Source organism: Saccostrea cucullata, unplaced genomic scaffold (genome assembly GCF_032062105.1).
Source record: "Saccostrea cucullata isolate Sc308-1 unplaced genomic scaffold, CSIRO_AGI_Scuc_v1 ctg2834, whole genome shotgun sequence".
In the NCBI taxonomy this organism is placed as follows: Eukaryota; Metazoa; Mollusca; class Bivalvia; order Ostreida; family Ostreidae; genus Saccostrea; species Saccostrea cuccullata.
In genome coordinates this window covers 1-63,017 of record NW_026935410.1, presented here as the reverse complement: position 1 = coordinate 63,017, position 63,017 = coordinate 1, and the positions used below count along the sequence as shown (strand labels likewise).

Genomic DNA, 63,017 nt, shown 5'->3' with positions numbered 1-63,017 from the left:
ATTTCGGCTCCAAAATGTGGTTTACAAATTTTACCCACCACCACCCCTTCAATCCTCCATAATTATTGTTATTGTAGAAAATACATGTACTAGTTTCTTTTATATAAGGTGCCTTTTGTTATTGCATAACTTTTGTTATTGTAGAAAATAGATGTACTAGTTTCTTTTGTATAAGGTACTTATTGTTAATTTTGTAGAAAATATATGTACTAGTTTTCTTTTGTATAAGGTGTGGGATGTTTTGGGCCCCACCTTCTGCTGCATTCTGATATTGTAAAATCTGTAATCTCATTTGGCATTTCTAATAAATGCTCTATACACACACACACCCTCTTTATTATTTAACATGCTGCAGAACAGAGCTGCAAATGTGCTTCAGGTTCACATGAACCGAATTGTTCATCAGTTTCAGTATTTAAGAGCACATAAATATATATTGGTGGTATCGGACTATTTCACGAAATGGACCGAGTCCTTCCCTACCCCGAACATGGAAGCCAAGACGGTGGCAAATCTAATTGTTGAATAAGTGATTGCCCGGTCCGGCGTGCCATCAGTAATTCACTCTGACCAAGGTCGACAATATGAGAGTGCGCATTTTGAGGAGATGTGCCAGGTTCTGCAAATTAAGAAAACGCGGACCAGCCCCTATCATCCGCAAAGTGATGGAATGGTAGAGCGTTTTAACAAGACGCTCGTGACAATGTTGAGCGCTTACGTGAACGACTATCATTCAGATTGGGACAAACACCTACCATTTGTAATGATGGCTGACAGGGTTTCCGTTCATGAAACAACTGGCTACACACCCAATTACCTGATGCTGGGAAGAGAAGTGTCAACACCACCTGACATCATGTTTGAAATGCCCCGGTCCCTGAAGAATATTCCTAAAGACAAATAGGCTTGAGAATTAAAAGAAACCATGGAAAGTGCTCACAAACATGTCAGAGAGAACATAAAAACAGCCAAGGTTAGACAAAAGAAGTATCACGACCAAAAGTTGTCATGGCAGGAACTTAAGCCAAACTGCAAAGTCTATGTGTTCTTTCCAATTAGGAAGACAGGTCGCTCGCCACAGTTTACCAGTTACTGGCGAGGTCCTTACAAGGTGCTTTCAAAGATGACAGATATTACCTTCAAGGTTGACTGTGGACGTGGTGGAATACCATAAGTGATACACGTTGACAGAATGTGTCGCAGGTACCCTCAAACATTACAAGGTGAAACGCCTGATGATGAGAGGACGGCACCAGAAGACGAGCCTGAACCTTTAGGTGATGTAGCAGGGGAAGAACAAAAGTCAAATAACCATTTTGATGGAGACGACATCCCTGTTAGACGTAGGAGAAAACCACAGTGGATGGAAGACTACGTTTTATATTAAAAAGTCACAAGTTGTCAGGCATTGCACAGATTTATATATAGATGTAAATATTGTAAATAATAAATCATATGCGGGACGCATATAATCTTGAGTGGGGGTAATGAGACGGAAATGGTTGTTCGTTTAGTTTCGTATTAACGTTAGACCTACGTTATCTTTCAAAGCCTTAAACACTAAAAATTATTAATGTTACGATCATACAAGTAGTATGAGACTGCCATTGTACGAGGACTGCACTGGAATAATACACATAGTATTAGAGTGCGTTTGAGACCTCTCAGGTGACGGAATAGACAAACCTTTACTCGTTTATTTCCTAACATACTATTGTAAGACCTGAACAATGCAGATAGTTGCAGGGAATAGACAGTGAAGAGTTTAGTGTTGATCATAAGGCATAAGACCTGAATTAGGCAGTCACTTGGTTATGTAGAGAGGTGGCATACCACAAATAAAGGTGGGGGAAGTGCCAGGATACAGTGCTTGTGGAATGGTAGGACAAGAAGAAATTTGTGTACGGGAGACACCCGTTGACCACAGTTAGTGGTTGTCCAATCAAGAAGAAACCATTTATATTGTATTTGATTGTATAATTTTATTTGGTCAACAAAAACCTAAGTTAACAGGTTAACAAACCTGAGTGTAACGCCTCGGTGATACAAGACATATCACCACACAAACACCAAGCTCGGCCGCGTTGCACGTTACATGATTATTAACACCTATGATGCTGTAGAGTAAAATGTGACCCACCATATAATTAGTGTAGATAGTGATTGTGAGGACATATATAAAACAACTCTCCCGGTATTTTTTTTATTTTATTTTTTTATTAATGCTAACGAAACCTTTTCTAACATTTGTGTGACCATATATCTTTTTCTCCCCTCCATTTCTATCAATTTCAGAAACTCCACATTTTTTCTTACTATTTCTCTTTGAGTTAATATTGTAACATGAAATTTGAGGTAGTGATTATAATTTTTAATAATAAATGGTCGATATTACATAAAATACGAAATATCGAATTTCAAAAGAAAACTTTTAAATCCAGTTTTATTTTTAAAGAAATTTAGAAAAGTTGACTTGTACGCATGTGAGGACCCTGTATCACTCATTTTCATGTGAGTGTGTCAGTACTACTCATGGAATTTGCATAATTATTCAATGTATGTGAGGATTCTGTATCAGTATTTACTCATTTTCATGCAATGATCTAGGGTGGGTGCCCCCATAGAATTTGCATAATTAATGTGCATAGTAAAGTAACTTCTTAAATATGACCTTGGCCCCCCTCCCTGAAAATTGCAGACCCCTATTCAAAAATAAATCAAGTAATATTTCTCTAAAGATTTCAATATTAGATCAAAATACAGATTACACTAAAATGCATAAAATACCAAAGAAAAAACTCTTGTGTGCATTGGGGGTAACTCATGCTGCATGTTTAGACCTATTTTTATTTCTTCCAGTGAGTCCGGTATACAGCGTTTGTCAGAGTCTGTGTATACTGGACTGTGTCGTGAAGTGGGGACTCCTACAGAGGTCACCATCAGGAGAGACGTAATGGACATCGTAGAAACTTTCAGGAATCGAAAATCATCAGTTGATGGTGACTATGCCATATTGAGTGGCAGTCGTCGAGAAGGATTCAGACTGGAGGGATCAGATGTGGACTTTATGTATTCTGACAACCGTTTTATTGTAGTCTGGGACTTAGATCAAGCTCAGGTTCATGAGTTAGGTAAAAGGACTCTCCTTCTGTGTGACAGATCTGAAAGTCCCCCTGGATATACTTTACTTCAGGTAATATTATCGAGAGGTATGACAGCTGAACTCAATGAGACGGGGTTCAAAATGAATAACAATTTTTATATTTCCAGTTCTAAATACAGACAATCGTTTTTATCAGTATCCTACACTGAACATGGACCCTGTATAGGTCGCTATCCTATGGATTTTGCCTATTGTTTTCATTGCAATTTTTGGCCTCCATCTGCTTCCTCATGGATAGACAGAAGTCACTCTTGGCCCCAGCGTCAAGTTGTTCAAGAGATTGTCAGAAATAGATGTCACCTTGTAGCTATAGGACACAAATTAGGACGTCATGAAATTCATGAATGGAGAATTTCTTTTTCTCTGGCAGAACAAAAACTTGTGTATTCAATGAACCACTGTCAATTCCTTACGTATGGTTTGCTCAAAAATTTCCTTAAAGAAGTCATAAGCAGTGGAATTGCTGACCAGGATAAATTACTTTGTTCATATCACATAAAGACATCAGTTTTCTGGGTGATTCAACAAAATGTAATACCTCACTGGTGCCCACAAAATATTCTGGAGTGCTTCTGGATCTGCTTCAAACTTCTCCTTAAATGGGTGTATGAGGGGGTCTGTCCAAATTTTTTCATTCCAGAAAACAATATGTTTTTGAGTAAAATCCATGGTGAAGCACAGAAGCTTCTATTCAATAGACTGTATGAGTTATATGAGAAGGGAATAGCTTGCCTACTTCACAGTTCCACCATCAGACCCTATGTTATGAAGGTCCTCCTTAATCCTAAGCAGTATATCTGTATAGATGAATTCAATCCTAGACAGTCTACCCTTGAAATTTGCAAGACAAAGATGCATCTTCATATAACACTATTGATGGAGATAAAATACAGTCCATTTATACTCCCTCTAGACCTACATAGTTGTATTCAGAGTCTACAAACTGTAGAACATCTACTAAGTTTTCCACTGACACAGTATCAAGTTGTTTGGTTACAGAAACAAAAAGTCGTCTACTTTCATGCAATCGCATTTCAATTACTCAACAGGTGGAATAACACGTGTGCCAACAAAATGAAATATAAAGTTGACAAAATGTCCTGTCAAATGCTAAGAGTAGCAGCAAAGTTTGATCGTATTTCTGATATATTGTACTTATCCATGTACCATTATCGTACATCTAGATACAGGAAAGCACTATCTATTATAGAGAAGACCAAAGCCAAGTTGGCTCAGACATTTGAATCATTTAACAGTATCGACTCAGAGAGATTTCGTGAGCGTTCATTAGAACAGTATTTTTCGGCAAAACGAAAGCAGATTACAAGGGATATCCAACTTTATTCTGGCCTCTATTACATATATGAATTAATACCAGAACAATCTGGAAAAAATAGAGTTCTGTGCATCCCCCCATTAGTCATGTCATACATGCTTGAGATATTGTGCTCCATTCATACTAATACAAAAAGAGCACAACGAGCTCTCAATGATCTACAGGTCTTAGTCCAATTTGATCAGGAGGTATATATTTATAAAATATACAAAGACATATCATGGCAGATCCTAGGAATCTGTCAACATATCTTTGGGGACATTCAGTCTGCTTTATTTTCATACCAACAATCCCTCAGACAAAGTCCATTCAATAGAATACAAACTGTTACACTGATGAGAATACGGGATATTATGACATCAACCCAAGCTTAAGTTCATGTGATAAGTCAAATGATAAACAGGAGGCAGAAGATAATTTCAGATCAAGTACTGATCAAATTTTGAAAAAGATAAGGAAACCTATGGTTAGAATGCATAGCGAGATGCTTTTAAATGATAAAATAATTTATATATTGAATTGAAGGGTAGTTGTGGGGTAACTCTTGATAATCAACATTATAGTGCCACTTATATAATTCATAGGATATTAACTTGAAAATAATAAAAAAGTAAAAAATATAAATTATGGTCTCCTTAGAAAACTAGCTCTGGTTCCTGAAAATTTTTACATGAACGGAAGGTGCCTTATCCAATATCTTTAGCTGTTCTAAGGCATGGCAGACATTGGTCTGTGAATTTAAGGCATAAGCATGGAGGGATAACTTAAGGTAAGATTCTTCTCACACCAAAACTGTATTTAACAAGAGGCCCATGGGCCACATCGCTCACCTGAGCACTGTGGCTAGTAAAATTATAATTTGGTTTATTATTGAAAAGGTAAAATCCAAAAGTAGTCCCATGAACAACCATGGATTTTCTATCTTTGAGAAGATGATTTTTAAAGAATTTTCCTATATATTTCTATGTAAAACTTTGGTCGGCCATTTTGGCCCCGTCCTACCCCCGGGGGTCATGATTTGAACAAACTTGAATCTACACTACCTGAGGATGCTTCAATATAAATATGGTGAATTATGGCTTGGTCATTCTTGAGGAGAAGATTTTTAAAGAATTTTCCTATATATTTCTATGTAAAACTTTGGTCGGCCATTTTGGCCCTGCCCTACCCCCGGGGGTCATGATTTGAACAAACTTGAATCTACACTACCTGAGGATGCTTTCATATAAATATGATGAATTACGGCTTGGTCATTCTTGAGAAGAAGATTTTTAAAGAATTTTCCTATATATTTCTATGTAAAACTTTGGTCGGCCATTTTGGCCCCGCCCTACCCCCGGGGGTCATGATTTGAACAAACTTGAATCTACACTACCTGAGGATGCTTCCATATAAATATGATGAATTATGGCTTGGTCATTCTTGAGAAGAAGATTTTTAAAGAATTTTCCTATAAATTTCTATGTAAAACTTTGGTCGGCCATTTTGGCCCCGCCCTACCCCAGGGGGTCATGATTTGAACAAACTTGAATCTACACTACCAGAGGATGCTTCCATATAAATATGATGAATTGTGGCTTGGTCATTCTTGAGAAGAGGATTTTTAAAGAATTTTCCTATATATATATTTCTATGTAAAACTTTGGTCGGCCATTTTGGCCCTGCCCTACCCCCGGGGGTCATGATTTGAACAAACTTGAATCTACACTACCTGGGGTTGCTTTCATATAAATATGATGAATTAATGGCTTGGTCATTCTTGAGAAGAAGATTTTAAAGAATTTTCCTATATATTTCTATGTAAAACTTTGGTTGGCCATTTTGGCCCCGCCCTACCCCCGGGGGTCATGATTTGAACAAACTTGAATCTACACTACCTGAGGATGCTTTCATATAAATATGATGAATTATGGCTTGGTCATTCTTGAGAAGAAGTTTTTTAAAGAATTTTCCTATATATTTCTATGTAAAACTTTGGTCGGCCATTGTGGCCCCGCCCTACCCCCGGGGGACATGATTTGAACAAACTTGAATCTACACTACCTGAGGATGCTTTCATATAAATATGATGAATAATGGCTTGGTCATTCTTGAGAAGAAGATTTTTAAAGAATTTTCCTATATATTTCTATGTAAAACTTTGGTCGGCCATTTTGGCCCTGCCCTACCCCCGGGGGTCATGATTTGAACAAACTTGAATCTACACTACCTGAGGATGCTTTCATATAAATATGATGAATTACGGCTTGGTCATTCTTGAGAAGAAGATTTTTAAAGAATTTTCCTATATATTTCTATGTAAAACTTTGGTCGGCCATTTTGGCCCCGCCCTACCCCCGGGGGTCATGATTTGAACAAACTTGAATCTACACTACCAGAGGATGCTTCCATATAAATATGATGAATTATGGCTTGGTCATTCTTGAGAAGAAGATTTTTTAAGAATTTTCCTATATATTTCTATGTAAAACTTTGGTCGGCCATTTTGGCCCTGCCCTACCCCAGGGGGTCATGATTTGAACAAACTTGAATCTACACTACCTGAGGATGATTCCCCATAAGTTTCATCATTCCTGGCACAGTGGTTCTTGAGAAGAAGAATTTTAAAACATGCCACCAAATTTTCATTAATTGCCAATTATCTCCCCTTGAATGAGGGCGTGGCCCTTCATTTGAACAAACTTGAATCCCCTTCACCCAAGGATGCTTTGTGGCAAGTTTGGTTGAAATTGGCCCAGCGGTTCTTGAGAAGAAGTCGAAAATGTGAAAAGTTTACAGACAGACAGACAGACTGACACCGGACAAAATGTGATCAGAAAAGCTCACTTGAGCCTTCGGCTCAGGTGAGCTAAAAATTAATGAAATTTTCACATAACCAAGAAGACAACAATACTAAGTGATGGTATCAGTAAGATACATTTTGACCGTTTTATATTAGAGTCAAGATCAGGTTGAGGTCATTACCTTTTCCATGGACATTAAGATTAAAAATGACTATATCAAATCATGCGGACTGATCTTCTATTTCAAATAATTAAATGTTTTTCTTTTTGCATAAAAAGATATAACCATATAAGGTCTTTAAGATGATATTACCATATTGACACAAATAGTTTAACAAAAATGGATTTATTCTAATCCAAATTTTTCTTTAAGTTTTAGGATACCTAAGTTATTTTTCTATGCACCCTATATTTGAATTTTTCTTATTTTCACATATGGTAGAGAAGTCATATAGAAATACAAAATGATACAAAAACAAAAAGTTTTGACTGTTTAATAAGAGAATAAAAAACACTTTTTACGGATATTTGGCTCATATCTGTACTTAGATTGGAAGCTTTAAAAGCTTTCATAACTGTAGTCTCTTCGGAAAATCAAATTTATTTGATATATTTTAAAACTTTAATCCCTTATTATTTATTTAGCTAACATTTGAAAAATTATTTAAGTCTTTGATTGTGTAAAAATTATAACTAAATTCATTGTTCTATAATAAGTTTGAGAGTCAGGAAAGAAGATATTTTCATACGCCAACATTCCGCCAAAAAATGTAGTCCCTGCTAGTTTTCAAACGCGGTTTACCATTTCTATTTAAAGTTGTACAATTGTGATGAGGAAAGAAAAACATGGTCTTTTAAATCTCTTTCACCTAAATATAAAAGACATATTAGCAAATATACACATTTAGTCAGAAACCAGAGAAGAATCCTACCTTATTTATGTAATTAATTTAGTTATCCAAACAGTAAAACATGCCTATAACAAGTTGCTTCCTTACAATCTTAATTCAATAAATACGTTAAATTTACAAAAATATTTTAAATTTATTGGAATGAAAATCACTTTGCTGTAGTGTCATTTCATTATCGGTGTGTTTTGTTATAAGAGTTTTGTCTCTTCCCAATTCCCTGGCTCCTCTGTTTGTTCATATTTAGATTTTGACTTTTAAAAAAACAACTAGATATAATGGACCAAAGAATCTCAGTAGCGATATTTTCCCCCATTTTTGAATCAAGCAGTTAAACAAGTTTACTGACTGGCATTTCAATCAATTTGAAGTTTTATTAAACATTGTAAATGTTTATTTTTTTAAATAAATATAATTTAAACTGAAATATAAATTTATTAACTACTACATTTAATTCAATATTTGGTCATTAGCAAAATTATTGTGTTAAAACACATTCTGATTGCTCACACAAGTACTCTGAAGTTGACATCAAAGAGATGCTTGAGTTTCTGATTGACAATATCTATGTGGTTTTTGGAGACCAGGGGCTCGTTTTACAAAAGGACTTATGACTTAAGACCAATTTTAATTCTTCATATAACATTTTAATGAACCTAATATCAAAAATTATTTCAAACTTTTTTAAAAGAATGTGGTAAGATATTTTTACACAAACAATTTCAAGAAGAATTACTAATTTTGCAATATTTTACAATAATCTGAAGTTTTTAGTCCTAGTCTTAAGTTCTTTTGTAAAACGGGCCCCATGTATTCCAACAATCTATTGGAATACCAATGGGTACCAATTGCGCTCCGTTATTAGCAGACCTATTTTTATATTCATAAGAAGCAGAATTTGTGCAAAATCTTATGCGTGAAAAGAAGAAAACACTTGCTGTGGCCTTCAACTCGACTAATAGTGTCCATCCCTAGAGATATAATCCATGCACGGTTGGTCCAGGTAGAACTTAATCTTCGTTTACCAAAACATCGAACAATTCTATTTACAAATTCAATTCAATATTCAGGTGTAAATTTATGGAATAACCTACCATTACATGTAAAATTGTCACCATCTTTAGCTATTTTTAGACGAAATGTAGAAAAAATTATAATTAGCCAACGTCTGTAAATAAATGTTTGTATATCCTTTGTACATGATGTATGATTATTACTTTTGTTTTAAAAAGTCTCCTGAACAATTATTATTGACTTCTTTATTTCGAGTCTTTATTCATTAGCTGTACATTACATTTAACTACTCATGCATTAATGAACTCTACATGTTTTATCTTTGATTTTATCATTTTATGTGATATGTTGTTTGAATTTAGAAGGCCCCGGGGAAGAATAGTACCTTGAACTAATCGGGTTACCTTCTCTAAATAAAGCATTATTATTATTATTATTATCATTATTATTATTATAACTTACTGCCACTTAGAAATGGACATGCTTTGAAACTTAGATCAGATCCAACATCTGAAACAATTAGTGTGGTAGTGCGCATCCTTAGCTGCGACATCAGTTAATTTTTAGCCTAGGTAGGGCTTATAGTTACTTTGGAATGGACCTGATCAAATATGTAGGTATGATCGTGCATCCAAGCAAGTCTGGAAGTGTATATTCCTAGATGCAACATGTATGACAATTCAGATAAGACTTAGAATTATTTAGTAATGGACCTGATTCAAAATGTAGGTCAGATCCAGCATCAGGCTGAAGTGACACAAAACCTAGATACGTTCACTTTTGAATATACTCTCAATTTTAATAATTAGATAAGTTGAATGAAATATATAAAGATAACGAACAGTATTCAATCTCAAAGTCCATTAAAGCAATACAAAATAGGAGCAGAGCAAACACGGACCTCCAACACGTCAGAGGGGGATCAGGTGCCAAGGAGGGGTAAACGCCCACCGCCGACAATTCACACCTGCCATGTGCTCGTTGTAACAATCGGTAAATAATGGAAAAAATCCGTCGACAATTCAGTTTGTATTTAATATCCTAACAATCAGTATGAAAACTGTCTGACAGCATTTGACCCGATGATCAATTGTACAATCATTGCAGTAACAGAGCGTCGCTTTGCTGGATCGAGAGCATGATATAAAAGTTTCACATGTTTCATCATATTATTCATCGACTGGATGTTTGATTTCAATGAAAGGCTGAAAGCAATACTAATTTGCACATGAAATACAGAACCTAGCAATACCACTTACAATACTGACCAATCGTATTGAATGATTGTTCACGAGAATGCAGTAGTAAAACAATAATGACATATGGACAGGCGTATCAACTTTTAACCAAGGATTTATCTTTGTCTACTTTTCCACCAAGTCTTATTGAAATCAGACCAAACTCTACTCTTCTTTACGATAGAAACTTCGTCAATCAAAATCTAATTCCCGGAATTCTATCTTTGTATAGTTTACTTGTAATGGAAGTCTTATAAAAATTTCATAATTCGGGCATCTCCCTACCGTCATGGAGTCATGATTGGAATATATACTTTGAATCTTCGCTACCTGAGGATGCTTCCATATAAATATAACCAATCAAGGCTTTGCTATGTCAAGAAAACTTTTTAAGAATTTTATTATTACATGTGTTCCTTTGGAAAACTTTGACAACCCATTGTGATCCCCCCCCCCTGGGGTCATGATTTGAACAAACTTGAATCTAAATTACTCCAGAGTGCTTCCATATAAATATATCCAATCATGGCTCTGCTGTTCTTGAGAAGAAAACCTTTAAAATTTAAATTTTACATGTACTCCTTTGGAAAACTTTGATCACCTATCGTGACATCCCCCGGGGGGGGGGGGGGGGGCATGATTTGAACATACTTGAATCTGAAGTTGCTTTCATAATTATTACAATTCTCAGTTAATCTTGGACTTTCAGTGAGGCATGGTATTCTCGACGTTACATGGTTAGCTTCTGAAATTTACACAGCCTTTTCTTCACTGTTGAAATATACATTTCGGCGAATGTCAACAAGTGTATCAACGATACAATGATATCGTTTCGTACGGCAGAGAGGTGGGGCTTAAGTCGTCTCATGGTTGTAAACAACAATTTTAAGTTGCTGATGTTATCAATTTCTTAACCAATGAGAATTTACGCCATTAGAGGTACGTTAATTATGTAGTGTAGGAAAAGTCACGCGCAACTGAAAGTCCCAGGTTAACTGAGAATCGTACTATATGATTACTCTTGGCTTTGAGGCAAGTTTTGAATTCTTGATAAAGTGTAGAAAACTTATTCTTTTTTATGTTTCTGACTTTTAAAAAAATTAGTGATTTCAAAATCATTTAAAAATTCTTTGAAATTTTGAAAAGTTTTTTCTGGATCCAATCTTCCATTATATGTAACATTATTAGTAGACATGTAGGCATTTGTAGAGTCAAAAGAAGCAGAAGCAGAATTCATCTGAAAACTTCTACATAAGAAAAAAACCATTTGGGATGATAAAGGAAGAACAATGTAAAAAACTGTCAAATATCAGAGGTGAGATCTAGAGTCAGTTGCGAGGAGTGAGCATCCCCTGCCGACCTGTCACACCCATCCTGTGCTCTTTGTCATGACCAGGAAATAACCGAAAAATCCGTTGTCAATTTAGTGTGTAAATAATAAACTAACAATCAGTATGAAAAACGTATGTCAGCATTTGATTTGATGAATTGTATCTGCTGACAAGGTCATTATATTGACCATACAACTTTGAAAGATGACTTAAGGTATCCGATCCAAAGTAGCCTCAGATTCTATAAATCTGAATGCATAACAGATATAAATTGGCTGAATACTAAGTATATGTAGATATAATCTTCATGTTTTAGTCTCAATATGTAAGAGTGGAATGTGTCCTTATTTTTTTACCCTGACCTGTCCTTCAAGAGTTACACCCCTTTGCTTTTATTCAATGAAGTTTAAATACTTGGAAAGAAGATTTTTAAAAGGTTTCCCTACGTTTTCCTATGTAAAACTTTGATCGGCCATTTTGTCCCACCCTACCCCCAGGGGTAATGATTTGAACAAAACTTTAATCTACACTACCTGGGGATGATTCCACGAGAGTTTCATCTTTCCTGTCTCAATGGTTCTTGAGAAGATTTTTCCTATATAAAACTTTAATCGGCCATTTTGGCCCCACCCTACCCTCGGGGGTCATGATTTGAACAAACATGAATCTACACTACCTGAGGATGATTCCACATGAGTTCATCTTTCCTGGCCCAGTGGTTCTTGAGAAGATTTTTTTTAAAATGCCATAAATTTTTCTCCAATTCATAATTATCTCCCCTTGGAAAAGGGTGTGGCCCTTCATTTGAACAAACTTGAATGCCCTTTACAAAAGAATACTTTATAGCAAGTTTGGTTGAAATTGGCCCAGTGGTGCTTGAGAAGATGAAAATTTGAAAAATTTACAACAACACGGCAATGACGACAAACAACGGACAAATTTTGATCAGAAAAGCTCACTTGAGCCTTTGGCTCAGGTGAGCTAAAAGTGTATTTGGTGAAAAATTATTTTTTAAATGTTTTTCTATTCTTAAGAATTATATACATCTTCCCACCATAGATTTTTTTAAAAATATTTTTAGTATTTCAATTTTTATTTAAGAAATTTGCTTGTTCCCATAGACCTCAATGCAATTTACATACTGCTCGAGTAATTATTATTGAAAATTTCTCCTGGTAAATTTGTTTCTACTCTCAACTGCTTTGAATAAGTTTCAGAGTATTTAATACAGGATGGATAATTCAGGTTAGAAAATTATGTCCTTAAACAAGACTGCTGATATTTTTTTTCATCTTTTCTTTGTCAATTACTTAATTAATATTATAATATGAGTTAAACAACAGAAAATTGAAGGTAAAACCATTAAGGACGTTCGATCCTGAGATTTTGAGCATATTTTGGTCAGGTCCTTTATTTAGAAAATTCTGCATCATTTTAAAGTTCAAACATTTAATCTGCATTCTACAGTGCAAATTTAACTATATCCAATGAAAAAACCACGATTAAATTGCATTCAAGTAGAATTAAGCTAGGGACTATATTTTGTGGTGGATGGTTTTTTAGACGAAAATGATCAGTTTTTCCATTTTGAACTACAACAGTACTGTTAATTTTGGATTCCTATTTTTCCATCCTGGTTGCACAAAAAGCTGTTTCTTGCATTTAAATGTGTTATGCTGGTTTTGAATTATCTATTAAATTATTTCTTAAGTACTCTATCAACAAAGTGTGACAAATATAGTATATGTATTCTGAAAATCCGGGAAAAATTGAGCCAATTTTAACGTTGAATTAACACTTTTATAGTAATATCTAAAAATTTACATCATATACCCCCAAATTTGATGTTCTTTTCTAAATATTCAAGATAAATTTGACCTATTTTCTTAAAATCAGAAAAAGTTTAGGACTTTAAAATAATTTTCTTGCTTATTAAATTTTCAATGCCAGAAAAATCACTTTTTATTAGTGCAGAAAGGTCAAATAATTGATTATGTAAAGCAATTTTAAACTTTTTCTCAGTCACAATTTTTAAATGTCTTTTTTTAAACAAACAAAGAGTTCATTTTGTTTCATGCTTTAATTGGATAAAAATATTGGAGGGAAAACGTCAAAAATTTAATTTTTAATTAAGACACAAATTTCAGTGCAAGAAGGTCATATTAAATGTACTGTTGCGCCAAAAGAAGCGTATTGACACCCATTTTTTGATTTGAATTTTAATTAAGCTATGTATGTAGAAACTAAAAAAAATACTTGGCAAAAAAAGTTTAAGACTTTAAATATCAGGATCGAACGTCCTTAATATTCACCTACATGTAACTAAATAAGACTAAACTATTTTCTTAAAAGATTTTATTCGTATTTTAAACATAATATCCAATGAAAAGACACTTCAATCATACAGCTCAAAACCCCGTTCATCTACATTCAAATATATATTGATTATCAAGATTGTATAGATCAGAATTATTTTATACAAAATGTAACTTAAACTGTAAAGAGGCTGTATTGATTAAAACTATAATCAAACTCAACAGATCATATAAAAATATTTAAGTTCTTGTATATAGTCAATTATATAACGTTTAACTGGAAAACAAAAAAATCACCCCTTTTCCTGTAAGATCTCAGTAATTTTACAGTGAATTGTTTCCAGGTTATTCCAGGAATTTGACGACAAATTGCAATCCTCTGTGTTCTTAAAGTTCTCTAACTCTGATAAAGTCTGTTGTAACACTACCACCAACTCCTTTACCTGCGTCCCTAGCTTTTTGGAAAAAAATAAACAAATATGAATTTTCAGAGACTTCCTCAAACAACATCACTAAATCCCATTTCATGAAATCTTGTATTAAAAAAAAATCCTAAAGAATATCTTAAGTATCTTTACCTTTGTAGTTATTTTACTATCATTATCCATTAGTCTTGGTCTTTTACAGCTGGGCTAAAAAAGAAACAATATGAAATCAATCTGGAATTCCTGAATTCACACAAATTCTATGAGTATCATTACAATTACAGATTCAAAGCAAGTAATCTGAAACAGAAGGTAAATAATTCACAGGGTCAGCAAGCCTGACAGTAGTTAGAATAATCTAACTGTGATGAGGGCTTGTCCCATATATACAGTACCAGGCCATAAGTGAGTCATAATTGCATTTTTACGCTATATATTTCATTGAAAAACCAATTTTTATAAAAACTTGTTGTGAAGTCAATTTTAGCTCAATTTCCATGATTTTTTCACTGAATCATGCAGAATTATTCAAATTTTCTTGTCTTAAAATGATAAACAAAATGACATCAAATCATTGAGAATGAATTATAAAATTGTCAGGACAAAAATTTCTAAGCTCAAATTACTAAGATTTCTGAACAAATTGAAGTCTTAAAATTTCTATTTTGCATTTGACCTGTGATTTCACAGTAATGCCTAAAGAAAAAATTATTTTGAAATAATGTGCAGAAACTTCAAAAAATTCTGCATTTTATGGTGTTTTATTCATAAAAAATGAGCAACAAATAACACTGCAATAGTGTTTTAGAAAAATGCATTCTTCAATGAAGTATATACATGTAGTGGAAAAATGAAAGAAAAAGTGAACAAGCTTACATACCCCACGCTCCCCAAAAACTCAAAGTGCTGAAAATCCCAGAAAAAATGAAAGAATTGGAATTTTCTGGTAACATGCACATCTACAAATTGTGTCCTAAATATCTGCAAAGTTTGATGAATTTCTATGCAGCGGTTTATGAGGAGTTGCGCTGACAAACTGTTCATCTCTATATAAAAGGCATGGCCAAAAACCTAAGTTTATAGTGCGGATATTCCCGGAAAAAATAAAGGAATCAGAATTTCCTGGTAATATGCATATCTACATATTGTGTCCTAAATATCTTTAAAGTTTAACGAAATTCTGTGCAGCGGTTTATGAGGAGTTCCGCTGACAAACTGTATAAAAGGTATGGCCAAAAACCTATGTTTTTAGTGTGGAAATTCCCGGAAAAAATAAAGAAATCGGAATTTCCTGGTAATATGCACATCTACATATTGTGTCCTAAATATCTGCAAAGTTAAACAAATTCTGTGCAGCGGTTTATGAGGAGTTGCACTGACAAACAGTTCATCTCTATATTAAAGGTATGGCCAAATGCCCAAGTTAAAAAGTGCGGAAATTCCCGGGAAAAATAAAGGAATTAGAATTTCCTGGTAATATGCACATCTACACATTGTGTCCTTAATACCTGCAAAGTCTGACGAAATTCTGTGGAGCAGTATATGAGGAGTTGCGCTGACAAAAAATCAGGACTGACGGACTGACTGACTGACACTCTGACGGACAGGTCAAAAACATCATACCTCACGCAACTAGGGGTATAATAAAATTATGACTCACTTATAGCCAGGTACTGTAGTTTTAATGTAGTATTTCTGAGCAGAAATGATTTCAAAAAATACAAAAGGAGTTGCAAAGAAAATAACTACCAATTTAATAAGGAAACTTTTTGAGATAGTATATGCCCTTTTCACATGAAAACTAATCCATATTATGATTCGACTCAATTTTTTCTTGTATTATTGCCAATACACAAAATGAATTCCATCGTCAAACAGGGTACCTAGGAAAATGTCATTTTAATGATAGATCGTTCTACAATATATTTAGCCTGGCAGTCATTATTATTTTGATCAGAAAAGCTCACTTTAGCTTTTGACTTGGGTATATAAAAATAATTAAACACATTTGGCATCAATTTGGATCTTTTGGCACTCTAAGATTACCTCTTCTGTCTTTATAGAATTATTTCTTTCTTTGTTAACAGTAGGATTTGTGTATGGTTCCTTCCTCAAAAACTCCAGTCGACTCAACTCTTCACAAGTGTATGGCATCTATAAGAAAATATAATTATAGAATGTTTTTGTTCTGACTCTCACTTCTAACAGTGCTCTAAGACAATCTAAGCACTGGCATTACTTCATCAGTTACTGTCAGCTCATATAATTAACCAGTAAAAGATGATTATCAATGTTTACAGAAAGACAATGGCCTAAATGGTGAAACGTTTCCTCAGAAATGGTAAAGCATAACACTGTCAGTTTTTGCAGTTTAACTATTTACTTTCTTATTAGAAATGTTGCCATCATTATTCAAATCATCTTTTACTTATTCTTTACCATAAAATGCATAGATTTCATAACTAATATTGGTTTAAAGGTACTCAATTATTTACATCTCTTAAGGAACTTCAGGTATGTTTATAATGTACAGGTAATAAGAAACCACATATTAGGTTCATAATAACTCAATGTAACTTCACCTTGCTGAGAAACTGAACCACAAAGTCTTGAAGCTGAGGTTGTTGATCAATACAATCTGGAACCACAGACTCATGTATTGTGTTCTCAGCAAACTGTGTAAAGGCAGATAACCCATGGTGGTGAATAAATAGGTCAGGAGAGGTCAAGGTCATCACAAAGAGGTCAGATAACTTCTTCAAAATCTGGGGCTGCTGTAAATTGATTTCAGAAGAATTAGTGAACTGAACTACAGTAATAAGGCGATCACTCAGATATAATTGTGAAGAAACTTTGTCATGCAAACATGTAATTCAATCAATTTCTTACAATCTTCTGTAAGATTTCTTTTCTAATCATTCCGTTTCTGTTGAATTGATCTATAACTTACGATGTTATGATGTAATTGATGTAAATTTGTACTGAGGTCTGAAACTTAGATATTCACTTCTAGGTCCTTATTATGAAGGAAAAACAAGTTATTACCTTTAAATTCTCTTACAAACTTTTTGTCTGATAGTTTTTTTTTTCTAATGAAAAATTGGCAGTCACCTCTGGAGTTGCTGTAGGCCTGATTTTACCAAAGGACTTCAGAAAACAGACAATCGTCAGATGTAGGTGGTTTGTACAGCCTTGTTGTAACAGGGAACTTGACACAGACAGAATCTATAAATAGAAATAAATGTTGGAACAGGGAATTCATCACATACAGAATCTAAAAACAGACATAAATGTCCAGTAATACACTTCAACTCTAGTTCCTGTCAAGGCATTACTCCTTTTTGTGCAATAAATCAAAAATCAAAGACATTTTTTTTTAATTTGCTTGGCCTTTCCAAACTTGAGATAGAATTGAGTTGGTACCAAGTGGAAAAAATTTATACAAAAATATTTCTGAATATAGAGTTAAAATAGTTAAACCCTTATGATGAATAACAAAAGTATTGTTTCCTGGAGGTTAAAAATTTTTTTTATAAACATTTCCTTATCAATTCACACACAAAACTGATTTGTAGATATTAGCTCTACTGTACTTTCAAAGGACACAAGTTTTCCAGATCTTTTTTGAGTTCACTGCAAATCGAATATTACAGAAATAAAACTCCGCATTCCTAGGTAAAGCTTAATAACAATACCTTCAGTAGAACATCATTATCCAGCAGAGAGGAGAGATGTGAGCTGAGTAATACGAGTCGCTGGAGACACAGCTCGAATAGTGATGAGTCTGTCCAGTCTGAGATAAACATATTTCTCCACAGCTGACTGACCCCATCTGTAATGGACTCGGTCACGGTTGACTGGACGGAATACCCCATCGTATCACTTTTGTCCAATATCTCATATAGGCAGGAAACAGCATTCAGCTGAGAAAATAAAGAAATCTGCTTCCTGGATTCATCATATTAACCAATCAAACATAAATTTATTAAAATGAATTTAAGTGTGCATTAATTTTTTGAAAATAAATTTTAAAGGAACTATAAATTAATAAATATATACACAAATACTATTTTACATACAGGTAGAAGTAAACTACACCATTGAAATAAGTTTTTATGTTGCTATTTGAAGTAAACTTTAGAAAATGAATTGCCTGCATCAACTACATGTACATTTCCTCATCTAATATACTGACCATTCTGTAGCAGTCTTGTTGTGTCTTTTCCGAGGCAACAGAAAATTCCTGCAGAGTTTTTGAACATTTTTCTGTGACTTTGTCCACAAGATTTTGATTGTTTTCATCAGAGAGGCTGGGTAGACAGCAGGACAAGATATAAAGGGTAGAGAGGTCGTCTTCAGAGCTTAGTTTTCTTATCAACTCAGTCTGAAACACACAGAAGGTGATACATCTATAAGTAACAACAAATGAATACAAGCTTTTTACAGATTGCCTATAGATATGTGTATGCAGTGTATTGCAACTCTTAAGATGAAAAACTTTTCATGATATTTTCTAGGAAACAAATGTAATTACTATGAGATTTATAGCTTCTTCAGTGCAATTTATATGAAACCTGTCTAAATCACTATTTGATCTTTAGTTCCAAGTGTATGTTACTGAACCTAAAACTTGGTGAAATTTTAAGTTATCAATGATTTCCTGCTTAATATAAATCATTTGGATGAGAGTTTACCTGATGGTCAGAAGACAGACACTTAATTAATCGAGCGACCAATGAAAGCAATGGAGACTCATGGTCAAAAGACCAACACTGCTTAATCACTTCTAGTAAAAAGGTCACATGATCTCGACAGAGGTCAGCTGAGCCATACCTACAATATAAACAGCACCTGTTGATTATATAGGTATGAATGGAACTAGATAACATCATTACCTTAATAATAATAATAATAATAATAATACTTTATTTAAAGAGGGTAACCTGATTAGTGCAATGCACTAGTCTTCCTTGGGGCCCTCTCAACACATGCACAATAATACAATTATTAAAACATTGTACAATATTATAATAAATAATACAACATGACGTGAAAATACAAGGACATATACAGATCGATTCAAGAACATGGCATTATATAACTTTTAGTTGCGACATGTTACAATGAATTTTTCTACATTTTTACGAAAAGTTTGTACAGTTGGTGAAAAACGGATATGCAAGGGTAACTTGTTCCATAAATGAACACCGGAATAATGAAAAGAATTCTTAAATTGATTTGTTCGATATTTCGGTAGATGAAGATCATAGTTTGTTTCAGATCTAAGAACATAACTATCTGAAGAAATAAATTCAAAGGAATCTCTTAAATAAGTTGGTGCCATACCCTGAAGTGTTTTGTACAGTAATATATATTTATGAAAATCAATTAACTCATATATGGTCAGTCATCCAAGTTTTTCAAATAATGGTAGTGAAGGGGCATCATAAGCCACATCTAAAATAATCCGGGCTGCCCTTTTTTGCAATTTAAAAACTCTATCTATGCCAGCATCTGGCGCATTACCCCAAATAGTAAGACAATAATTCAAAGAAGGCAGAATGTATGCATTATGAAATAGTTTTCTCGTGTGTAAGGGAAGAAATTTTTTAATTCTGCGTAAAGTATACAATTTATAAGTCAAAGATTTACAAACTGAGTCAATATGATAATTATAGCGCAATGAGTGGTCAATATGTACTCCCAAAAGCTTTTCAGATTCAACATTTTCAATTAATTTGTTAGAAGCATATAAATTTAGTTCAGTACAATTTATTCTTGATTTTCTTTGTTGAGTTCCCATGAGCATACATTTTGTCTTGTTGGTATTTAACACCATTTGATTTTTGGAACACCAATTTTCTATCTCACACAAATCAAAGTTTAGAGCATTCTCAATACCTTCTATATTTTTATGATATGTATGTAAGGTTGCATCATCAGCAAACATATCAATATCTGTTCTATTTACATGTAAAGGGAGATCATTTATATACAATAAAAATAATAGGGGACCTAAGATAGATCCTTGGGGCACTCCTGCTGTGACGGGCAAAAAATCAGAGGAGTATGTACCTATTTTTACACACTGAGACCTTGATGTTAAATAAGATTGAAACCATTTAATAGCCATTTGGTCAAAGTGATATGATTGAAGTTTATTTATAAGAATATCATGATTAACCAAATCAAATGCCTTGCTAAAATCGATGAAAGTTATGCCTACTAAATTTCCTTGGTCCATAGCTTGTAGCCAATTATCTTACTAAGTTTTGTTAGAGCCGTTTGACATGAGTGAAATTCTCGAAATCCAGATTGTGATTTAAATAAGAGATCAAAGCTAGAGGTAAAGTTACGTATCTGATTGGCTATGTGTGTTCAGCATATTTAATACTTCGAACTCACTTATATGATTTATACTGAAAAAATTTTCTTTCCCTAGTTTAGTTTCTGTAAATTTATTTAACAATTCTGAATCAAAACTTTGTACTGACATATCTGCTAATAATTTACAGGATATTTCAGTAAAGTGTTTGTTAAAAATATCAACAATATCCTGTAAATCTTCGAAATCCGAACCATTTTGTGTTAAACGGGTAGGTGTGAAATTTTTTGAATCAGATGCCAATTGGTTTAAATAACTCCACATTTCTTTAGGACTTGAACTTTCTTCAATTGCTGATTTGTAATACTTTGATTCCATTCCTTTAATTAACGTGACTGAGGTCGAGGCTTGCTGAGCCCTCTATCATTTTTTTAGACCCAAGTCAAAATATAGCTTTGCTTTGTTAAGTAACCTTTATTTGGTGAATGCAAGCTATAGTTGCAGAATAAGATATAAGTGCAAAATTGAATTTCAGATGAAATTCATTACAAGTATTTATCAACAAAACCTGATGATGAAGCACCACACATCCTCAGCTAGTAGACGGCACCAGGGGTCATGTGAACAAACATTTTCAAACAAAATTCCTTCCTGTTAAAGATAGAAATGGATGAATATTGCTTTTAGTCACTTCCAGTTTGTATTACTTACACTCTGCATACTAATAGCAAAATATACTGTCAAAATAAAATAGTGACATTTTCATTTGAAAAGGAATGTGATATCCTGTAGTTACTCAGAAAATGTTTATTTTGTATTGTATGTAAATATTATTATGTATATGTTTGAATTTATTTCAGTTTAATAAATGACCATTAAAATAAACTTATTTGAAGAAATACGAATTAGCCTGTGTTTGAGTTATTCATATTAGCTACTATTTTTAGACCTTTTGACACGGGTGACTGGATATTGAGTTCTCATTGGTTATCTTGGTTTTGTAAGTTGATTCCCGTGCCAGTTGTTTCCCGGGCTAGTCGCTCTTTGTCGATTTGTGATTTGAAGTCAAACTTCTTAAAATCAACTTGTATAGAGTATGGGTTTTTGGATTTAAGGTCTGTTTTATTAGCTTTCTTATTTATTATGGAGTATATGTACTAATTTTCCTATATTTCATTTAATTGCCACTCGAATACGTATGTATGACGAGACTGTGTGTTGTGTAAGAGTGCAGTCAGTTTTAACTTTTAAAGTAACTTGTAAAGTTATTCTTTGCTTAAATTACAGATTTAATAATTGAAATTTTTATCGTAATTCTGAGTATTATTTTCATAGTCTTAAATGAGAGAATGACTGAGTGAGCAGGATTAAATAATTTCATTAAATTTTCATAACACCTTTATTTCAGTCATTGAGTAAATTATTTACATAGATCTAGTATAAAGATTATAAAGCCTAATATATTTATTATACAGGGAAACATGAAATGAACCATAGCGTTGCTGCATTTTACTTTTGACCTTTACACCTCATGTGAGGTAAGGGTATATGTGTGTCTTATTTGCATGAAATTGAGTTTCATGTTATTTTCTATGTTTATAAATTATTTCAGTTCTTGTTACTGAAAGTTTAATTCCTTGATTTTTGTTTATAATTTATTATTTCTAAATCGGAAGTATGTAATGCATTTTTTCATATTTTATAAGAGTAATATTTCCATATGATAATATCTTCAGTAATTCTTTTATTATTTCTGGATAAAGTAATTAATTATAAAGGTCATGTGCAATCAACTTTAAGTGTAATATAATACGACAAGAGATATGATTTTAAATTGACATGTTAAATAGCTGTTTATATTATGTGCTGATTTTAATTATTTTGTTACAGGGTTACATATATATAAAATGTTCATATCTGAATAAAAAGCCTTCCAAAAGAACCCAAGCGAAAATCCTTGTTTATTATTCTGGGAAACAGGGGTTACAGGAACTTCCTACCCCTTTCAAAGAAATGATGAATAACCCAGTGAAGTTAAAGCTGGGTGCAATTTTCTTTCAGGTATCAGTACTAAACAGTTATTTGTCCTGAACTTTTTTTGCCATGGTAACAGACTTTTTGGAAGTAATTACAATGTACAAAATATTGGAAGATGTGCATATTCATATGCATTGCATATTCATATGCATTGCTTAATATCTGACATATTTACAAAAAATCCTTGAGGAAAATATTAAGCACAATGTATGATGGTGATGGTTACCAATTTTCTAAGTGAAGTATAAAACATGACTTCATATAACTAATTTATCTTGGAGGTTTAAAACTTATTTGATAAATTTAATATTCCACCTTCCTTTGAAATGTTGTGGTTTTTCTCAATGGTAGCTGGCATTGTAAATAAAATTTTTCTTCCAAAAAAGCCAAATTTCTTTAAGCATGGTTAACATTTTTTGTTATACTCACAGCTCTGAGGAAATGTTTAGCAGACAAAGACCCAAGGAACCCACATAATCTGGTGCAGCACCCCTCATACAAAGTAATGTCCCTGAAATACCAAGGAATAAAACTGATCAAAATTGCATTTCTCCTCACATTTAAAATTGATGACCAAGGTAATCAGTTTTCATGAATGAATTTTATTTAAATACATTCATCAAAATAAATGAAATCTCACTAGAAATTTCAACAGAAACCCAGTAGTTCAAAAAATAACAATTTTCTAGTCACACGTATCCTTACTATAGGGTGGGATAGGAACCTAACCTTTCTGGTTTTCCTGTCAACACTGGGTCTGTAAGGATGATGGGCAAGTTAAGCTCTTTACTGCCTGAAAAAATAACATTATATTCAAATAATTTAATTATTCTTTTCTTTTTAAATTTAGCAATCTTAAATTTTTCTTTGGTTTTTTTTTTTTTTTTTTTCTTTGTTTTTTAATGATAAATTGTACATGAATATCAATCAATGTTAAAGAAATACAGAAAATGGTCACCCATACAATTAGAGATTGTTCTGAACACGACATCAATTACACTTAATCTGTCCTCATCCTCGGGATATAATCTTGGATCCACCCACTGGTCTTGTACTTCATCTGTGGAAACAATGGGACAGGTTAAAAAATCCACTTAGAAAATTATCAGGATCTTAAAAGGCATTGTCAGCAGTCATGAATTTATTATCTCATTTCTTTATAGATTTTGATTTTATTATCTAGAATCCTCAGATATCTTGGAAGTTTTTACCTTGGCCAAGATGAGTTCAGAATAAAGAAGTTTGACTTTTAATTTTGCATCATATTTTTAATTTTAACCTAATAAATTGATTTAGTTTGTCCCTATAAATGTCATTCCATTTTAATCGTGATATTTGTTGTTTCTTTCACTTAGAGAATTTAATTTTTTATTGAAATGGTCTTTATTTCCTCTCCAAGTGATATTTCATGCATGACTTAATGGAACATTAAATTTTTTCTCTGAACTCTCAGATCAGCAACTAAAGAGCACAATGTTAAAAGGGAGGTAACTCTGTAACTCTTCACATTCCTCTGAAAATGGAATTCTATTTAATCTACTGACCTGACAATTGAGGAAGAATCTCCAAAACCTTCAGTACCATCTGTAAATGTGGAAAACTGTCTTCATCTGTCAAACTGCTGACTACAAAAGAAAAGTAAAGTTACTTTATTTATTAATAGATTATCATACACTTACACATCATGACCAATGTTTTCCTTTAATATCACTTTCAATAGGATACCATACAACTTTACAGGACAAGTGAAAAGAAATTGTAAAGATCTGGTAAGAATCGGACACCTTCTCATGGTCATATAAAATAAATTAAGTTTTATCCTCTATACTTTAATTTGAAAAGGAATTTTTAAACAGTTTTTTTGCATCTTAACTATATGCTCAGGAGTGAGGACTCTAGCAAAAATCTGGGTGTCAACATTTTAAAATTTCAACAAAGGACTAATTTCTCATCAAATGTATTTATAATTTTGACAACTATTAGATACCTATGTATAAAATGTCCTGATGTGATTACAAACCTTTCTCTGTGCCTGTGACTGACTCTGTGAATGTCTTGTTATACAGTAGGGCTTTGATAAGTACGTCAGTCGCGTTAGTTAAATGCTGCCTTATGTCTTTGAGATGTTTCTCATCTATCTGCTGGGATGACAAACTGGGGGAAGCAATCTATAAATATCACAAAGTTAACAATGATTGGCTATTCTCTAAGTACGATTTCTTAAAATTATATACTGTAAAATCACATATTTTTGAGGAGTCAATTTGAGGAAAATATATTGGTTCATGGATATTTGATTTCGTGGTTGAAGAATAGTTCAGTAGTAATATATATGTAAAATTGCATTTCATGGTGGACATAAATTCGTGGGTCTCTTCATACCTTGAAAACCATGAAAATGAAACCTAACAAGAGATGTTTGTAAAACACTTATGCCCCCATCCCTCCAAATTGGAATTTTTCTAAGTCCAAAAGGGCATAACTCTGTCTAAAATGGTGCAATCCTATCCAAAACACTTCTTGACCTAGATATTCAGCTGAAAAATCTGTATACTAAATTTCATTTCAATATGTGCAACTTCTGCAAAGAAAATGAATGAAAACTGCAGTTAAGTGGAGTTCTAAGTCTGAGGGGCATAACTCTAACAAAAAGGATGCGATCGTATCCAAAACAGAACTTGACCTAGATATTTATCTGATATATCTGTATACTAAATTTCATTTCAATATGTGTTACCTCTGCAAATAAAATGAACGGAAACTGCAAATAAGTGGAATTTTTCAAGGTCCAAGGGGCATAACTCTAACAAAAAGGATGCGATCGTACCCAACACAGAACTTGACCTAGATATTTATCTGATATATCTGTACACTAAATTTCATTTCAATATGTGCAACCTCTGCAAAGAAAACGAATGGAAACCGCAATTAAGTGGAATTTTTCTAAGTCCAAGGGGCATAACTCTAACAAAAAGGATGCGATCGTACCCAAAAACAGAACTTGACCTAGATATTTAGTTCATAAATCTGTATACAAAATATCATTTCAATTTGTGCAACCTCTGCAAAGAAAATGAACGGAAACTGCAAATAAATGGAATTTTTCTAAGTCCGAGGGGCATAACTCTGTCAAAAATGGTGCGATCGTACCCAAAACAGCACTTCACTCAGATATTTACCTGACAAACCTGTAAACCAAATTTCATTTGAGTATGTGCAACGGTTGTGAAGAAAATGAACGGAAACTAAATGGACCGACAGACAGCAGCAAAGCAATATGCTCTCCCTTTTTCAAAGGGGGGCATAATAAAAATTAGTGATTTCACAGTATGTCTTTAATTCCCCAAAGAATATTTAGGCTCTCAGGATCAGCACAGAAGTTTTGGAGAAATCTGAGACAAAAAGAAATTGGATTACAATACCTCATAAGTGTCAGGAGTAAGCCATAGACCGGCTCCTCACAGCCGTGTATAATGTCCGAGAATTCCCGCACCAACATGACTAGGATCTTCATCTGGAATCCCAGAATCTTGAGGGATTTCTGGAATCCTTTCTCATCTCCCTGAGATAAAACCTAAAACAAGAGTATAGTAATCAATTTGTAAATGTCCATCTTATTTCAATAATTCATCAACGGAAGACTTACTCCATTTATGTATGGTGAAAGTGGATTTCTTCACATATATGTTTTTTGCATAAATGAAAAACTGTGACTGTCACAAATTTTGATTTCTATAATATGATATTTTTAGCAATAAACTATTTCTTTCACATTGATCCCATTCAAGTAATTATAATACACAGGTTCTTCAAAAAATTTATGTAGCTATTTACATTTATGCTTTCTAAATAGAAAACAAATCCATGGATTAAAAAAAATGTTTGAATTTATCTTGCATGCTGTGGCCATAATGTTATAATTCAGTCCATAGTTTTTCATTTTATCTGTCATTTTGATTGTTTGCCAACATGCTGATGTAAATAAAGTACAAAATAACACCCCACCACTCCTTCTGGATCCACCCCTGGAATCAGCTGGAGTAGAAACAGGAAGCCACTCTGGATCTCCCCACAAAGGTGACCAATCATCTCCCCCACCTCTAACCTCTGACCCACGTGGACCTTGTTATTGATCGCATGTCTACAAACACAGAAGGATTGGCTTCAGATATTTAATCTTCGAGTTTATTTATAATGGACAGTAAAAGTGTTAAAGGTATTGAATGAAGTTCTCAGAAACTTAAAATATGTTCAAGATTTTCCAATACAGTTATCATTCCTTTCACTTCCCGGTCTTGTAGAGAGTAAAAGGTCAACTAAATGACATGAAGGATTTGTGATATTTCAATATTTATGAAAATTCATTAATTCAATTTGATATAAAACAATTCTTAATTTATTCTTTCCATTATGTCATAAATATTGCTGGTAATGGAAAATAGAATCAATTTACTTAGATATAGCTTTCCATAGGGTTACCATTAACTTCATATCCAAAGATGTTACAATCTGACAAACATCAAACAGGCCATGGCAAACTAAAATCAAAAACAATTAAATATTATATTATTGCATTTATTCATTTCATAAACACACTTTACACAGAATGCTGTAAACCTAGATTCAGATACTTTTGACATAGGTTCTGAAAGTTACTTCATATGGTGTTATAGGTATTTCAGTTGAAAATGGAGGGGTGGGGGCTGAAAATGTTTTTCAAACACCTTTTTGCACAATTTCATGCATATATGTAAAACCATAGTTGTTCTCTTTCCTCTCACTTTCTTAGATAAGAGAAGCAAGATCAACTACAGATTTCTGACAATAAAGAACTATATGCGGTATATTGTATATATTTGCCACCACAAAAGTCAAATTTTGAAAACTTCCTGAAATGTGCTGAATTCAATAAATTGCATGAGAAATTTAAATTAACAGAAAATATTATAGTGTCAAAGCAGTGTATTCACAATTTTTGTTTTTATGGCGTCACAAACTAGTCCGATTTTATATCCTTTTTCAGAAAGAGGACAAAATGGACAAAATTTCAACAATTTTAGCTTTAAAATTTATAGAGCGCAAGTTTGTTCAGGAACAATATTGACATATTTCATTGATATTATCCTTCTACACATTGTATCAAAATATTGATCCTGAACACACATGCGATCGGTGACTTTTACTCAAAATATCGACGAAATATGTTCATTTTTCTGTAAAATTCCTAAAAAACTGAAATTTACGTCATGTTTGTGATGTCATTACGTACATATGGCGTCATGACTTATGAAAATATTTAGTGCTTTGAAGGCTATATCTCCATCAAAGTTTGATTTGGGGGCAAATATTGGTTATTACCGAATGAAGTTCTTTAATGTAGTAGGGGGATATTTTACCCTTTTAATAAGATTTAATGCCTTTTTTAGGAAGCCCTACCCTGAGTGAGGTCGAGGACATCTTGTTCAGTGACGGGGTCACTCAGTTTGATGTTGTCTAGGAGACGCAGGAAAGCCTGTAATAAAAACATCAATTACTGTAGACAAACTATTATTGTAATAACTGTAATAAAGACATCAATTACTGTAAAATAACTATCATTGTAATAACTGTATCATTGTAATAACTGTATTGTAGTAATAACTGTAATAAAAACATCAATTACTGTAAACTAACTATTATTGTAATAACTGTATCATTGTAATAACTGTATTGTTGTAATAACTGTAATAAAGACATCAATTACTGTAAACTAACTATTATTGTAATAACTGTATCATTGTAATAACTGTATTGTTGTAATAACTGTAATAAAGACATCAATTACTGTAAACTATTATGTTAGCAATTCCTCAATTTGAGATCAATCCACAACATTAATACCTGGTATTGGCGACAAAGGGAATTTCTCTACAAACACAGAGGAAAGTAAGTGCTTTGTGAAGATTTATATTCACCAGTTAAATAAGGTTGCGAAACTCACAGATATTTCTCACACACAAATAAAAGTTGGTTTACAGTATTGGTTAATCAAAGTACTGAAAGTACTGAAAAGCGGTTAGCATGCTTTCATCTAATACGTACCGAAAAAAGTGCATGAAATGATGATATTTAAGTATGCATATCTTTGTCCAATGTTATCAGAGAAAAAATAACAGGCATTCTGTTTTTGTAATACTTTACTTAATAGTAAAACCAATAACTTCCAAACTGATGTCACAGATGGATGCAATCTAATTAAAATTAAATGTTCCGAATCCACTACTGCTTCTCAAACATCTAACAACATCATATTTGGGGTCATGTAAGAGAGAATCTTCGATTAGCCAAAGAAAACGGTTCCTCCGAAATCTTGGCTTATAGATCAGATGGGTTTCTTGTTTTCACCACCGAACCAAAACAGCCGAGGAGTTTTGTAGTAAACAAAATATGCTTTGCATAAGCTGTGTTATGTATGACGTGAGGGTATCTTGTATAGTTTGTGCTCTTTCGTTTGCATTATTCACGTGCAGATGCCAGACTACAGACTATACATGAAATTGATTCCAGAATTACTTTAATTCAACGTAAGACAGTATCAATAATGATTATATGTAGCCGTGGAATTAATTTGAGAATTGTTTACCGAGGCTTGAATCTAGATGACCAAAGTTTTTGTGTTTACTAGTACATGTATTCATAATCGAAAGGTCGCTCTGATGTGACCCCGAATGGGATGTTAGATGTTTGAGAAGCAGTAGCGGATTTGGAACATTTAAATAAATTTTAATTAGATTAAAATGCATGTTTCAAAATTTAAACATGAGATTTCTTCAGTTTGAAAGACAGGAAGTGCATTTTTAAAAGTTCTCTCTTGGTGGCATCCTATCGTTCTCTGGATGAAAACAATTATGTTGATGTTGAAAATTTAATTGTCTTTCATGCTCTATTGAAGTTAGGTAATTGTAAAGCCTAATATAGCAAAAAACTAAAAAAATGACAAATTAAATTCTTTAGAATAATGAATTTGGAGTAGTGTAGATCTACAGCTGGCTAGTCAGAGAAAAAAAGGATGACTGAGCAGAGACTTTGTAAATGAATTGATATCAGAGAGCTCCAGATGTGTAGGCTCACTGCGGGTGTAACCTGTCAACGAGGGATGCTTACTTCTTCTAGGCAACGCAACCTACCTCTTGAACTTTCAGGAGTCAGCTTTTCTTCTTAAATCGATCATTCTGTATTTTTATACAGATACTGAATACTTCCGTTTAGTAATATTATGAACTACTACTTGTACGGGAAGACTGGCGAGTAAACAAGATTATCAAGCTTTATGAAATGTACTTTATTGACTTTTCAAACAAGTAAATGTTCGAATAAAGTAAATGGTATATGAGAATCATTTAAAAGAAGTCTTGCACAATATGTCTAGATAAGGACATATAATGTGTATTTGCCTTATACTCTTCATGCAATATTGCTCTCAAATAAAACATGTGAAAAGGAAAGTTGTCTAATAAAAAAACACTAGTATTTAAAAATTCAAATCTACACTTAAAGTCAGTGTAACTTAAGAAGTTATCAGTGTCACTTTCTTCAATATGTCGGTTAAACAATATACACTGATTTCTTTTCTATCCATGTGCCTCTAAACACCTGTATCTTAATTTAATTCTTCTCAAACGCTCAAAATAATGATCGACGAATTGGACAAATTCAAATTTAAAAAGTATTTTCACAGCTAATAATACGTTCCCTAGGAATTAATCAAATTTTCAAAACTTACAAATAAACATTAAGTATAAATTTTAATTTTTTTCTAATTGCCAAGATTTTTCATACCTCATTCTTCTGTGAATAATAATATCGGTTGATTTTTAGAAGAGGGTCACAATGCCGATTAAAATTAATATATATTTATCCATTTTTTTTTTCAAAATTAATTTTACTACTTTAAGTGCCCCATTACTTTTTTCAAAACTAAAAGTAAGTGATCCCTTATGATCGTTTGTACATGTAATAAATTATCAAAGACGGAGCAGAGTATTTACCCCTGGGAGCTGAGCTTTTAAAACTGTTTATTAGACAGAGAAGAAAACAAACGTTTCATTGTGGAGGCAATCCTATTGTTTCCATAAAAACGTTACAAAAAGTGTAAAACTTGCAGATGTATTCGGTGTTTTTATAAAAACGTTTTTCAGGTATGACTTGACTTAATACATGTAAATGGTGTTTCTTAATACTTTGGCAAGGAAAATTAAACTCGATCTAGAGATTTGCTGATGTTTTTGCAGTCTGTAATAACCTTCAACCTGCTGTATAATTAACCGTATCGTTCAACTTTCAAAAATAAACTAACAGTTGCTATAAATCGCGATCGCACGATGTACATGTAATAAGGACGAAATTCTCAGTTCTTTGAAGTTAGTGTTCTAAGTATTGTCAATGCTTTGGTAAATACTAATAAGAATTCGATATAATTGTTATAATAGCCACTCTTCGTACACAGCATATTGTCAATCTTTCACCAGGGGGCGTATTACGCCAACAGTATACAAATCATAGGAAGCGCTTTGCTGAAGTTACCGTTGTCGATAGGTAGCGCCTTGTGGAAGTTTCCGGTTTTGGTTGCAGAAGGATAAGGTTACGTGCGATAAAGCGTTGTCGATAGGTAGCGCCTTATGGAAGTTTCCGGTTTTTTGGAGCCCATGCCATAAAGCGGTTAGCTAGCTAACCGCTTAAAAATGGGTCCTATGTATCACAGGAAAAACCTTGCAATAGCTTGTTTAAACTCATTTTTAATTGTAACTCAATGAAAAATGCTCGGAACATGCTGAAACTTATCTTGATTTTTTAGAATCTTAACTGCAATTCGATATGGACATGTTGTATTAATGAAATAAAAATTCATCAAATTTTGCTAGCTCAGACACGTTCCAGTGATTTTGAGGAAATTTTCTCTAATATCACAACCAATACTAGAGCTATTGTAAAGATAGTCTAGTGTTACTTTTAAACAAACACCACTTGACATAATTTATAGCTATCTCCTACTTTAGAGGCACGAATCTTCTGCAATTTTGCCCTATTTTGAATGAAAGTAAGGTCAAAACTATGAAAATTTAATCATGTTGATATGTCCAAATAAATTTAAATAATTTCAGTATATTGTGTTGTGTAATTAGATCTCTGCATAGAAAAAAATTTAAAACTAAATTCTGATTTTCAAATTGAATGTAGTTTAAGAACCTTTGACATTTAAAAAAACAAGTACTATTCATAACTTTATAATGATCTCTACTTTCTTAGTAGTCTAAAGTCTGTAGATGAAAAGATAAATAAGTATATGTGTATATAAGGGTCTTACTCTAATTTATGTAGTTGTGAATTTAGTGAAAACGTCATTGAATTTAACCAGTCAAGTAAAGAACTCATCACAAAAATGTTTCTCAGTATTTTATTAACATACAGTCTTTATATATTAGTGTTCTGAAGCTCAGATGATTCTGTTAACAGCTATGAAGTGCAGCTCTTCCTGTCTGCACCAAAAAACATCACATCTATCCTACTACTTAATTGTAATGATCACCCAACACCATCTCTTGAAGTAGTTACACATTTCTATTTAATTTTACACAAACTTGTCTGAGGCACTTAGGTTACAGAAATATGCTTGGAAGTTCTCAATAGGAGGGTTTTCACAAATAATCATCATTCAACTTTTTTACTGGAAGTTGATTTTGATATCTCCAGTGCTTGATGATTGCTGCACTTCATGAGAGAAAGTAAAAGCTTGTTTCTGTGTTCAGGATCTTCAGGTTTTAATTATTTCTTCAATAAAACTTGTGCCCAGGGAAATTACAGTCACATCCTTAAAACAGTTACTTTCCTTTTTTTAAGTGACTCAAAATTTGCAAAGGAAGTATACTATGTAGTCTATGTTAATGACAATTAAAATATTCTGAAATATAAAAAACCCCAAATAAAATGGATTTCACTTTACGTACAAAGCAATGAAAAGTGGGTTTTACTACACTGTACTAACAAATCATACAGGCGAGAAGTGTACAAAGGTGTCGCTGCATAGATTAAACTGACAAATTTCGTTACCAGGTTAAACTAGGAAGTAAGGGTCAGCTGCTCTAACAATAACCCCGATAACTTGCAGGTAAATCCAGGTGATAAAATGAACAAGAGGCCTGTGGGCCAAATCACTGACCTGGGTACTTTGACTAAAGAAAATCAGACATGAATACAGTGAGTATTCATATATAAGAAGTCCCAACCTAGCTAGCTAGCTCCAATAGGCATGGTATGAACAATATAACCCCCATATTTCTTTGACTTTAAAAGTATGTAGAAGATTGATCTTCTACCGTGGCCCTGCCTTGCCCTCAGGGATCTTGATTTGACCAAACTTGAATCTATAATTGGTCTATGATAATAAAGCTTGTGCACAAGTTTCATCTTTTCTGCACAAGTGATTCTTGATAAGAACATTTATAGAAGACATATTAAATTTTCTGTAAAATTATTTTCCTTTCAAAGAGGACAAGGTCCTTCATTTGAACAAAAATCTCCTTCACCCAAGGATGCTTTCTGTCAAGTTAGGTAAGGACCAAGTAACAGTGGTTCTGGAGAGGTTGAAAATGGGAAAAGTTTACAGACAGACGGACGGACGGACACCAAACACTCTTCAATCCGAAAAACTTCATTGAACATTCAGCTCAGATCAGCTAACAAACATTGTAAATCTTTTCAATCAATTTTAAATAGTGCAGCAATGAATGCTTCAATTGTACAAAACAATACCTATGATTGTTTATTTGCAAGAAGAAAAAATCCTCAGAAGAAATCAGTTTTAATTTATTCTAACAGTGCTCCTTGCAATATGCAAACAATGTTCCTATATTTTTCTATCTATCACTTTTTATCCTGTTTTGTATGTTCCTATATTTTTCTATCTATCACTTTTTATCCTGTTTTGTGTGTACCTAATACCTATATATTCTCTATCTCACACTTTTTACCATGTTTTGTTTGTTGTTGGGGGAGTTTACTTAGAACTAAGAGTGAGTTTTCTTGAAGATGCTAGAGAGGGGAGCTGACATGAAGCTCAAAGGAGGTTTACTTACCACTTGTAAGGAGTGAGTTTTCTTGAAGAGGGTGGAGAGAGGGGCTGACAGGGAACTCAACAGATCCTGGTATATATCTCCACTGTCCTGGCAAAAAAAAAAGAAATTAAATTTAATAAAATCAGATTTTTTATTTGCATTCTGAACAGATTTACCAGAATTGTTTCAGCTGCATATTTTTAAAGTTAAACACAGCTTATTTATCAAAGACACAACTATTCTTTTGATCATAAAATATTTTTTTTTTACTGGAGGGGGTGGGGGTGTGTGTGACAGGACTGTTGTCAGTCCAGAGCAAATTTTTAAGATAGAATTTCCATTATTGTAGGTTTAATCTATATGATCAATATTGTCTCTGTATTAAAGCTCAAATTTTCTACACCCACTCGCACCTAAATATCAAAATGCCCTTTTTTCCCTCTCAGCTGCCATTGGATGATCCTAGAGTTGGATTTCCCTCATTAATTTTAGGGATAGACCATCTGTAGGTTTAAATCTATTACCTATACATGTACAAGTATAAACATATTTATCTAAAAAAAAAAATTACTTCTGAAGGATCTGACCTTCAATATTTTGAATCGAGTCAGTGAGCTGATTAGTTTTTTGCTTCATGTGCAGAAAATATAACATGCAGCTGCATTTTCACTGAAAAATGAATCAATACAAGATTTTCTGCAAACTGTGTATTGCTCGCTATTTCTTTAAAAAACTAGCGTTAACTCATGCACATCTGTGACCTCATTGTTACTACCGAAGGACTGGAAAATCCCTTCTGACGTTTTAAATGGATCTGACATTTACAGAAAATGCTGGGTTATTAGGACAATTTTGCAACTTTAGGAATCCAGCTTTTAAAAATATTTGAAGTGTCAAATTACATCAGAAGCCCGAGTCCTAGAGGAAGTGTATATATATAAAACACAAGGGGTTGATGTTTTCATGGAGAGTAAGGAGCTAGCATTCAAGGAGGCCATTCATAAATAAGTCAGGCAAGTACTTCATCAATGATTATGCATGGTTCATTCCTGTGACAGCTTGGAGCATATACTTTACATAAAAAGTGAACCAATTTTAAATGCTCCTTATTTGCATTTTTATTTAGATCATTCATACCTGCAATTTTGAATTCCTTACAACTTTATGATCTCTGAATAGTGAACTTTGTGGAGAAAAATTTACAAAGCTGATAACTCTGTCGAGTTTTGTACAAATATTAAACTTATCAAGTTTGAACTCTGCGGAAAAGTTCAACCCTGTATACACCACTGTGTATATAAACACGTGGCTACACACTGCAGTCACTCTATAAAATCTCACGCATTTGTCTGAATGTTGCTTTATTTTTCAGTTTGTTTATAAGTCACAATGGAGATTCTCAACTCACGAACCTCATCTCATTCTAACGTACCGAGACTGATCTCAAATCCTTATGAGTTTATCCAAAATCAGAAAGATGCATTCAGAATCAAGGATATTAAGGTATGTTTATATCCTCTATATAGAAATTTTCAAATTTAAATATACATTGTATATCATTTTAATTTAAAATCATTTCTTAAAAGAATTTAATAATGTTACATTTATAAATAGCAGATGAAGAAACTGTTTTACAGCTTCAAGACAAAGGATTTCAGTCTTAAGACTTTTATAAGTTAGGAATTTTATTTCACAAAATAAATGATGATGCAATTGCTCAGATTAGTAATAGATACATGTATGTATTTCAAGTGGACATTTTAGCAATTAGTTACTCACTGGAAAACTTATTCAAATGGAATCTTCTTCAACTGGGGTTTTTGCCAATAAGTTTTGTCTGTTCTTAATTTTTTTTTCTAAGTGAACTGTATTAATATCTGTGAAAAATTACATTCATGCTGGACAAAAATTTGTGGGTCTCTTCATACCTTGAAAACCACAAAAATTAATTTAAACCCCCATTAAAATTCAAATTATAAACTGATTTTACAGTAAATGAAATTTTTTTAAGACTCCCCCCCCCCATTGTTTTTCCCTACTATGTACCCATATAGATAATATCTACAGTAAACTTTCCCCCCATTATTTGTAGAATGGTGGGAATCTGACCTTAGCTGACCTCCACATCAAAGGCTCAGTCTGATAACATTATTGAACAGCCCCTTTATCTGTGACTTGTTTAATCAATATCTCTGGTACACTTTTAATTGTTTACTTACATACAGCTAAATAAGGCAGTGATAAGTTTTAGCAATATTCTTTGTGTAAAACACCATGGCAATGATACAAATTAGGCCTAGAAAAAAATATGTTTGTTTCCACTTTCAGGCTGGAAAAAATATAGGGTAGGTAGGTAGGCAATTATTTTTTTTTTTTGCATGTTTAATCAAAACGTGTATAGAAGTAACATTAATGACCAAAGAAATGGTGTTTTCAAGCATTTCTGTGACTTAAACTTATAATACAAAGGTGACTAAAACTTCTTTCTGTCTTGAAAAGCTTGCAAAGTTGGAGACTCTAATTCCCTGGGTGAAATCTTGCACTTCATGAGGGACAAAAGCATTAAAAAAATGTATAGGGTCGGCACTATAAATTAGGGTCGGTCGGGAAAGCGGAAACACACATATTTTTTTTCTAGGCCTTAACCCACTTTGTGACTTACTGGCTTTGAAACAGAATTGTAAAAAAATTAATTGAAAAATCCATGGCTAATTGAACTGATTCCAGATTCCCCTAATGGTAGAGGAATGGGGGACCCTCATTGTTTATTAAACCATATCTGTACTGTAATACAGAAATCAATGATGCCCTTATATCTCTGGAAAAAAAAACTCTGATTTTGTTGACTTTTCACTGCCAAAATGAATAAATTGTTTAGCTGGTCTATATTATTGCCCATAAATTGCTACAAAAGCAGGTCTGCAATTTAGTTCTAAGAAAACCACGGTACTATTATTTTTGTCTTGTGTGCTGCAATGTCGTTGGGAGAACTGTTTACATGGCATGAATGATGATGAAGTATACCGGTAAATATTATTGACAAATGCTCATGTCCCAGCAGATTGTTTATTAAACCATATCTGTATTGTAATACAGAAATCAATAATGCCCTTACATCTCTGGAAAAAAACCCTCCAATTTTGTTGACTTTTTAATGCCTAAATGAACTAGTTCTAATTGTAACGGGGACCGTTACAGATGTTCCCCAAACGCTCCCCAACTCCCTTTTTGTGCAGATTTCCTTTAAAATGTTTTTTCAATATGCTTAGTATCGCAGGATTTCATAAAAGAATTTTAAAAGCTACAATTATATCACTTTTTTGTCATTTAACGCATTGTTCGCAAACGCACGTGCATGCACATGCAAGGTGATCATGACATGTTGTCTAAACCATTAACATATCCTTATATTCCTGACAGAAATCAATAAAAAGTCATACAAATATAAATTTTACCGTTTTTCAAACATATTGTTCATTTTACGCATTGCGTGTGCACATGTGCATGCAAACACGTCATTGCATTCAATTTTGATAGCAATATCATGTAGGAATCCATAATACCTATTCATATTCTAAACTTCATCCTGTTTTGTTGAGAAACAAGAAAGATATAGGCATGTAAAGTTTCAGCCAATCAGATTGCAGCACACGTTGATTTATGTGCTTTCATGAAAATTCTTATATATCATGCGTTAGATCTTCATAATATGTGACTAAGTTCAAAATTTCAAAGGATTATGACGTAAAACAAGAGAGATATTGAGACTTTAGTTTCAGCCAATCAGAGCAAAGCGCACGTGCATGCGCGTAAGATCTTGCAATTTTGACCATGTCATCTTGTCCATACTACTACTTTATTCATGCATTGTGAGTTTCAAAAAATTCCATCAAGAAATAGAAAAGTTACGGCTTCATCCATTATCTTGGTAATTTCACATGTTGCACGTGCGCGCTCTTAATGCCAGCACACACGCATGTACGTGCTTTCATGAAAATTATTATATATCATGCTGTAGATCTTTATATTGTGTGACTAAGTTCAAAATTTCAAAGGATTATGACGAAAAACAAGAAAGATATTGAGACTTTAGTTTCAGCCAATCAGAGCGAAGCGCACGTGCATGCGCGTGAGATCTTGCTATTTTGACCATGTCAACACGTCTATACTACTAATATATACTTATATTATGAGTTTCAAAGCATATAATCAAAAAATAGAAAAGTTACGGCTGTATCTATTATTTTGGTCATTTCACGCGTTGCACGTGCGCGCTCTTGCAAGCACGTGCGCGCAAAATGACCTTCGTTCCGCAAATCTACATAACATGCCTACTGACCCTAAAAAGGTTTCACCTAAGTCGGACGTGTAGTTTACAAGATCATTCGCGGAAAAGATTTTCCCAGGAAGAAGAAAAATAATAATAATAATAAGAAACAGAGTAAAAACAATATGTTCCCCAACTTCGTTTGGGGAACCTAATAAATTATTTAGCTAGTCTGAATTGTTGCCCATAAAATAATACAAAGGTAGGTCTGCTGGTAAATTCCAAGAAAACCTATCATGATTCTCGTCTCGTATGCTGCAATGTTGTAGGGAGAACTGCTTTGATGGTTTGAAGTATAAATATTACTGACAGGTTTTACTTCATACTTCTATATAAAATTCTTATTATTGTCAATCCATCAGTTACTTTAATACATACCAGGTATATACAATCTGCTAACACTGTATCAAAAACTTAATGAATATTGTTGAATTTCAGTGTCTCAAAAACTGATATCTCGAATACTATGGATATGTCATTGATTCAAATATCCCAACTGTTTATTCAAAGCATTTTTTCGGTACCATCAAGTTCAAGAAAACAAGACTTGACTGTACTCAGTTCTTGGAAGAGGAAGGGGGGGGCCGAGCAAATTATTGCAGATTCATGAAGCCCTTTTTGTTGACTATTATCAGGTGACGGAAGTGAAAACTGAGGAGGATTTACTTCACGTCACATCTCAGGATAAACCTGACATCCATCAGGAGGACTACATCCTACAGCTTCAGTACCACATCAACGGCACGCGCGGACACTTCCTGTTGGTGGATAACGAGGGAGTGGTCAGAACTAATGGACAAAGCAAGGACCCCAGAAGTAAGTTGTGGACAAGGTGGGGTGGGGGGGAAGGGCGGGGGGGGGGGGGGGGGTCAGAACCAATGGACAAAGAAAGGACTCCAGTGGAAAGTAATGGACAATGGAGGGGGGGGGGGTCAGACCCAATGGACAAAGAAAGGACTCCAGTGGAAAGTAATGGACAATGGAGGGGGGGGGGGTCAGACCCAATGGACAAAGAAAGGACTCCAGTAGTAAGTAATGGACAATGGAGGGAGCATCAGAACTAATTGACAAAGCATGGGTCCCAGAAGTAATGGACAAAGGGGAGGGGGGTGTTCAGAAGTAATGGACAAAGAAAGGACTCCAGAAGTAATTAATGGACAATGGAGGGGGGGGGGCGGTCCAGAACTAATGGACAAAGCATTGACCAAGGAAATAAGTTGTGAAAAATGGGCAAATGGGGGGGGGGGGGAGGGGGGTGTGTGTTTGGACGTGTCTACGTAAGTAATCATATTGTGTATGCATTTTCCAGATTTGTACTTATTAATATAAATGTATCTCTGGAATAACATACATCATAACATTAATGTAGAACTTTATGGAAAATGTTTCATCATTTCACACCAGTCTTGATACATTATTAACATATTCAAGAAATAAGGTATCATTTTTAAATATTTACATTTGCAAATGTTTTCCTTTATATAACACTACTGAAGGCAAGCGTTTTTATAACTGTATAAATACAGGTATGGGGTCAAGAGGTCATAGATGTGCGTTTGGATAAACGTTCGACGTAATTTCTCTGTGACGTCATAAAGGGTCGACGCGCGTTCATTCGATTACATACATGCCGTTGGGTTTGAAAAATTAACGCATTTCACACATTAAAAGTAACAATCAGGCAAATATAAAGTATGAATAAGTCACAAATGTAAATATAAGTAATAAGGTATCATTTTTTGAGTTTTATTGAGATGTAAAACGGGTTGGCACATGATCAATTCTTCCATAAAGCCCTTCGGGCTTTATGGGATTTGATCACGTGACCAACCCGTTTTACATCTCAATAAAACTCAAAAAATGATACCTTATTTCTTAAACATCTATGGGGATATAAATACGGGTTGGTCACGAGATTAAATTCGCTTTATGATGAATTTAATCTCGGACCAACCCGTATTTATAGCCCAACAGATGTTTTAAAAGATACCTTACTACTTATATTTACATTTGTGACTTATTCATAATATTCATATTTGCCTGATTGTGACTTTTAATGTCTTAAATGCATTATTTTTCAAACTCAACGGCAACTATGCAATCCACTGAACATACGTCAACTCTTTATGATGTCACTGAGAAATTACATTGAACGTTTATCCATATATGCAAATCGATGACCTCTTGACCCTGTACCGGTGCTTATAAAGATATAGAAAGGCATTGCTTTCAGTAGTGTTATATAAAAGAATACATTTGCAAATGTAAATTAACAAAGGTTTCTTGCCTAATCATTAAATGTGCATTTAAATATGATTAAGAATTTGATCATATATTCTAGCCAGTATAAAACAGTGATCCCATTTAAGTGAAAGCCTATGGCCCTTTTCACAAAGAATCTTCTGACATATCAAAATATATTATTATATTTAAAGGTTTATTATGTTATTTGTATTTCAGCATTCCTGAGAATCATTCATAATTTCACACATCGTAAAGGATTTTGTTATCAGATTGTGGGTTGGGGAACCTGCTATAATCAGCGGATACTTTACATGGATGGCATGACACTCAAAACAAGGGTACTTATCTCAAGTTCTCCATATCTACCTCTTAAAAAGTCTCAGGTCTCTTCATTTTTAGCTCTGGTGATCCCAGAACAGAAGAAAATATGCACCGTATAGTTAAAAAGTGTCTATTGTCCTTCTTTTTGTCTATACATTTGTAAGTCTGTCTGTCTGTTAACATTTTTTTTAATTTAAAAGAGTATTTAAAAGCATTTACATGTATTTGTTTAAGAGACTATGCTTTTATAAATTTATCAATCAAATTCAAGAAAATATTTACCAAGTATTATCATTATTAAGGTGCGCTGACATTACATATGGTTTTATTTACATTTCAGCCGTACAACCCATGTCATGGAGACATAAATGACGACACATATTTTGCATTCAGAACAAAAGGAAACAGTGACGACGGACATTACGCCATTTGTTCGTGGCCGGGGGACCCTCTTGTCTTTGACAATCAGGGAAACTACCTTCCTCCCAGTAATTTATCACGTAACACCGACACCTCATACCTGTTCAAGATCCAGCTAGTGGATCGTATGAAGGTCACACCTGTGTAATTTGTAAATAAAACATACACATCACCAATGCTGCCAGGGAGAGTGTCACAAATGAATCAAATTTTGAGTAATTTTTTTTCTTACTTGAAAATGCTGTGATAATTTCTCATAACATCCCTCTACAGTACACAAAAATATAGATATGGGTACTCCATACAACCATAATCATGTTAATAAAATGTCTACAGATATTTTTAAAATCAAATTACTATGAGATTGACCGTTCTAGTCAAATCCTTAACAACAAATAACACCTCCAGTCCTACTAATCCTTGCCATTAAACAAACACATTCATTTCATGAAGACAAAAAGTACATCTACTTGCATGTTATTTATTTATTCTTTTTGCCATGTGAGTTGAGTTTTATATTTAATTTATTCTTCTTCTATGTGGGGTTATACTGTATATTATTCTCATGCAATTGTTTTGTAAAACAAGTTTCGATTGGCTAATGCACTGATGTTTGAAGCAGTAAAACAAGCATTAACGTGAGTGAAAGCCTTTCATTGTGACATCATAATAGAGCTACGCAAAAACACAACGCTCCCTGACATATTTTATAGAAGGAAACTCAACAAAAAAAGACAAAAAAAACAAACTAAATGCATGGATTGCATAAAAATGGGAATAACGCATCCCCCGGTAAAACTCTTCATTAACCTCTCTCTCAACAGAATATGTTCTTGACTCTTTGTCATTCACTCATTATTGAAATCCTAGTATTTATTATACAGATTTTTTCCTAAATATTGTCTCTTTTTTTTTATCATTTTCATCATGTTAAAATTTCAAATTCTTTCAAAGTCATGGACTCCTTAAGAGCTGGTATAACCTCTGGAGAAATTATCCAAGTCTTCTCCATTTGTTGTGATTGTACAGGCGAGTCTTCATATTTATTTTAACCATTCAGGTTGTTTTGTTTTTTTTCATCATGACATTACTTGATAAATGTAAATATTAAATGTTGTGTGAAATGAATGTGTTGTTGTGAGATGAGTTTACATTTTACAAATTTAAAATCAAAATATATTTCTTTAAATCTTATGTTCAAAAGACTTGGTTCATTACATCTGATTCGGTGTATAAATGTATTTACATTTTTTTTTCTTATAAATATATGTATGACCTTTGCAATTTTCATATTTTCAAAGTATATTTTGGATTTCTGGTTATCAAATGACATAGAATTGGTACACTCAGCATAATGTTATAAATTAGATGACCTGAAACATTAATCATGTCTTCAGATTTTTGTTGTTATGTACAAAGGGAAGTAATAAATCTAGAAAAAAAAATTTACTTGAATTGCTAACTATTTGTCTTGTAAACACAACTTATGGGTATGTTCAGCGTTTTCTTTTATTTCAAAATACAGAATTAGAGATCAATTGTAACAGGCTAGCCGCTATGAAAAAAATCTCTCTGGACAAGAAAGCAAGATCTTTTTTTTTTTTTTTTTCAATTTTTTTGATTTCTAGGCATCATTTTTATCAGATGAAGGAGTCAATATGGCTTGTTGTCAGTTTTTAGAACTTTAGGAAGCCTTTCACTTTTCTGGTCAAATGATTTTTGATGAGATTTTTAAAGAACATTTCCCATAAATATTTCTATGTAAAACACTTTGATTCATCTCTGAACTGATTCATGCATCACCAATTATTTTTGTGAAAAATTGCAGCTGGACTTTATTCATTAGGTAAAATAAAACTGGAAAAGATTTTTCTGTCAGGAGATTGGAAAAAATAATAAGGCCATCTTAAAAAAATTGTTTGTTTGCCCTCTTCCAAATATCTGGTTAAAATGACAAAAATTGATCCAACTCAATCTCTTTTTTCCCAATCCACAATACTTACCCGGTATTTTCTTTTCAATCCAGAATTATTTTTTTATTCCATCAATATTTCAAGATTTTCTTGAAAAAAAAAAAAGATTTTCCCACCTACCTACCAACTCAATTTTTTAAAACCATGATTCCGGAGAGGACAAGCAAATATTATTTTAAAGATGACCTAATTACCCACAGCAGTTCCTGTGGTAGATTACCATGCAATGTCCGTACGCCCCCTTCAGGAAGTGAACGGTCCCTCTGGGTAGAGAGTGAATATGGCTCCAGTTTAGAGCTACATTTCCATTCTGCATGTGACAAAGGCATGTTTCCATAAACTCCAGCAGGTCCAATAAAACCTAAAATCACAGGTAATCAATGGTTATGCCACTAACGAATGTTATTTAAAATGCAGTGTCTCACAGCAAATGACTGTTCAAGTAGTATATATTCCTAGATGCAACATGCAAATATAGTTTGGATGTGACTCAGACTTTACTTCAGAAAAGATCAGCTCTAGAAATTGAACAGTTCAATCTCCTGGAAACTGTTGGTAAGTTGCAGCATCTGAAGCAGGTGAGGTATTGTGCAATGTGCATACTTATGGTATGACTTGCCAAAAACTTCAACCTATTCGAGCATCTAGAATATCCAGATGTAGGTCAAATGCAGCTTATAAAGCAATTATAACAGTGTGCATCTCTAGATGCATCACCACAGATAGAGCTTATTGATATTTGGGAAAGGACTTGCTTCGATAGCATTAACTACCTGGGTTAACAGAAGCTGGTCAAGACAGATTTAAATTTAAAATCGCTGTAAAAACCTTCAATCAAATGGGATATCCGAGAAATTATAAACCTCTAAAATGAAACCAACAAGAGGCCCAAGGGCCTAGAATCGCTCTTCTGATAAATTATACAATCTATCCTAAGACCCAAGATGCATCAACTGACAAAGTTTAATGATTCTTAGCCAGTCATTCTCCTGTAACCCAAGATGCATCAAATAACAAAGTTTGATGATTTTGAACCAAAAAGTACCCGAAATACCTAAATATAGCCATAAAATGACAAAAGTAGGTCACTGTGACCTACTTTTTGGTCGACATTCTCCGAAAACCCAAGATGCATCTACTGACAAAGTTTGATGATTCTAAGCCAATCAGTACCTGAGATTTTCAAAAGTGGGTCACCGTGATCTACTTTTTGGTCAACATGCTCCGAAAACCTAAAATGCATCAAATGACAAAATTTGATGATTCTAAACCAATTAGTACCTGAGATACATAAAACTAGCCATTAAATGTCATAAATAGGTCACTGTGACCTACTTTTTGGTCGACAAGCTCCGAAAACCCAAGATGCATCGAATGACAAAGTTTGATGATTCTAAGCCAACAAGCAAATTCAAAAAATTGTGGTCCCCCGCTTTCGGTGTCTTTGCGGGTGGGATGTCATTTTTTATGACATGTTGTGTCAAATCTTGTCAAAGGTAATGCACATGTCAGATATGAAAGCCCTTTCTCTTCTCAATCAAAAGTTATAAGGAAGTGAACCTGATGACCCCGTATGACAAAATAGATTATACAGTTGTATTTATTGGTAGTTTCTTAAGAAAAGTCTTGCCACAAGTATTACATACGTGAAGTAGGAAAGCCCTTGCCCGAACCATTCAAAAGTTATGGCCAAGGTTTAAGTTTTTTTAAAAAGTAGGTCAAACTCCAAGGTCAAGATCCACGGAGCAAAGCTCTTGGTATTCAATGAAAGGTCTCACAATGATTACATATGTGAAGTATGAAACGCCATTAGCCCTTACCATTCAAAAGTTATGGCCAAGGTTAAAGTTTTTCATAAGTACGGAAATCTCCAAGGTCAAGGTCAAAAGGTCAAAGTTGTTGGTATCCAATGAGAGGTCTTGCCACAAAGAATACATATGTGAAATATGAAAGCCCTAGTATCTACCGGTGAAAAGTTATGGCCAAAGTAAAGTTTGGAATTTTTGTGTAAAAGTAGGTCAAACTCCAAGGTCAAGGTCAAAAGGTTAAATTTGGTGGTACCCAAAGAAAGGTCTTGTCACTAGAAATACACATGTGAAATATGAAAGTCATAGCTCCACTAAATCAAAAGTTATGAGCAAGGTTAAAGTTTTAGTGACGGACAGACAGACTGACAGATGAACAAGATTTAGTGTCCCCTCGCTTTCGCGAAAGCGGGGGACAATAAGTACCTGAGATACTAAAATATAGCCATAAAATGTCAAAAGTAGGTCACTGTGACCTACTTTTTGGTCATTTAAATAATCTCCCAAAACCCATGATGCATCAACTGACAAATTTTAATAATTCTAAGCCAATTAGTACCCGAGATACTTAAATCTAGCCATAAAAAGTCCAAAGTAGGTCACAGTGACCTACTTTTTGGTCGACATTTTCTGAAGACCAAAGATGCATCAACTGACAAAATTTGATGATCATAGGTCTAATAGTATTCAAAATATGCCTTTTAAACAATTTGAAAACAAATGCCTGCAAAGTTTAAAAAGTAGGTCACAGTGACCTACTTTTTGATAAATATGTTTTAAGGCCTCTAGATGTATCAACTTACAAGATTTGGTGATTCTAAACCTCTCGGTGTCTGAAATAATGAGATTAAATGTTTTAGAAAAGATTAGCCAAAAAATTTAAAAAGTAGGTCACGATGACCTACTTTTAAGTTGATGTTGTTTGTGGACCCAAGATGCACACACTGACAAAGTTTTATGAACATAGGCCTTAAAGTGTCCAAAATATGCCTCCAAATCAATTTGAAAACAAAAGCCCGTAAAATTTAAAAAGTAGGTCACCGTGACCTTCTTTTGTATTAACATGATGTCAAGTCCTGAGATGCATCAACTTACAAGATCTGATGATCCTAGTCTTTATAGTAAGCAAAATATCAACATTTTTAATAAGTGTAAATTTTGGTCAACTTTGAAGTGACCTTGAGACCACGCCCTTTGCCCCAGGGTCATGCCTTGAACAATTTTTAATCTTCAACATATCTTGACCCTTGTATGTAAGTTTGGTGAAAATCTGCCTGGTGGTTCTGGAGAAGAAGATTTTTTAGCAACCAGTACTTTTGGTTTTATTTTCGTGATTATCTCCCCTTGTTTTAGGGTCCCACCCCTAATTTTAGTATAAATGGTAGTCCTTGGGCCAAGGATACCCTGTGACAAATTTGACAATAATTGGCCAAGGGGTTCTTGAGTTATGGCCCATAGTCTAAAAAGTTAACGCACACCGCACGCCGCACACCGCACAAATGGCCATAGCATTAGCTCTTTGAGTCTTTGGCTCAGAAGAGCTAAAAATAAATTTAATTTCTGAAAAAATTTTTAAAATGGTTCGGTAGGGGTAATTTTGATGGGTCAGTCAGCGTACACTGGACATAAAACAAATCATTTTTTTATTGTTGGCCTAATTTTGAAGATGCAGGAGAGTTGGAATTTTTTTTTTACCTGTAGGTTTGTGTTGATCTCAGGGATACTGGATTTCTTGTCTGTATTTTGTGTGTACTGATGTATTTCATCCAGAGCTTTGTCAAACACACCACACACCTGTCAAAAGTTAAGATCTTCTCCTTAATTTCTCCTCATTACAAAAGTAAATGAGTTATAAATAAGGACATATGTATATATGTGAAATATAAGGTAATCTGAATTCAGGGGACAGCACAGTGCAACCAGTCCCTTGTCACTATCTTCTTAACTGTTGAATCAAAATTGCTACAACTATGAATCAAATCACTGAAACATACAGGTAGTTACCTCGTCAATAAGTTTGCTAAAAAGTTTTTCCTCGGCTTGAATTGCTTCAACACATGGCAAGAAGGAATGGCATATGATTTTAAGAATTCCTGAAAAGGAATCATTTTATGAAAATATGCTAAACATTTAATATAAAACGGTACATGTTACAGCCAGGTTCTTATTAACCACTATATTATTAAGCATCTTCTCTTACCAATCTGCTCCTGTACAACATTCACCTCTTGAAAACATCTCTGATAATAAAGTATAGGAAATTCACACTTTTAATATAGTAAAATGACTTCCGAAGTATTCATTCTTGATGTATGTGAGTCAAAACATTTTTATCATCTTGTTGTTTGAGATATATGATGCTTTCTGAGCATTTATAACATTGTTGTAAATAAATTAAAATTAGGAGTAGAATACAATATAACAGAGAGAATTAATTCAAGAAAATTTATTAAAATATCTAGGGTAGAAATAATGAGACTCTGCCTCATTAATATCTAGTTCTGAGTAGGATACGATGAGCCGTGGGAGGGCTGTGTCCAGGTTGACCTGACACTGGGTACCATCCCAGCTGACCACCGTCTCCAGGAAGCTGGACTGGGACTGTGACATGTCAAGTCTAAAAAGAAAAACACACAGGTAATCAAAGAAAAAGAATGTCAACTCAAATTCTATCTCTTAGGCATATCATACACCAAAGGTTTTTTGTAATTAGTGTGCATCTCCACTCATTTCATAGTATTTCATAGAGGATTAAGGATTTCTTTTTTAACTTTATCTTTTTTTGCAGTAGGGGTAAGAATTAGGGATAAATAATTCAGAACCGAGCAGAACTTTTTTTCCGCAATAAATATACAGATTTTTCTATGGGTGGCACTGTAGCTGAGCTCTCTGGTTGCCCATCCTAATTTTTTTCAGACCAACAAGCTACAGATCTGCAGCTATTGTATACTGTTTAACGTCCCTCTCCAGAATATTTCACCGATATGGAGACGTCACCATTGCCGGTGAAGGGCTGCAAATTTATGCTCGGCACTTACAGCCTTTGAGCAGGGAGGGATCTTTATCGTGCCACACCTGCTGTGACACGGGGCCTCTGTTTATACAGGTTGGGCACACACTGACAAATGGTCATTTAACCCCCGTTTGGTGGTCAATCGCCCATATCGGCATCTTTTTTTACCCATCAAATGGTGGTCTTTTTTATTCAAATCCAATTTTTATTAAAATAAAGCAAAAGTGCATTTACTTAGACATTGGAGAATTTTAATTAACAAATTCCTCACACATTTAATACAATTTAGTCAATTTTCCATGTGTAATTTCTGCGGAACTTCGTAAAAACGAAACCCACACTGGCGCGGATCCAGGAATTTAAGTTAGAGGGGGCGCAAAAAATAGGCAGGGGGTCTGGGGGTCTGGATTCTGGAGATTTTGTACGGTAAAAAAGAGGTCTACCAAGTAGACATATTTACATTTTCTTGACGAAACTGTGATTTATGCTAACTTTCAAATTTGACAATTTTAGGGGGGGGGGGGGCGTTCGCCGGGTGCGCCCCCCTTTAAATCCGCCACTGCCACAGCTGTTCGTGACGGCCGAACTATTTGCTCAAACAATACAAAAAATTATTTTGTTGTGTATAGTTTGGTAAAAAGTATATTTAGACAATAGGTGTTATTCTAGAGAATTAACTTTTCAAAACGATCTTTCGATCTGCGTATCAATATATATATCTCTATAAAATCCCGTTAAACACGAGCTCCTCGTACCTTATTCGTATGGTGGGCACTTATTGCTATAATATTCATTTTTTCTACATTTGAATGTAACATTTATTCTTTATTTTCTTTTAGGATGAAGTTACGATTTCTGTGCGACCCTTTGCGGTTTAGTATGCATATCTATGATGTATTTACTATATTTATATTTTTGAATGAAAGATTTACAAAGTGACAGTTGCAATTATTCTTGTTTTTATTCCAAGATTATTGTTTCCGAGCGATTATTTTATCATGAATTCACTGCATACTTATTTCCAAAAAGAATAAAGCCATTGCATACGAAATAAATGAAATAAAGCGAATTCTTACCCCTCCTCTTATTTTACATTTTAAAAATTAACACTAATGGGTCTCCGTAGTTAAATCAGTCTTTTGACCCAAGTTCGGAAAAGATCGTCATTTTAATTGGTTTTGATCATAATTGACAAAAATATGAAGTGATAAACACGATTGATAGGTGCCAGGGCTCTCACACCACTTTTTGGGACTGGAGCCAGGGCCGTTCAAATTGGGAAAACTATCGTCATTTTGGGGAAATTTGGATGACCAACATTCATTAAAAAAAAATCCTCAAATTTTGCTTTTCTAGAATTTTGTCATCAATTTAACTCTGGTTTTGAATAAACAGTTAAACAGAACAAACATGGGTATGTAGGCTATTTTTGAAATTACATTAGCTTTGTCATAACTATCTTTAAGTGTTGATAACTGCGGTAATTTGTCTTTCTGAGTGACAGTCACTAATTACATAGTCCCAAACTTCCTCGATCACATGGACATCGCTGCTTACCAATTGAGCTCGAGACTGAACATGCCGAAGTGTGGGTATGTTTCTAAGTGAAGCTTACTAATGTTTAAATGAAATGTCTATTTTTGAAACCAAAATGATGTTTTTGTCGATTTTCATGACAAGATACTCTGCACTTATAGTTACACATTTTTATAAAAACAATAACCTGGTTCAACGAACCAGTTTACGAATGCATTTGGTGCGAACTAATTAATAATCATACATAAAACTTGTTTTGTTTCACTTTCATTTGCAAGTGTGTTTTGTTTTGGGTTTTTATGCGATTAAGTTTCATGGACTTTTACTTTTTAATATTTTGCTATGGAAATTGGGAAATTTACACCTTTCTTTTGGGAAAAAAGGTACCTTTTCTGCATTGGGAATGGGGCCGAATATCGGCCCCAGATTTAGAGAATCGAGAGCCCTGCGGTGCAACTACGCGCAAGATGGAGGGAGTTTTTCTTTTTAAGTTAAAACACGGAATCGTTACACTTGTATACATAGGTGACGATTTTGTCCAATATTTGAATGACACAGCACAAAAAAGTCCACGTTGAAATTCTGATTTTTTTTTGTTCAGAGCATAGATAAATATCTATATTTTATTCCCCGTGAGTTGAAATTATGCGCCATTACACGTCATTCCAGAGAACTGAACAAAACAATTTTCTCTCCCATTTGGTAGGTAATAAAGACGACGATATGGGCGATAGACCACCAAACGGGGGTTAAATGACCATTTGGCGGTGTGTGCCCAACCTGTTATATGGTCTCATCCAAAGGACCCCCATTTAGTAGCCTTTCCCGACAAGCAAGGGGGTACTGAGGACCTATTCTAACCCGGATCCCCACAGCTATGATTTTCGATAATGAACATATGATGAAAAAACTATTATTTACATCGTTTCATTTACTTCAACCTACACTATGGCTAATCTAAAGTTGCCAACAATTCTTACATCACGTACCATGAAACTGGTTCATTCATCAGTAAAATAAATTGGTAGAATACCTATCCGTCATAATATGTAGGCCTAAATCAGGGCGCCTTGATTTTTGGTCAGTGCTCCATATGGTACCGGGTAAGGAACTTTTTTCTTTGTACACGTTTCATAATATAAATTGTACTTCCTATTTGCATGAATATGAATTCCTGTGTATCTGCCATCATTGTCCAAAAACTTAAGCAATACGATATCTTTTAGTTTTAGTAAGACCATGAAGAAAATAAGATCGGGCTCGATATTGAACGCTTGCTGACCACATAATTTTTTAATTAAATAAAAGAGATCTAAATAAAGTTTCCAAGAAAAGATTAAATATTTTTTCAACCTTTAAACCTTATTTCTTACCTATATGCTTTTCACTCATTTAAGACATCTTATGATCTTTACATGACTTTTGCTGTTCGTTAAACTTGGCGCTCAGACATTCCCTCTGCTTGTTTACGTCCCTAACTTCCGGTAAAATCCATTTTGAGAAGGGTCCAATTAGGTTAAAATTTCATCACTAAATGACTGTAACTCAGTTTAAAAAATGAATATTATTTTCTATCCTGTACGGAAATTGAACGTTTAGTCGAGCATTTTGTTTTAATCTCAGCAATAGGTAATGTGCCTAATTATCTTCACTCAATAAAATCTAACACCCCTCTTACAGGTTAGTCCAAATTTTAGCGGGAACATCTCATTGTCGGAGGTCTTGTAGCAAGAAAGACGATGCCTGGGAAAACGATACCCCCGATCACGACAGAAATCGTGGAAAAGTAAGACACTGTCAGATTTGCGCTTTATTTTACATTATAGGCATTTGTCATTGCAATTATATATTTTTTCCAGGTTGAAAGAGCTGGAGGAAGAATTCCAAGATGGTGATCTTACAGAAAAGGTAAACAAACAGAATATATTTTCATTAAATGTGATTCATCATCTTGGAAACTTAAAAGGATTCTTTGGATGAAGTTTAATGACAACTTTATAAAAAGTATTATTAAATTTGCTTAAAGACGTAGACTGCATGCACATTTTAATAAAATGGGATATTAAGTCACATACTGACAACTTACCTCTGATATTTCAGGGATATTGGAAAAAGAAATGCAAGTTATTTGATGGCTATCTGCCTGAGGATGTCAGCAAAATTATTACAGGACTGGAAAAAGGACTGAAAGAGAACATCATTACAGAGGTCAGAGAGCAAGTTGACAATTAACCAATTTGTCACAAAAAAGGAATGACACCTCATCTGAGTTCCCGAGAAAGGGAGAGCATGAAGTATAATTGTTAGAGAAAACCTTAGAAAAAAAATATGCAGGGGTTCACTGTTCAAAAGAATTTTTTTTTTTGCAGAATTTCTTAGAAAGGGCTGGGGTAACTGATGAACTGGTTGGTTTAGGTAAATAGAATAGTATGAGAAAACATCTTGGGGGAGCTTAGCAGGGTGTCTGAACTGCAGGTCACTTTACTTCATAGAGGACTTGGAGAGAAAGGACAGGAATACTATTTGTAATCATTCTGTAGAACCATGTTAATTTTTCTGAATCAAAAAATTTATTGTCGTATCTCTGCTTAGGAGTTTGAGTAAGTGTGTGGTTGAATAAGACATTCTTCATCTGGAAGAAATTACCAAGTCCTCTTTGTCTTATTTTGTCAATGACTAGATTTCCTACTTCTTAGTCTATATTATTTTAATTATTTTTTACCACTGCAGAAGGGATTTTTCAAGAATCTCAAGAAGGTGTTTGATAAAGTGTACGACAGTGAGAATGGGGTGATGATAGAGACGGGAGGATCCAGCAAGAAAACGGGGAACGGCCTGATGGACTGTGAGAATGGAGACCACAGGAATGGGGATCAAAATAAACAGGGGAGCGGGGATCAAAGTAAACAGCAGAACGGGGATCAAAGTAAACAGCAGAACGGGGATCAAAGTAACCAGGGGAACGGGGACAAAGCTTCAGAGGAAGACTCAGAGACCAAGCTGGAGTCCAAACCTGATACTAAGCCTGGAACTAATAGCAAGCCTGCAGATGAGCCCAAAACAGAAACCAAAAATGGAGACTCATCAAAAGAAGAAGATTCACAGGCTGAAGATGACAGTGAGAGAAATGAGGTGATTGTTTAAGTAGTGAAATATTTTACGATAATGTGAAATTGCTCCCATTATGAATTCATTCTCTTGTAATTTAATTGGTTTGCAGGAAGAGATGGAGGTTGAAGAGAGTAAAAGTAAGTCCTGTTTTAATTTTCACTTTGCTTTGTTTGATTTTTTTTCCTCTCTCTAGAAAAAAAATTATCCCTCCAGGAAAAAAAACTTTATTCATTGGTTAGTTACGAGTTAATTCCCTTTCCTAGGTACACCAGCCAAGTCAAAGAGAAACAAAAAGTCAAAGAAAACATCAAACCAGCCATCAATAACTGCCATGTTTTCTAGAACGTGAGGGTTTTATTTTAGTATTCTGCTTACTGGTGCTGATGTTTGAATCACAGAAGTGAACAGTGTAGAAGGAAATAGGAAATAATGACCAAAATTTTTATCTTGTTGAAGCCCCGGGAAGAGAAAGTCTATGGCTGATGATGAGAATGTTGCTGTCCCTGACCAGGAGAAGGAGGTGAAGAAAGCGAAGTTAGAGGATGGAGAAACCGTGGACCTGGAGGGGTGAGGCTGCTTTATCAGGGTGTAGTTGGTTTTAGACTCTATCTCTCATGCTTTGAATTTTTAGCTCTTCTGAGCCAAAGGCTCAAAGAGCTAATGCCATGGCCATTTGTGCGGTGTGCGTAAACTTTTTAGAATATGGGCCATAACTCAAGAACCCCTTGGCCAATCAGTACCAAATTTGTTACAGGGTATCCTTGGCCCAAGGGCTACCATTTATACTAAAATAAGGGTTGGGACCCTTAAACAAGGGGAGATAATCAGGGAAAACAAAACCAAAAGTACTGGTTGCTAAAAAATCTTCTTCTCCATAACCACCAGGCAGATTTTCACCAACTTACATACAAGGATCAGGATATGTCGAAGATTAAAATTTGCACGGGGAATTACCCTGGGGCAAAGGGCGTGGTCTCAAGGTCACTTCAAAGTTGACCTAAATTTACAACAGGGTTTGACACTAACGCTAGCCCGCTGGCCCGAGACAACTGAATATTGAGGTTGGGCTACTAAATGTGTCTTTATACTTGCCCTGCAGGGCTTCAGTAAATTTTACATATTACTCAATAGGAACAAGAAAAACAATTATAATTTACACACACTATATCTGATAATTGCTAACTTTATTATGCCCGCCTTCGAAGAAGGGAGGGCATATTGCTTTGCTGCTGTCTGTCGGTCCATTTAGTTTCCGTTCATTTTCTTCACAACCGTTGCATGTACTTAAATGAAATTTGGTATACAGGTTTATCAGGTGAATATCTAAGTCAAGTTCTGTTTTGGGTATGATCGCACCATTTTTGACAGAGTTATGCCCCTTGGACTTAGAATAATTCTACTTATTTGCCGTTTCCGTTCATTTTCTTCACAACCGTTGCACATATTCAAATGAAATTTGGTATACAGGTTTATCAGGTGAATATCTAAGTCAAGGTTTGTTTTGGGTATGATCGCACCATTTTTGACAGAGTTATGCCCCTTGGACTTAGAAAAATTCTACTTATTTGCCGTTTCCGTTCATTTTCTTTGCAGAGGTTGCACATATTGAAATGAAATTTAGTATACAGGTTTTTCAGCTGAATATCTAGGTCAAGTTCTGTTTTGGGTAGGATCGCAACTTTTTAGACAGAGTTATGCCCTTTTGGACTTAGAAAAAAATCCAATTTGTGGGGAGGGGGCATAAGCGTTTTACAAACATCTGTTGTTTTCAAACATGTTTATCATCATAATTATTATTTTTGTAAGTCAAAATGTAAAATTTAAAGTCAATCCGAAATAACAGGGATCGAAATTAACTTTTTTATCCACAGGCTAATTTTAGCCTGTACATATAAAATCTACAGGCTAAAATGAAGATCCACTAGCTAAAATTAAAAGAAGGATTAAATGTCTTTTTCATGCTCATTCAAATCAATAATAATACAGGGCCTTCTCTAGTGGGTCAGTACAGAATTAAGATCATCAATGTTTTTACATTAATAAAAAAGGTAATCTGGCCTTTAAAAAAATAACATTAAAATATATTTATTCCTTTTAACATTCCAAAAAAAAAAAAATCAATATGATCAAGGGTCGGTAGGTTTGGATTTTGTGCTACTGAATAATGGAGTCAAACATCCCGGACTTAATTAACCAGGTGTGATATTTACAGCGGGCACCTAACATGGCTTTCTAGCTGCAGAAAACGAACTTCAGAAAGTTATGGAAGAAATTATTTGATGTTATAAATAATGATTCCTCTTTTACCTAAGGTAAATTTTGACTAGGTTGACACATTTTATATGTCAAATAAAACTACAATGAAACATTTTTGTATAAATTGCATCAGCTGATTGAGATTTGGTAACACAATCAACCAAGGTTTACCGAATGCATTGTGACTCTGTTCAAATTTCAAAAAGCAAGACAAATTACCAGAAAAATACGGATACGAAAGTATTTGAGTCAAAAATCACCACTCGCTAAAAATTTCGAGTGTCTTCTATTTTTACTCGCTGTTTTAAAAATCAACTCGCATTTTGCGAGTATTTCTCGCTAATTTCGAACCCTGAATAACCTAAATGATTATAAATATGGAATTTTTCGAATAGAAAAAATGTCTTAGGTACAATCATAGAGTGACATATCATTTTTACCCAAAATACAGCCAGAATGCAGGATTTCACATCTCTATTTTCAAAATTCCCCGGGGGAGGCCCCTGTACCCCCACCAGCAGGAGGGGGAACCCCCCTCCCACACCTACCCAATCCCCCCTTCGCGACTTGTCCTGCTGGACAACTAATTCATGAACAGGGCTAGTAGAAATAAGAAATGGCTAGCCCTGCTGACAACTATGGTTGAAAAGTTAGAGTCGATCCCTGTGCAATTAATAAAAACGTGTATATTTTGCTTACTATAAGGACTAGGATCATCAATTCTTGTAAGTTGATGCATCTTACGACTTCACATCATGTTAACTCAAAAGTAGGTCAAGGTGACCTACTTTTTAAATTTTGCGGGCATTTGAAGGCATATTTTGGACACTTTAAGGCCTATGATCACCAAACTTTGTCAGTTGATGCATTTTGGGTCCTCAAACAATGTCAACTTAAAAGTAAGTCACCGTGACCTACTTTTTGAACTTTATGACTTATCCTTTTAAAAACATTAAATCCCATTATTTCAGACACTGGGAGGTTTAGAATCATCAAATCTTGTACTTTGATGCATCTTGGGACCTTAAAACATATTTATGAAAAAGTAGGTCACTGTGACCTAATTTTTGAAATTGCCGACATTTGTTTTCAAATTGTTTAAAACGCATATTTTGATTACCTTCAGACCTACGATCATCAAACTTGGTCAGTAGATGCATCTTGGGTCTTTGAAAAATGTCGACCAAAATGTAGGTCACAATGACCTACTTTCGACATTTTATGGCTATATTTAAGTATCTTAGGTATTTATTGGCTTAGAATTATCAAACTTTGTGAGTGGATACATATTTGGTTTTCGGAGAGTGACGAGGAAAAAGTAGGTCACGGTGACCTACTTTTGATATTTTATGGCTTTATTTAAGTATCTCCAGTACTTATTGGCTTAGAATCATCAAGCTTTGTGAGTTGATGCATCTTGGGTTTTCGGAGAGTGACGACCAAAAAGTAGGTCATGGTGACCTACTTTTGACATTTTGTGACTATAATTAAGTATCTCTGGTACTTATTGACCTAAAATCATCAAACTTTGTCAGTTGATGCATCTTGGGTTTTCAGAGATTGTCGACCAAAAAGTAGGTCACAGTGACCTACTTTTGACATTTTATGGCTATATTTAAGTATCTCAGGCACTTATTGGCTAAGAATCATCAAACTTTGTCAGTTGAGGCATCTTGGGTTTTCGGAGTGTGTCGACCAAATAATAGGTCACAGCGACCTTTTGAATATCTCAGGTACGTATAAGCTTAGAATCATCAAACTTTGTCAGTTTAGGCACCTTGGATTTTCAGAGAACGTCGACCAAAAAGTAGGTCACAGTGACCTACTTTTGACATTTGATGGCTATATTTAAGTATCTCAGGCACTTATTGGCTAAGAATCATCAAACTTTGTCAGTTGAGGCATCTTGGGTTTTCGGAGTGTGTCGACCAAATAATAGGTCACAGCGACCTTTTGAATATCTCAGGTACGTATAAGCTTAGAATCATCAAACTTTGTCAGTTTAGGCACCTTGGGTTTTCGGAGAACGTCGACCAAAAAGTAGGTCACAGTGACCTACTTTTGACATTTGATGGCTATATTTAAGTATCTCAGGCACTTATTGGCTAAGAATCATCAAACTTTGTCAGTTGAGGCATCTTGGGTTTTCGGAGTGTGTCGACCAAATAATAGGTCACAGCGACCTTTTGAATATCTCAGGTACGTATAAGCTTAGAATCATCAAACTTTGTCAGTTTAGGCACCTTGGGTTTTCGGAGAACGTCGACCAAAAAGTAGGTCACAGTGACCTACTTTTGACATTTTATGGCTATATTTAATTATATATATTATATATTATATATATCTTGTACTTATTGGCTCATAATTATCAAACTTTGTCAGTTGAGGCATCTTAGGGTTTCATTGAATGTCCAACAAGAAGTAGGTGACGGTGACCTAATTTTGAATATCTCAGGTACTTATTGGCTTAGAATCATCAAATTTTGTCAATTTAGGCATTATGGGTTTTTGAATAACGTCGACCAAAAAGTAGGTCACCTTGACCTACTTTTGACATTTGATGGCTAGATTTAATTATCTCTGGTACTAATTGACTTAGAATCATCAAACTTTGTCAGATGATGCATCTTGGGTTTTCAGAAAATTTTGACCAAAAAGTAGGTCATGGTGACTTACTTTTGAATATCTCAGGTACTTATTTAATTAGAATCATCAGTCTTTGTCAATTAATGTATCTTGAGTCCTCAGAAAATTTCAATCAAAAGGTAGGACACTGTGACCTACTTATGGTATTTTTAGACGGGGTCACGTGACCCCGTCTATTAGTTTACTGTCAGAGCCCTCAAAGAGGAAGCCGTGGTGATAACATATGAATTAAAGGTACTTGGACACAGATTTGAAGTTATTATTTTCTCTATAATATTACGACTTATATATTTTAATAGCATTTCACACAAAAATTAATTAAAAATCTTATTTCGTTTCAAAGATATTGAAATTTCAAATTTTTCAGCGGGTTTGATTGACATATCCTTGCACTCTCACAAATTTAATTTTATTCTTAATCCTTAGGAAAAGTGGCAATCTCGTTTTGTATAAATGAAAAATATTAATACTATAATCCAGAAAATTCAGAGTAGACACGTTCGAAAGCAAAACAAACACACAATATATTGTCAGTCCGTGCAGTTGTGCTAAGCAGACTGTGACGATTGAACGCACCCGGTGATTTCTAAATATAAACAATAACAGAACTCGAGCCCTGTTTACAAAAACTGTGTACATAACACGAGTGTGCACGATTTGCTGAACTCTGTACGCATCTCTTAGTTCGGAATGACGATACTTGTGAAGGTGTTTTGCTTTCTAATATTTCTACTCTGAATAAAATTATTTTTCTTGATAAAAGTTTTAATATTTCTCATTAAAACACATCAAAATTGCCACTTTTCCTAAGGATTAAGAAAAAAGTTAAAATTTGTGAAAGTGCAAGGATGTGTCAATCAAACCCGCCAAAAAATTTTAAGTTTTAATAACTTTTAAATGAAATAAGATTTTTAATTAATTTTTGTGTGAAATGCTATTAAAATATATAATTCGTGATATTATACAGAAAAAATGAGAAAATATTAACTTCAAATCTGTGTCCAAGTACCTTTAAATCTACGCTTTATGAAAGAGTGCAGAAATTGTTTTGATCAAAATATAAACATTCTGTATCAAACTGAAGAAAGTGATATGAACTTTTTTATAAATGAAATTAATGAAGCATTTTGTACACGAAAACTCAAAATATTAATCATAAAACACACTAGTAAACAAAGTAGTACTTTCCGGCGTAGTATTACGACTGCGTACGCATCATCCATTGTTTACTTCCGGAGAAATATTAATTCGGACCAGGTGAAATTCAGACAATTCAAAAAGGTTTCTAGAATTAGCAATTTTTGAAGTTTCTACTTCAAATTAAATGAAAAACGCGAATTTAAATTATTCACAGCTTTGTTTTTAGTTTGTTAATTAAATAAAATTATCGAAAATCGTTACAAAAATCACATTTGTGAAATCTAGCATGAAAATTATTTTGACCCCGTCTTTCAGTACTGTCTCAGTACTTTGATATAATTATATTATAATATCTTCAGTCTTAACTGGCTGAATATTATCAAACTTTGTAAGTTGATGCATTTTGGGTCTTATGATTCTAATAGAGTTGGAGGCTTCTAATAGAAGTGATAGATTGTACAATTTATCAGAAGAGCGATTCAAGGCCCTAGGGCCTCTTGTTAAGAAATATTGCAGTGCTTTTATAATTGTGAATATCTTAAAAAAAACCTTAATATTTTTCGTACAGAAAATTATTTTGAATTAAAATATATCTTAAGAGATGAAAAGAATGTAGAAGAAAAGACCAGACCTAAAGCTCCCCCTGCCAAACCTAAAGCACCACCTGCCAAGTGTCGGGAATGTAAACAATTACTGGACGACCCGGATCTGAGGATGTTTCCAGGAGACCCCGATACAGCAGTACGTCCTTAGTACATTTATTAAGGGTTAAAAATTGACAAACATAAAAAAATAGAAAAATCAAATCAGCACTCGAAATCAAGAAAGTTTTAGAGAACAGTGCTGGTTTCCCAAAGACGAATGCAAGAAACAGAATTAGATTAACAAAAATTCATATTTGTAAGAATTTTCATGTACGATTTTATTAAGGTAGAAGAATTTATAGCCCTGACTGATCCAAAGCTTTCTGTGTTTACTGGGGAAGAGGAAGAAATTCACAGCTACGATCAGAGACCTCAACATAAAATCACAAACTTCAGGTAAAACTGAAGACCAGTCTGTTGTCTGATGATAAAAAAAGATCGAAAATCTCAGATAATGCAGACTTGTTTCAAAGATTTTGAAATTATTTTGTCCTTTCAGTGTATATGATAAGAATACCCACCTTTGTCCATTTGACACGGGGCTAATAGAGAAGAACATATACCTTTACTTCAGTGGAGTTGTTAAACCCATCTATGATGAAAACTCCAGTCCAGAGGGTAACTATCACATTATATTAAACGTTTTACTGAATAAGCAGAATTTATAGCAAGGATTCAATTTTGGCATTTGCTTCTCGCTAAAATATGTTTATTGATTTTTAAGGATGTACTGCTAAATTTGTGTACCATTAAATACCGTATAGTAGGTTATTTTAGCGGGGTGCTAATTTTGGCGTTTGGATGATAATCTGCGAAAATATTTAAGGAATGAAGCTTATTTCAACTTATGTTACTCGATATAATATAACTTGGGGCAGTTTACGCTTTATAAACTGCGAAGCGGTTTATAAGAAAGCGTAAACTGCCCCAAGTTTTGTTATATCGGATAACATAAGTTGAAATTAGCTTCATTCCTTATAATTTAATTTCAGGGTAGACAATTAGACAATATTTCCTCCGGAAAAGGGCTTCAAATTGAGCATTATTTTAAAATTAACGTCCAGCGGAGTAATACGTTTTTGATGTAACTCATTGTGACGTAGGCAAGTTATGTTATACAAAATGGATAAAACCGTTTAACCAATCAAATGACGTGTTACAACTAAAATTAAATTATTCATAGCTAAAATAGTAAGTACTCTTTTAAGTGTCCATCTGGAAAGAGCTGAAACCCAGTGTCCGTTAAAATAAATTACGCTGAAATTATTGGCTTACCTTTGAGCAGACAAAACGCTAAATTTTACATCCGCCAAGAAAACCTGCTATACGGTACTCCACTTGTTTGGTATAATCCTCTATTTAGCATATTTTTCCTTGATTATGTCTCTTGTGAAATTAAGTACATCTATATTGATATTTAAGGGGGCATACCAGCTTGTAAGTTGGGTCCAATCAATGAATGGTGGACTGCAGGATTTGATGGAGGGGAAAATGCTCTCATTGGATTTAGTACAGGTAATCATCTATAAAGAAGTACACAGGACAGGTAAGTGGTACCTGGTATTGTGGAAAGGGTAGAGTACTTCAGGGTCATAGCATAGTTAAAGGTTTACATAACAGGTAAAGGGTAAAACTGTACAGGTAATAAAATGTTAGAGTACTACAGGGTCATAGCATAGTTAAAGGTTTACATAACAGGTAAAGGGTAAAACTGTACAGGTAATAAAATGTTAGAGTACTACAGGGTCATAGCATAGTTAAAGCAGAGCTGCCAACCCTTACGATTTTGGCGTAAGTCTTACGAAATTAGCATCCAAAATACGCCTTACGATTTCTCTCTATATTCTTCCGATTTCAGTTTTTCTCCATCAAAGTTTATAATACCGGGATTTTCATAACTGGTCGTCTGCAGTTTCTACTATTATAATTAAATATTTATAATCCTTACATTGGTTGCTTTTATCGTCGTTTCGATTTTAGATGGCCGATCGCATTCATGTCAATGTTTTTAAGTAAACAAAATGGAAACGTGCCTCAAATTCCTCCGATTGCATGTCCATTTACAAAACATCTTCAGCGGCAGGGGGCTGGGGCGGTCCCCGGACCATGCCTTACTATTTTTCATTTCAGAATGTTGGCAGCTCTGGTTAAAGGTTTAAATAATAGGTAAAGGGCAAAACTGTATAGGTAATAAAATGTTAGAGTACTACAGGGTCATAGCATAGTTAAAGGTTTACATAACAGGTAAAGGGTAAAACTGTATAGGTAATAAAATGTTAGAGTACTACAGGGTCATAGCATAGTTAAAGGTTTAAATAATAGGTAAAGGGTAAAACTGTATAGGTAATAAAATGTTAGAGTACTACAGGGTCATAGCATAGTTAAAGGTTTACATAACAGGTAAAGGGTAAAACTGTATAGGTAATAAAATGTATAGGTAATAAAATATTAGAGTACTACAGGGTCATAGCATAGTTAAAGGTTTACATAACAGGTAAAGGGTAAAACTGTATAGGTAATAAAATGTTAGAGTACTACAGGGTCATAGCATAGTTAAAGGTTTAAATAACAGGTAAAGGGTAAAACTGTATAGGTAATAAAATGTTAGCCATGTGTAATTTGATTCGATATCCCACTTTTCCGTAGATTGTGGATGATGACCTTAAGTTATACCTCTGGCATCAGCATCCCTGTTAAAAATTTAGGAGCAATTTCATTCCCAAATAAAGTATAAACTCTAACTTGACTTAGTTTACATAGATTGTGGATTATTAGATGTGCACTTCATGACTTACTTTGAATGGATATAACCTACATTTCCTGGATTAGGGACCAGGTTTAAGATTTTGAGTGAGTTCATTCCAAAGTAACTTGAGATCCTATAGTGGCTTATCTTGCCTGGTTGAGACAATAGGATATGCACTATGTATTCTGACAATCCCTATAGATTAAGATTTCTGTATATTAAGGCTATATGAAGAACAATCTATCATTCCATGTTTATTAAGATTTCTACTTATTTAGGCTCTGTGGAGTGCATTCTGGATTTCCCTAGAAGAAATCATTGAAACTACAGATTAAGATTTTTCTATTTTTAGGCTATGCGGAGTACATCTTGATGTCCCCCAGTGAGGCTTATCAACCTTATATGGACACGATGAGGGAGAAGATTCACATGAGTAAAGTGGTCATTGAATTTCTACAGAACAACCAAGAGGCTACATACGAGGATCTCCTCAACAAAATACAGGTACTGTATGATGCCTCTCACAAGGTCATGCATTAAAATAATATGTGTGGTAGTTTTCTATGGCAGAGGCATTCAGTGTTTGTCAAATCCTTCTATGTCCTGCCATTTGTTCATCCATCACACTGTATTTAGCTCGCTTTCAAAAGATTTATTCAAGTCATGAAGAGCCTTGGAGACTTTTTCCTGGATTACCAATGTTTATGTTTTTCTTCCTAGACCACAGTGCCCCCTACTGGACTGTCCAGTCTCACTGAAGACTCATTATTAAGACATGCCCAGTTTGTACTGGATCAGGTAAGCACCATTCTGTCTTGCTTATGTATAAAGATACAAAGCTTTGTTGATGAGATTCCACTGCTGTTGACT

At 34.1% G+C, this 63,017-nt stretch overlaps 4 protein-coding genes across 4 annotated transcripts; 3 read left to right on the top strand and 1 right to left on the bottom strand.

Moving 5' to 3' along the window:
- The first annotated feature begins 1,192 nt into the window (after positions 1-1,192).
- LOC134242743 (uncharacterized) lies at positions 1,193-4,873 on the top strand. The gene is made up of 2 exons (XM_062724864.1): positions 1,193-1,359; positions 2,860-4,873. Exons 1-2 carry the CDS (start codon positions 1,193-1,195, stop codon positions 4,871-4,873), a joined length of 2,181 nt encoding a protein of 726 aa, XP_062580848.1.
- Positions 4,874-14,352: 9,479 nt separating this feature from the next.
- On the bottom strand, positions 14,353-51,095 carry LOC134242742 (FIGNL1-interacting regulator of recombination and mitosis-like). Its single transcript, XM_062724863.1, has 26 exons — positions 50,978-51,095; positions 47,570-47,672; positions 47,256-47,295; positions 47,060-47,148; positions 46,751-46,849; positions 43,471-43,611; positions 33,987-34,073; positions 28,312-28,387; positions 27,329-27,413; positions 26,881-27,016; positions 26,298-26,449; position 26,001; positions 24,896-25,043; positions 24,420-24,500; positions 23,840-23,935; positions 23,605-23,668; positions 23,305-23,386; positions 21,407-21,489; positions 19,208-19,346; positions 18,709-18,897; positions 18,209-18,436; positions 17,625-17,738; positions 17,096-17,287; positions 16,560-16,667; positions 14,667-14,720; positions 14,353-14,543 (listed from the first exon to the last, which is right to left on the bottom strand). The coding sequence occupies exons 2-26, from the start codon at positions 47,663-47,665 to the stop codon at positions 14,382-14,384; spliced, it is 2,742 nt and encodes a 913-aa protein (XP_062580847.1). The 5' UTR covers positions 47,666-47,672; positions 50,978-51,095; the 3' UTR covers positions 14,353-14,381.
- On the top strand, positions 35,308-42,726 carry LOC134242741 (uncharacterized). The gene is made up of 4 exons (XM_062724862.1): positions 35,308-35,468; positions 38,928-39,108; positions 40,753-40,874; positions 41,198-42,726. The coding sequence occupies exons 1-4, from the start codon at positions 35,355-35,357 to the stop codon at positions 41,423-41,425; spliced, it is 645 nt and encodes a 214-aa protein (XP_062580846.1). The 5' UTR covers positions 35,308-35,354; the 3' UTR covers positions 41,426-42,726.
- On the top strand, positions 51,068-62,945 carry LOC134242744 (DNA (cytosine-5)-methyltransferase PliMCI-like; the record flags this gene model as incomplete). Its single annotated transcript, XM_062724865.1, has 14 exons — positions 51,068-51,119; positions 51,285-51,390; positions 51,464-51,512; positions 51,705-51,812; positions 52,335-52,736; positions 52,825-52,852; positions 52,979-53,060; positions 53,172-53,282; positions 59,357-59,498; positions 59,688-59,797; positions 59,901-60,019; positions 60,824-60,916; positions 62,500-62,651; positions 62,868-62,945. Coding segments are annotated over exons 2-14 (1,521 nt in total), but the record flags the coding sequence as incomplete, so codon positions are not given.
- Positions 62,946-63,017: the final 72 nt, after the last annotated feature.

What these genes read in the sequence shown, in the direction of transcription:
- LOC134242741 (XM_062724862.1), top strand. Translation starts at nt 35,355, where the DNA reads ATGGAGATTCTCAACTCACGAACCTCATCTCATTCTAACGTACCGAGA. An exon ending in ACAAAGCAAGGACCCCAGAA is followed by an intron (nt 39,109 to 40,752) that starts GTAAGTTGTGGA and finishes TTTGTATTTCAG; the next exon opens with CATTCCTGAGAATCATTCAT. An exon ending in GCATGACACTCAAAACAAGG is followed by an intron (nt 40,875 to 41,197) that starts GTACTTATCTCA and finishes TTTACATTTCAG; the next exon opens with CCGTACAACCCATGTCATGG.
- LOC134242743 (XM_062724864.1), top strand. Translation starts at nt 1,193, where the DNA reads ATGTGTCGCAGGTACCCTCAAACATTACAAGGTGAAACGCCTGATGAT. An exon ending in AGACGTAGGAGAAAACCACA is followed by an intron (nt 1,360 to 2,859) that starts GTGGATGGAAGA and finishes TATTTCTTCCAG; the next exon opens with TGAGTCCGGTATACAGCGTT.
- LOC134242742 (XM_062724863.1), bottom strand. Translation starts at nt 47,665, where the DNA reads ATGTCACAGTCCCAGTCCAGCTTCCTGGAGACGGTGGTCAGCTGGGAT. An exon ending in TGTTGTACAGGAGCAGATTG is followed by an intron (nt 47,149 to 47,255) that starts GTAAGAGAAGAT and finishes ATTCCTTTTCAG; the next exon opens with GAATTCTTAAAATCATATGC. An exon ending in TTAGCAAACTTATTGACGAG is followed by an intron (nt 46,850 to 47,059) that starts GTAACTACCTGT and finishes AACTTTTGACAG; the next exon opens with GTGTGTGGTGTGTTTGACAA.